The 71,705-nt window shown below is 49.4% G+C and overlaps 1 long non-coding RNA gene across 1 annotated transcript; it reads right to left on the bottom strand.

Annotated features, from left to right (window-relative positions):
* Nucleotides 1-36,622: 36,622 nt before the first annotated feature.
* Nucleotides 36,623-40,142, bottom strand: LOC102154111. Its single transcript, XR_005362946.1, has 4 exons — nt 39,952-40,142; nt 38,549-38,742; nt 38,023-38,135; nt 36,623-36,999 (listed from the first exon to the last, which is right to left on the bottom strand). It is a non-coding gene; the product is annotated as an uncharacterized LOC102154111 (long non-coding RNA).
* Nucleotides 40,143-71,705: the final 31,563 nt, after the last annotated feature.

Here is a 71,705-nt window from a genome sequence, read left to right as displayed (position 1 = left end):
CTAAGCCCCTCCCAGTACCTTTATTTTTTAATCTTTTTATTTTTTAAAGATGTTATTTATTCATTCATGAGACACACAAACACACACGCAGAGGCAGAGACACAGGCAGAGGGAGAAGCAGGCTCCATGAGGGAAGCCCAATGTGGGACTCGATCCCAGGACCAGGGGATCACAACCTGAGCCAAAAGCAGACTCTCAACAACTGAGTCACCCAGGCACCACCACCCCCCCCCTTCCAATACCTTTAAAAAGGAATTTGGCTTAAAATCTTTTGGTTTTAAACACCCTTTGAGGAGATGATCTTTTAGATGCTCCAGTCTTTGGATAGTGACCCACAGACCCCAGGAAGCTCTGTGCCTGTCAAATACTCCCCTGAGGAGGTGATGCACTTGGGCCCACGATGCTGGCTCTGCCCCAGGTGTCCGGCCACTCTTTGGTATTAGGCCAGCACAGAGGTGGGGCGGGGGGTGGCCTTCCAAGGACAGAGAAGACACTCAATGACACAGGGAGGGCGCTGGTGAAGCAGTGGGCGGGGGCCACGGGCTACTATGGGCTCCTGCAGCGCGTGCACCCCAGAGCAGGGAGGGTGGGGTGACTCAGAAGGAGGAGCACCCCACTACAGACTGCATCTTGTAAGAAGGGCCAAGCTGTGTCAGATCTACTCTTTGGAAAGAGCTGTCTGGGGGCTGGAGGCCTGCCTGGGGGCTGGAGGCCTGCCTGGGGGCTGGAGAGCCTGCATCTCTGCAAGCTGGGTGAGCCCCAGCAGGGCTGCCGGGAAATCTCGGGGAGAGCACGTGCGTCAAATAGTGATGCCTATTACGTTCTATCCTTTGATCACATTTCCTGTCCTCCTTATCGCTCGCTCTTGTTTGCTGGAACCATCCTCCACTCTTCTTCCCTGAGTGGATTTCACCACCTTCCCATCCTCTTTACAGTCTTCCTCTTTTCAAAAAGTCTTTCATTTAGGAGAGATGTAATGGGGTGTGGGGTGAAGAGGCATTAGAGAATTATGCCAGCAGCTTTTATGTGCGTGATGGAGGCATAGATCACGTCGGGGCTGATGTTCCTTCTTCTTTTCTTTCCCTCTTTGTAAATCTGATTACTCTTTAGTCTTCAAGAAACACAACACGTGAATATATTTTCTGTATAAAATGTTTACAGGGCACCTGGGCGGCTCAGTGGTTGAGCGCCTACCTTTGGGTCAGCGTTGTGATTCCGAGGTCCTGGGATCGAGTCCCGCATCCGTCGGGCTCCCCCTGCAGGGAGCCTGCTTCTCCCTCTGCCTGTGTCTCTGCCTCTATCTCTGTGTCTCTCATGAATAAATATATAAAATCTTTAAAAAAAAAAGTTTACAAACTGCAGATAAAATGAAAGTCCTGCTGACCCTCCCCAACCTGTTCTCTTCCTTGGAGGAAATCAAGGAAGGGAATTTGACAAGTGTAATTTTTCTGAACTGTTTGAATATATTTCCTACTTCAATAAGATCCCGTAAGAATATTGAGCATTGTCCTGTATCCATGCATGTGTATTTTTTTTTTTTAATTGGCTATCCTTCACGAATCGTTTGACAACTTGCCTTTTTGGTCAGCATTTTTTGTCTTGAGCAGATTTCTGCACCAGCCCTGAGAGATGGGCCTCAGGTCTTTCATTGCTGTTGGGTTAACCGCATGGATCTGAGTGGTAGACACTAGTGTTGCCCATCCAATATCGGCTTTGCTACCAGAACGTGATTATGTTGGTGTCTTAGTTGGCTCGAGCGCATAATAAAATACAGCAGAAATGTGTGTCCTCACAGCTCTGGAGGCTGGAAGTTCGATCAAGCTGCCGGCTAATCCAGTTTCTGGTGAGAGCTTGCATTCTGGTTTGTAGAAGGTTGCCAGCTCACTCTGTGTCCGCATGTGACCTCTATTTTGCGGGCTAGGGGAGGAGGGAGAGAGGGATCTCTTTTTTCTCTTCCAGTAAGGCCACCAGTCATATCAGAGTCGGGCCCTGTTCTTAAGACCCTACTTCCAAATACAGTCACAAGTGGCTTTAGGACTTCAGCATGGGAATTGGGGGGTGGGCGGGCTGGGGCACACAGTCAGTCCATACCAGGGTATGCCCTGCCCATCACACTGGCTGGTCTACAGCATGTGCTCGGTCGCGGCTTGAGGTTTATTATTTATTTATTTGGCAATTTACTACTGATGAACCGGGTGACCTCAGGCAGATCCCCTGCCAGATGGAGACAATACTGGTTTAAGTGTATCGAGTACTCACTACATGACAGGCACTGTTCTAGCACGTTCTGTGCATCTTTATCTCATGTGCTCCTCCCAACACTAGGAGGCAGGTGCAATTATTAGCCCATTTTCTAGGTCTGGAAACTGAGGCACAGAGAGGTGAAAGAGATCGCGAAAAAAAAAAAAAAAGAAAAAGAAAGAGATCGCGGTAGGTCACGCAGCTAAGAGAGCAGGAGGGCCGGGGTGTGAGCGTGGGCCCAGCAGTCCCGAGCCTGCTCCTACCTGTGCTACCTGCTGAGTGGGGTGGCAGGGAGCCCTGGAATGAGGAAATGCATGGACCTGCTCAGTGCATGCTAGCTGCTCCGTGAGCTAGGGCTGTGACCGCCTGCCTGTCCCCTCCCCACCTCCTCCTCCTCCTCCTCCTTACCACAGGATGTGCACAGACTCTTCACTTGGCAAACCCAGGCAGTTTGTACAGGAGGCAGCCCTGTGCTTTGAACTCGAAGTTTCTAGCCCTGCCCTCTACTTGTTGTGTGACCGTCAACCACTCTGGGCTGATTTCCTCTTCTTTCAAGCAAAAATCATGATGCCTCATTCATAGGATGACAGAGAAGAGTCAATAAAATAAAACACATGTTGATTAAGATATATTTTCCCATTGCAAAACATGCAGAAAATTTTGGTCTCCAGTGGCAAGAAATTAGAAGACTGATCCTCTCCGTGGTGAAATTCTAGTACCTTGTGGTAACAGTGACCATCAATGTGCCAGGCTGGTGACTTCACACATGCAGATCTTTATAACAGCCCCCAAGGGGTCCCCTTTTTATAAGTGAGGAAGCTGAACCTCCAAAAGCTGGGAAGAATTGGTGCAGGTGGGTCCCCCATAGGAGAGCAGATGAACTTTCTGACCCATCCAGCCCCAAAGCTTTCCAGTGTTTATCTTGAAAAGAGAATTTCTACTTGGATGTGCTGTTTCCCCTCCATTATCCATTCAAGGCTACCAGGGGAAGTGGGACACGAGTGATTCTTGCTCCTTTTCCGTTCCTATAGAAAGGAACCTGCGGGTCCCAGCTGCTGCCCATATGAGCAGAAGCTGGATGCGGCGTCTGCAGAAATGTGCGCTGCCTGCGTGCCGCTGCAGGGAGGGGGCTGGGGAGATGTGGGAGTGTCCGAAAGCAAAGGGAACATGCCGGGGGCTCTGAAAGTTTGCCTCACCTCCTGGGACCCCCTGTTTGGAAGCCTCAGGAGGACAAGACGAGGCATCAGAGGGCCTGAGTGACAGGTTGCTCTCAGGAGCCACATGGCCATTCTTGCCTACAGCTTGGTTTTCTGGAAACTGCACAGCCTGGGGTTATGTTTTAGGTCAGATTCCTGACAGTTCAACTCTCTCTGGGGCAGGTTGGGGTGGAACCCCAGAGGGCTTCACCCAAAGGCAGACCTACCCTACGCCCTCTGGACAGCACAGGGCTTTGCAATCAGCAGCCTGTGTGTGTGCGTCAGGGGAGGGGGGTGGTTAGTCCAGCTCCCACACTTTCCATTTGTGGATGACCCCAGGCACATTGCTTCCTCTCCATCAGCGTGGATTTCTTGATCTTGAAAATGGAGTGATTGCTCAATCTCAACGGGGTGGTGGAGGCCAGGTGGCTGGTGTCTGGAGCTTTCTGGAAATGGCAGCTCCCCTCTTTCCTTCATTTGCCCTTCTGCACGTTCTCTCACTTCCTGATGTCATACTCCCACAGGACCAAGGTCCTGCCCCCGGGGCTCCTTCCCCTGACTGGGGCTCTGGAGCAGCGTGGAAGGACCCTGGCTTCAGAGCTGCCAGTAGGCCCTCGGGAGATGCAGGCAAGAGGTGGGAGCAGAGGAACGGCAGGTACGGACCCTGGGCTCCTCTCAATGTCTCTCCCTGCCTGAGGATCCGGATCCTCAAGAAGATGCTGGACCAGACTGAGTGGATTGGAGGGACTTGCACCTTCGGATCTTTTAGGAAACGGGAACCGGGCATCAAGGCACATCATGTCTATCTCCAACCCGAACTTCTAAACCGAGATTCCCTCTCTCTTCAGATTTCCCAGGAAGATCTGCCCATCACATTGAATCTCATATGAGTTGCTTTTGTTCATTCATTCTTTGAAGGTGTACCCCAGTCCCAACCTTTTTGTTCCACCTTCACTGCTGCCATCTCGGCTAGGCCTCATCATCTCTTCTCTGGGTTGCTGCAACAGCCCCTAATTGGTTCCTCTGCATCTCGAATCACATCAGGTCCTTCCTCTGGTCAAAAACCTTCAATGGCTCTCCATTTTCCTACTTATTCCTGCGGTATGGCCCATCTTCAGCCCTCCCCACCTCCCTTACCCTGTCCTACTGGCTCCCGTCCTCACAGCCCTCGTAACTTCTAACCAGTCATGTTGTTCTCATTTACTGTGTTTACTCTTTGTGTTCCTCACTGAATGTGCTCCCCAAAAGGGTGGCTGTGGGGAGGCTGCCATGGGGAACAGCAGTGGCCACGCCATCTATCCAGAACTGCAAGAGATGAGAGTGCGGGCTGGCAGGAGCTCAGAGGAGAAGGATGCCCTGCCTTGGACTGAAAGGGGCGATGCTCTACAGAGAGCAAACTTGAAAATCTGACAGTTTTGCAATACTTCCATCAGCAAAAAGCATAATGCACTTCTGTTGAGTATCATTACAAGTTTTCAAAACTCAGCACTCATGTATTCTTAATCCTAATTTTCACGATGTTAGACCTATATGGATAATATTTGCTGAAATGTCTTTTTCTACATATCCCAATTTTTTTTTTCTGAAGATGTGAATTGTCTCTTGATACAGTCAAACACATTGAGTAACTGATCAGTTTCCCTATCAAGTTCTGGAGACTTCCATCCTTTGCTCTTGCTCTGCTGGTTCTCTTGATCTGCTGCCCGACTGTCATCTGGGAAAGTCCCTTAGTCATGTGTTAAATGACCTATTTCATGGATTCCACGTTGCTGTGGACAGAATTACATTCCCCCACATTCGTATGTTGAAGCCTTAATCCTGCATGTGACTGTATTTGCAGACAAGGTTTTAGGAGGTAATTAAGGTCAAATGAAGTCATAAGGCTGAGGCCCTAATTTGATAAGATTGGAGGTCTTACAAGAAGAGGAAGAGAGAAAATTCTCTCTTTCTCTGTGTTCACGCACAGAGGCAAGGCTATGTGAGGACACAGTGGGAAGGCCGCCACTAGCCAGGATGAGCGCTCTCACCGGAAACCCAATCTGCTGGCTCTAGAACTCTGAGAAAATGAATCTGTTGTTTAAGCCACCCCATCTATGGTATCTGGTTATGGCAGCCTGAGCAGATTCAGACACATCTTCCTTTTTCATGGTTTGCTCTCTTATATTGTTGGGGCACATCCTCTAGTAGCTTCCTCAGACATGGTTAATGGAAGTAAATTTTGGGGGGGCCTTCCATATCTACAATGGCCTTTGTTCTATCCTCATACCCAACTGATACTTTGGGAATATCATTTTTGATTAGAAATAATTTCCCTTGGAATGTCGAAGGCATCATTCCATCATCTTTTACCTTCCAATTTACTGAGAAATTCAATGCTATTTGTGATTGATGATTCTTTGTATATGACCTGTCCTTCCCATCTCCTGGAACCATGTAAGATCTCTTTATCCCTGGTTTTCTAAGATTTCTTGACAATGGGCCTTGGGTGAACACCTTTTGTTCTTACCTTGAGCTAGGTCTTCAGTGGGTCATTTCAATCTGGAAACACATTTGATTATATCCCGCCAATCTTAATTGTATTACTTTATTTTTTTTTCTTTCTCTTTCCTCAATTCTCTCATTCTTTGGAAATTCTAATAATTTAATATTGGACCTTATGCATGAGCCTCTCATCTCTCATTTTCTATTTTCCCGCTCCTTTGCCTTTGTGTCATATTTTCCAAAAGATTACCTCAGTTACAGTTTCCAAACCTTAACTGGATTTTCATTTGAAGTAGGTTTTAGTTTCTAAGAGCTCTATAAATGACATCCTGTTCTGGGATATGATATTTTCTCTTATCTCTCTGAAGATATTAGTGTTTTTGAAGTCTCTATTCTCGACGTGTTCCTTTGTTCTGTTTGCTGATTTTAGTGATTTCCTCAAAGGTCCCATGATTCTTGGTCTGTCTGTTCATGTTTTAGAACAAAGCATTAAAAACTGGGTTGGGAGCCTTGGATGCAGGGGTGGGCCTCATGGATGGGTGGATCTCTCTACAGAATTATGGCCATTTCATTGAGGGACCTCAAGTGTAAGCAGCTGTAGTCATTTTTTTTCTTCGCTAGTCAGTTTTCCTAGAAAAATATGCTCCAGGCTCATGCTTGTGGAAGATGCTGCCTGTGTCCTGTGTGCCTAGATAGAGAGGGGACAGGGGTCTCACCATTTAGAATGTCAACTCTTACCCAATCCTCTATTTTCAATATGGCGCCCACTCTACCCCTAGCTGTGTCTGGTGTCCTTGGGTTCTGACCCTCCCTAGTTCAGTTTCTTCAGAGATTAGCCTTGACCTCCTGCTAGCATGTAAGGTAGGTGCCCCATGGCAGAGCATGGTGGGAAAGGGAACCTGGGTAACTGCTCTTTACATGGTTTCTGGACCAATCTTGTTTTAAGACACACCTTGCTCCTAATTGTTTGACCTATCTGGAGCCTCCAATTCCTGAGTCTTCAGGGATCTGTTTCCTGAATCTGATTGATTTTTGGAATCCCCCACCCCTTCCTTCCCACAAGCACTGCTCTGGTAAATCAGTTACCATTCTCTATCTAATAATTTTGGTCAATTCTTGTTTTCTGGGGCCTACCCCTCCCCTGCTCTGTTCTCTTGTTTTCTGTTGGTCCATACCTTCATTATTCCTTAATTGTCACTTCAGAGAGTGTTAGAGAGAGAGGAGAACATGTGTATTAATTCTCTGTGTATTAAAATCTTACACATGGAGGATGCCTGGGGGGCATAGTCAAGCATCCGACTCTTATTTCAGCTCAGGTTATGATCTAGGGGTCATGAGATCGAGCGAGCCCTGTATGGGGCTCCATGCTCAGCGCAGTCTACTGAAGACTCTCTCTTCCTCTCCCTCTGCCCTTCCCCTCCCCCCAAAAAATCTTAAAATAAAGTTTAAAAAATGTCACACCTGGGTGTCTTTTTTTTTCTTTAGCGAATGAGTGTTCTTTCCTCTGGACCATACACAGCCACACACACTTACACACAGGCATGATTCGGTTAAGGGAAGCTTCAAAGTTGCCAACAGAGACCATGTGCCCATGCAAATTAGTGAAAATTAGAATTAATGACCATTAGCAACATATAGTATGTACACTGTATGTTAAAGCATTTGTAACACATATATTTAGGAAGTAGGCTTTAATTAATAATAGCAAGTAATAATAATTACCGTTTACATAATAACTACCATGACAACGTAGTCACATTTGGCTATTAAAAAAGCTCTTTTATGATTTGGTGTCTTATAATTAAACATACCATCATTTGTCTGTGGAAGGAAAGCAGCATCGTGCTTGGAACCAGCAGGCTTGGGACAAACCCTCACGTTGGCTGCTTGTGAACCACGTATCCTGGCCCATTGCCCCAGCCCTGCAGAGCCACACTATCCTGGAAGGTGGGATGCACCGGTCCTCTGCATTGGTCTGATGTTCGAGGTCCTTGCTCCAGTTCCCTAAAGAGAACCGACTGGAACCCAGAACGTTGTGTGTGTGCTAGGAACTCTGGTTCTTCCCTGGGTCCTGAAGCCTCTGTCTCTGGGCCCAGACTCTACTTCCCATTTCCCTACTCTCCCCCTGGACCTCTAGCTCCCTTACCTGTCACCGCCTGGATGCAAAGGTCTAGCTACTTCCAGTCGCCTAAACCCCAAAGCTTTGGAAAGCTTTAGCTTTTTTACCAATGGGCTGCTGTTCATGGGACTGTAAAAAAGGAGAACGGGGTGGGGAACACTTGTCCACTCCACGTTGGACTTTGGAAAGAGTGAGCAGAAGTTGTCAGCCCTAGGGATTAAGAAATAGATGTTTATAAAGCACCTACCACGTGATGGGCCCTCAGTAGGCACGTTAAGCTTCCCCCAACCTCGGGTGGGAGATACCTACCCTCTCCGTTTCCTGGACCAGCCTCACGGACCTCTCATACGTGGGACCTCACCCCAGTCTGCGCATGGGGGAGCCTGGATTGGAACCCAGGAGAAGAACGTGGGCGGTACTTCTGGCGCCTGCTGCCGAACGGGAGGAAGAAGAGGCATGTCCTGAGATGTGGGTCAAGGATGCACCTTGTGTGCATGTGGGTTGCTGGGGGAGCCCAGACCAGACACTTAGGGGTGTTCTGGTCCCTCCTGTTCAGCTGTGGAGAGAACCCCGAAGAGTCAAGCTCCAAGCTGGGAGCTCTCATTGCTCCACCCGGTGATGGTCCAGACCCCAGAGCCCAGGGAGACCGGCTGGAGCAGGATGAAGGATGCAGGGTATCCGGGCCGGCGGCCTGGGCTGGGAACAAAGGAGGGGTGCCCCTCGCCGAGCACCGAAGCCACGCAAGAGAGCGGGCTCCCTCCCATCTGGGCTGCTCCTCGGCCCAAGGATCGTGCATGGTCGAAGGCTGAACCCCGGTCACGGCTGACTTGACTCCCCCTTGGAATATTTGATAGGGTTCGCATATCGCTGCCGCTCTCCCCTGAATCGTGACAAAAGGAAAGTATTCATTACCAGGCAGACAGAGCCCTAGGGCGGGAGCCCGTCATCTCTGATTTGCTTTGAGCCCAGGCTATGGAATTAAATGCAGTTTTGTTTTTATCTATTTGCATGGAAGCTTTCCAGAGAAAACAACAATTTTAGTGACCTGCGCACTTTGTATCATGTTAATTAGGTTTGAAAACTCCTATATTGTTTTCATAAGGGCTATTACATTTTCTCTAATTAAATTAAGGGAAAAATAAGGATGCACGGCAATAATATTTATTATTAATACCAGACTCCTGAGGCGCCCAGCAAGTTAAATCGGAGGTTAAAAAAAAAAAAAAAAAAACCCAAAAAACAAAAAACCCAAACCCTTGAAGACAGGCTGGGCTTCAAAACAGAGTGGTATATTCCAGATTTTCAGCAAATCATTATTTGTACCGTTTTGGAAAGGGAGAAAGTGAAAAGTGGGTCCATTTGGGCGAAAACAGGCTTCTGGTCCCGGTTCACACGGAGAGTTTCTGGGCTGTTTACTACTGTTTCATGACGGTGGTTTTACCAAAATTGCAGCGGCTTTGTTCCAAGGAGAACTTCTCACTTGGGTTTCACGTACTCGAAGGTGTAAGCAGGCGGCTGTGATTTTTGTCCCGCTGCACATGGGCCTCCTTTACAGGAGGGGTCTTGGTTTGAGGGAGTGAAGTGGGGCAGGCAGAGCAAAGGAAGTGGGGCCCTGGGTGGATGAGTGTCATATTGTGCAGGGAAGGTGGGACATGGGGTTATTCAACAGGGACACATTCCATTCCTTGGGCAGGTCCCTTCTGGAAACGGGGCTGAGCTCGAGCCAGATTCTAATAGGAAGAAAGGAGAGAGAGAGAGAGAGAGAGAGAGAGAGAGAGAGAGAGAGAGAGGAGGAGAGAGGTGGGTCTGTTGCAAAGTGGTGCTTGACTGAGTGGCAGACCAACCTTCCCTGAGCACGTGGCTAGAGTGGACAGCTGTACTTTGAGGCCACCTACTCACACCCATTTCTCCTTCCTAAGGGGACCCTGACTGCCTTTTGGGGCACCCCCTTGGGATGCAGCCTCAGTGGTATCCTGCCCTACTACAGCAGAAGCAGATGACATCCAGAGGCTCTTCTGTTCCATCCTTCCTTTCCCTGCCCACTCTCACCAGCTGGGCCAACTGGGCTCTTTCTCCTGAGCCCTGGGCCTCTGGGTGGGCCCAAAGGAAGACCCCGTGGGATACCCTCCTTCTCAGGGCTGCGCCTTGGTGGAACTGCCGTGCTGTCCGGGCTGCCAGCAGTACTCTCAAAGATTACCTGACCCATCTGACTCAGTTGGCTCTGTTCCCAGTTGACTCCTTGGCTTTCCATGTGGTCCTGGGGCCCCCCATGTGCTTGTATAAACAACTTCGCATCCAGGTTAGCCAGCATCTGTTGCTGTTGCCTATGACCCGGGAGCTCCACCTGTTGCAATGGCTTTTGCACTGAGTGTGGGACAGACGTGTGCTGCAGAGGGGCCAGCAGAGCCCTGGGGGTCTCTCGGGGAAGGCCCATGCTTCTGTTGGTTTGGTTTGAGGAAGAGCACTGGACTGGTTGCCGGGCTATTGCTTTGACTCCTGGTTTTTCCACTATGGGAAAACCTCAATCTGGGAGACCTCAATCTGTTGGTTTTCCTTCTGGATTTCATCTCTAAGGTGAGGCATTTGGAATATAACAACAGTAAGAGCAACTATAATTTATTGACTGCTCTGTAGGGGCCACGGGCTGTGCTAAGTCCCATATATTTATCAGTTCATTGAACCTAAACATTGACCTCAGGTTGGTCTCCCTGGTTCAGAGATAAAGAAACTGAGGTTTAGAAGAGCAAAGTGCATAACCCAAGGTCACATGCCAAGAAGTAGACATACCAGGGGCTGAACTGGGTCTGTCTAGGTCCACTAATAATCTCTATAGACTCAAGTGACCGTCTCTGTTTGCCTAGGACTCAGGGGCTTCACAAGACATAGAACTTCCAGGGCTACAACTGGGTCAACCCCGGACAAATCAAGATGGTTGGCCACCCGACTCATGCATCCAGCATAAGTGCTCTGTGGTTCTGGAACAGCATGGAATTTGGGAGGTTGCACTGTAAACCAATGAGCGCATGCTAAAGATTTTCAAACCTCAGAGTAAAAACAAAACCCAAATGGGGTTTCAGATGCCACCTTCAATTGCTACTGAGTCCTGTCCCAGTTAGCCTGCATCCTCCAGGGGGCAGAGAAATCCAGAGTTCTTCCAACTAACCTCTGGTTGAATCTACAAACCCCTCAATCATTTCATGAGTGACCCTTCAACCTCCTTTCCTGTCCCCAGGCCACAAGGAAACTACTCATCACCACTGCCCCTCCACCAAACACCAGCATTTCCAATCGTGGAACTCTCAAAGCCTGAAAATGTTCCACATAATATGAATTTTTAAGAAATTGAATGCTGTTTCCCAATTGGCTCATGCTGTAGTCGTCTCCTCCAAGACCCAACTGGCAGAGGTCTTAGGCTCCGGTTTCTTTGTCTGCTTTACTCACCTCATTCGTGGATTGGTTTATCATTTTGCCAGACCTCTTTTGAGCACCTGCTGTGTGCCAGTCACTGACCTAAGGACTAGGAGATGGGAGAGAAACATGTTGACCACTGCCCTTGAGATGCCACTACCCAGCCAATTCTCATGTAAAACAGTAGTAGAAGAACACAGGGCTTGTAGAAGGAAGGGGACAATCAGGGAATCAGGCATGGCAAAGCAGTAGATGGCTATGGGTCCTGTTCCCTGATCTTTCATGGCCTTTGTTCTATCATAGCTCATTGTACACCATATTGTCATCATCTTGCCGTTCCTAACTCATTATCACGTGCTCAACACACTGTAGGTGCAAAGTATATGCATTGGTTGGCCAGACCCTAGTGTAGCAGAGTAGGCTTACCAAACCATGCAGAAGCTCTGCTGACGCAGAGGATCCTTTTATAATGTAATGAACTGTCCTCTCGCAACCCTCAAGGGTTCCATGTCCCGAATTCCAATTTCTTAATTTCTCTACACTGAGTTTTCTAAAATTGAGTTATCTCTTAAATTGGGTACTGCTACCAGGCCAATCTGATAGAACTACAGGAATTCAGCTTCTTTCTGGGGCCAGAAAATAAGGACTATGTTAGAAATGTTGGCAAATGTTAGAAAAATGTCAGCCCTTCCATGGTCATTACCATCAGCCATATTTTTTAAGTGATAAATAAGATGAGGCCCTAGGGGATAACACAAGGACTCCTGGGCTTCGGGTAAAGAGACCTGAATTGTAGGACAAAAACATAAGAAGATTTGGAATTGGTGACTTCGGGTTTTCACAGCAAAAGTAAATAGCAAAGATTAAGCCTGCTGGAGATTCCCAATCCTCATTGAAACTAAGTGGCCTAAAAGTCAACGTGTTGGGTTCTCAAAGACGGTCTTCGGTCTTCGGAATGAGGCCTCACCCACCACCCATCAATCAGCCAGAGCTAATCTTACTGTCACACAGACTGCGAAGCCACAGGCTCCTTAAAGATCCTCTTAACTCTAATTAAAAACCTTTGATGGATTCTCCAACGCACACAAAGACTGGTCCCCAACATGTTTCCTATTTTTTGTCATGTGGCTGCTGCTGATCTGGTTTGCCCCCAGCTTCCTTAAGGCGCAATACTGTTGCAGGTATGGACAGATATGCTCCCAGCACTTCGGGTGCCTTCTCATGCAGTACCCAGGCAGGGAGCCCCCCCCCCGCAGTAGCTGTGAAGAAGTCACTGTCCACTCGAGATAGAGTGGAAATTTCTAAGACAGTGGGTTCCTTCTAGATTAATTGATTGGGAAAAGAGTACTAAGGTCCCAGGACTTCATGCTGGTGTTCAAAGCCAATGCCAGCTTCCGGTGTAAATCAGGGCTGGTGACTAGCTGGTTTGCACTAGTGCGTCTGTGCTGGTTGAGTATGGTGGTGACGTCTGTTCTGATTGGTCAGTGCCCACATTATTCCGGCTGGGAAATACTTTATACTTGACCCTCCCCTCCCCCCATTGATCACTCCCACCTCACCTTGCCCTCCGCACCTGTGCCAACCTGTCTGCTCTAAGGATTGGTTGGGCAAGAGGGGATGGAAGGGAATGTTCCCGATGATCTCTGCGTCCATGAAACAGACCTCTCCTTCCTCCTGCCCCAGCTCCTCTGTCTCTTGCTCTCTTCCTCTGCTCCACTCCAGCTGCCCTCTCCTGTCAACCCCATCATGGGGGGGGGGGCGGGCAGCTCGTTGAAGTCTCCTACCCCTTCCTCTGGGTCCTGAGTTCCTCACTGCCTTGTTTCCTAGCTGCCTGCTGAGGTCCTGCCTGCCCATCCCTCAGTGAGCTGCCCATCCCTCAGTGAGCTGCTAAACACAGCTCCTGCAAACAAAAGCCTACCCCAAGCATTCCAGAAAGAATGAGTCCCTCCTCCCTCTTCTTCTCTTCCCCCTTCTTGCAAAACCATTGGCAATTTTCAAAGCTCTGATCAGCTTACTTGCTCCAGGTGCCTTGCGAATTGCTTTAGGGTGGGGACTGGGACTGATGACCCCTGTGGCCCTCCCAGTGTGTGGCGGAGTGGCCAGCACATGGCATAACTAATAAATGGTCAGTTTATTTCGATGCTGGTTTATGTAGATACTGAAGGTTCTCCTAGCTCCAATGTTCTACAATTTAATGTTTGCTAAACTCCCAATTCTCAATCCAAAGCACACGGATGAGGGAAGAAGGCAAGGCCCCAACAGTGACTCTCCTCTGGGATGATAATGTCAGGACTTCAGTGCTGCATACAGCCAATCTGGGGGGCAGAACGTGGGGGCAGTCATAGACTTGGTGTCAGACAGGCACAGGCTGCAGCCCTAGCTCTACCAACCTGTGAGCTGTGTGGCCTGGGGTAAGTCACTCAACCTTTCTGGGCACCAGCTTTCTTATCGCTAGTGTGGAAGTGATTATATCACATCTTGTTATCCTGAGGATTTCATGGGATAGTATCTGCCAAGTATTTACTCAGGGGAAGAAGGCCTGGAAGATATACAATAAATGTTGGCCAGAGAAAGCTTGAGGTCTGGGCTCAGGGTGACCCTTTATATCCCAATAAATGTGAGAGGGATTAAGGTTCTGGTTCTCAGACATTCGCCATGTATCAGAATCACCTGGAGGGCTTATGAGAGCTCAGATGGCTGGGCTCCTCCCCTGGGTTTCTGATTCCCAAGGTCTGAAGTGGGACCTGAGAATTTGCATTTCTAACGTGTTCCCAGGGGATGCTGGTGGTGGTCCAAGGGCCACACTTTGAGAACCAGTGCCTTAGGGATTCACCAAGAGCACTGTTCTCTGTTCAGAACATAGTTAAAAAAAAAAAAAAAAGAACATAGTTAAATAAATAGGTAATTCCTCAAGAGTTTCTATAAGAGGTATATTTTCACTAAGTAGGATATTTTGTAATGATGCAGAAACCTTATCCCAACATGCTATTTCTAATTAGCAATAGATAATTTTCTTACCCACCCATGATCCAAACTGCTGACGTGGTGCTCTGTGTTTGTCCAAAGAGGTTTAAATCTAAAGGTTTAATGGTCTTGTTATAGAATACAGACAGACCTAATGAGCCCTTATCATCCGTTCTTAAAAAGAATGAGTAAAATCCTCACTATCTGTGTGTCTGGGGCAGGTCACACTTAATGTCTCCGAGATAGCCTCACAGAGTGGGAAAATATCTTTGCAGTTCATAGAAGTGACACAGGATTGGTAGCCAGAATATATAAAGAACCCTAACAAATCAACAAGAAAGTGGCAGACAATCCAATTGAGAAATAGGCACGTGATTTGAAGAGGTATTTCGTGAAGGAAGAAGACACCCAAATGGCCCTTGAAAAGTTGTTTTACTGATGTAGTTATCAGGAAGATACAAAATAAAGCCGCCATGCAATTCTACTAGACCCCCACCAAAATGGCTACAATGTAAGACCGATAGTACTAAGTGTTGGCGGGAATGTAGAGCGACAAGGACTCTCATACATGGCTGGTGAGAGTGGCAATTGACACCACTTGCTTTGGCACACGGTGAGCTTTTTCTACTAAAGTTCAATGAACACATGCTTTATGTCTCCACATTTCCTCTCCTAGTGCTCACTCAGCAGAAATGTGCACATATATCCACCAAAGACAAGTATAAAAATGAAGCATTCTAAAAAAAATAATAATAAAAATGCAGCATTCTTCATAGTTGCCAAAACTTGGAGACAACACGGATATCCCTCAGCTAATGACCGGATAAATAAAGTGTGGCATCTCCCTGAGATTTGGATGCCCTGTGTTTTACAGGCTGTGTGGGCTGCTTTGTGCGTTTACTCTCTGTTATGTGCACAGACGACGGGGAGTGCAGAGCTGGCTGCTGTCATCCATAATCCATATTTCCTAGGCTCCCAGGCAAGAGCCTGACAGGTTCTTTTCACTTCTCTGAGCTTGATGACCATTGGAGCATCTGTATGGGATGCGTGGTGTCCCCTCCATTTCACAGGTGAGAAAACGGAGGCTTAGCGGAGGTGAAGTGACTTGCTCAGCGTCGTGTGGCTGTGTTCAGGTCCACACCTCCAGCCAGAAGGTGGGCTGCCCACCGATTGTGCATCCTCTCATCTCCTGCAGTCTCAGCATGGTGCCAGGCACTTTGCTAGTCAGTTAATAAATACGAGGAGAAGGGAGTTGGTAAGGAATCCTTTCTCTGTGTTGCCAGAAATCACCCTTGATTGTACTGGAAGGTTATTAAGAACACATCATTACTATTAGTTACCCCATCACGGCCCCTGGAATGGCAGCCTTTCCCCACTCTTCCTATTTTAAGAATCCCACTGCTCCTAGCAGCTCTGAGCCATGTGTGTGCTGGGGGATGCGGAGGGGATGGCTGTCTTTTAAGCCCCCAGGCACAGACGCCCACCCTCTTAAGGAAACATGTACCCAAATGACTACCCTCTGCACCACATTTGGAGAAGCGCATCCACATACGCTGCTGACTCGCTCGGTCCTCCCGGAGCCTCTGGCGTGGTTTTATAGAGGAGTGCCTACGGCCCCCCACATCCGAGGGATTTGCCCCAGGCCTCCAGCTACTGCAGAACAGAGGTGAGTCACAGACCCCTGGCAGGAGCCAGCGCATCCCTACACTGCACAGGGTTTGCAGATTTCAGCTTCTGGCCCTTTCTTTGCATGTGCCTTTCCTCCGGACAGGTACACCTGCCACCTCCCTCCCTCCCTATCATATCCACCATCCTGCACCAGTATCTCCCAGGATGTCCAGACGTGGTGGCCTCAGGGGTTGTGCCCTCCTCAGACCTTTCTGCTGAGACTCGCTGCCTGATACGGTGAAGAGGCTTTCTTGCACCCCATGGAGCTGTTGCTGCACCTGGCCATGCAGTGTGCTAACTTATCCTTGTCTCTCCTACAAGGTTCAATGTAGCGTTGGCCCGTGGCAGCCATTCAACAGATAGCTGGTGTCTTGGGTTGAGTCCCACAGAGGCTGACCCCGAGACGAGGGTGTGAGTGGTGATTCCAGAAAGCACAGGAAGGCAGTAGGGAAGGAAGAGAGGAGGAGACGGAAGGAAGCCCATAGGATGAACATCCCCAACAGGTGATCATTGTGGCTCCCAAGGAGCAGTCGTTCTAGAGAGCTCTGGAGAGTGTAGACTGTGCCACAGAGTTGCCCCATCTGAGGAGTCTTTTTCTGCCACTTCCTGTCCATCATTGGCCGAGGGCTCTCCAGAGAGCATTACCTCAGCATCTGCTCCACCGTGCTGGCCACGAGAAAGCCCTCAGGTGAGGGGTCCCAGGTCCTTGCACTAGGAGGCAGCTGGAATGTGCTGGAACCTGGAATGCTGAGAGAAGTGGGTGAGACACCAGCGTCTGCACTTGGTAAATAGAGGGTTTGAGAAAGTCATCACTGAATATAAAAAAAAAACTCTAATTTATAATTTAAAATAATTTTTAAAGATTTTATTTATTTGTGAGAGACCCAGAAAGAGGCAGAGACACAGGCAGAGGGAGAACTGCTTCTCCCTGTGGGGAGCCCGATAGGACTCGATCCCGGGACCCCAGGATCATGACTGGAGCCAAAGGAAGACACTCAACCTCTGAGCCACCCAAGCGTCCCTGGACTGTGATAAAATATACATAACCTAAAACTGATCATTTAAACCATTTTTAATTGTACGCCTCAGGCCTTGAGTACTCACTCATTGTACACTGTTGGTCAGCATCATGTCTCCAGAATGTTCCTCTTCTCCAACAGAAGCTCTGTCCCCAACCACCACTAACTTTCCATTTCCCCCTTCCTCAGCTCCTGGCTACCTCTTTTGTATTTTTCTGTCTCTATACATCTGACTATTCTATGCACTTCATAGAGGTGGAATCATGCAATATTTGTCCTTCTGTGTCTGGCTTGGATATGTTAAATTTGAAGACATTCACATCCTTCAATCCAGAAACCACGATTCAGGGAATCATCTTTACAAGGAAAATAAAAACAGCTGTACCAAATGACACGTCTCAACATTTTCATTGTAGCATCGTGCCTCAAGGAAAACTGGAAATCGCCTGCTTCGAAAGAGAATTCTGGTTGAATAAATAATTTTACATTCATATAAATTGAGATATTATTTCAGCTATTGGACAGAACGAGTAGATGCATATGTATTAATATGGGAGAATGGCTTAGATATGCAAATAAACAAACAAGGCAAGTTACAAGTGGTGGGGAATCCCTGGGTGGCTCAGCGGTTTAACACCTGTCTTCGGCCCAAAGCATGATCCTGGAGTCCCAGGATCGAGTCCCACTTTGGGCTCCCTGCATGGAGCCTGCTTCTTCCTCTGCCTGTGTCTCTGCCTCTCTCTCTCTCTGTGTGTGTGTGTGTGTGTGTGTGTGTGTGTCTCATGAATAAATAAATAAAATAAAATCACTTAGATGATTTTTTAAAAAGTTACCAAAAAAATAAAATAAAAAAATAAAAAATAAATAAAAAAGTTACAAGTGGTGTTATAGAATAATCTTATTCTGTCTAAAAGGGAAAATAAAAAGAAATGAAAGAAAAATTCAGAATGCTCTATGTGTGCGATATGTATGTCCAGATATGTTGGATGAGCATGTGCAGAAATGCGTTGGAATATACCCGGGGGGGTGGGGATGGGAATACAGGGGGTGGGGTTTGACTTTTTCCTTATTTAACTTTTTATAATGAGTCTATCATGCTGAAATAAAAATAGTAATAATCAAGAAAAGCATCCTGGGGCACATGGGTGGCTCAGTGGTTGAGTGTCTGCCGTGGGCTCAGGTCGTGATCCCAGGGCCCTGGGATCGACTCCTGCGAGGAGCCTGCTTCTCCCTCTGCCTATGTCTCTGCCCCTCTCTCTGTGTCTCTCATGAATAAAAAAATAAATGATTTTTTTTTTTTTTTAAGAAAAAGCATCCTATACACCATGACCTAGAAATTCTACTCTTGGTTATATGTACCTGAGTGAACTGAGCATTTACAGCCATCAAAAGACAACATGAATGCTCAAAGTAATATTATAATACATTAGCTAAAAAAATGGAAACAATCAAGTGTCCATTACCAGTAGAATGGGGAATGATTAGTGGTGTGGTCACCCAATGGAATACTATGCAGCAAGGAAAAAGACAACCCATGGATGCATGAGACAGTGACGCTCAAGAACCAGTGGACTGCATCTCTGGTGTTAAAAATCAGGGCAGTCACCTGGCTTGATGCGACAAGGCATGGAGTGGTGATCGTATGGATGCATGTATATGCACAAAGTCATCCCAAGCTGATAGATGTGTCCATGTTAATGATACTTATCCGATCTCAAGAAGTAAGAAAACATTAATAATCAAGCAAGGGAAAAAATGCAGGAGGAAGGAAGGAAGGAAGGAAGGAAGGAAGGAAGGAAGGAAGGAAGGAAGAAGGAAGGGAGGGAAGGAATGTATCAAATAGGGAAGTGATGGAGCAGGCTGTTCCCCTGGCTATTTCTAGGAGAGGAACAAATACAGAAGGCGAAGGAAAGCAGAAACCTTCCCTGGGTTGCCTGGGGAGGGGGAATATTCCTCTACTCCGATTTCTCTGCATTTTCACAGGGAACCTGCTCCAATGGGGAAGGGGGTGCACCTGACCTTGGGGTGCACCTGACCTTGGGGTTACCTAGAGTCCTGGCTCTGCTATTCCCTAAATGGTGCTCCCCAGCAAGGATCCTGGCCTTTCTGAGTCCGAGAGCCTGGCCCCCCTGCCCTCAGAGAGCCTCACCGAGGCCAGCAGGAGGTGCCAGTCGTCTGTGCCCAGCCCGGGAGATACTACATGTGGTTCCCCTTCCTCTCTGCGTTGCAAGAACGAGAGAGTAGAGTGATCTGTTAGGTTTCTGACAGAGGACTTCTGACAGGTGAAAGCATTTGAGAAAGGAAATCCTTCTTGCAATAAAACGCATGGTAGGGAAATTCTTCAAAAAAGAAAAAAAAAAAAATCAGGCTTCCAACCCCAGCAAGCCTCCGGTGAAACTTAAGCACTTCTCTGATTATGTATCTAATATTGACCAGAACAGGGAGGGGGTGGGAGTAGAGAAAAGTCGCTTCTTACTCAAAACTAGCTCTTTCCTTTTTCCATATGATGTGTTTATGATTATGGGTTTTAGAGCATTTTTCTTCTTGTATTTCATGAAATACCGCATCTCTTCACATAATTCTCTCCACTCCCCTTTCCCTGATATTTTGCTGCAGAGGAGGGAGGGAAGGGATTGTAGGAGCCCCTGGGGGCTGGCTCCCCGCCTCCCTGGCAAACGCCTTCATGCCCTGAGGTCTTTCTGAGACCTGGTGACTCATCAGGAGTGCCCAGAAATCAGGGCCGACCTTAGCCACTTCTTCCAGAATTCCTGTGTTTTTGTGAAATCTCACCCCATTGTGTGAAAGAAAACCCACTAACAGAGGAGGCATGTGTGTGCGTGTGTGTGTGGTGTGTGTGTGTGTGTGTGTGTGTGTGTAGGTGGGAGGGGGCCAGAAGAAAGCCTGGAAGGCAGCCCAAAGGAGAAGGGGGATTTGTGGGGTACCAGGAGGTGGCGAATACCTTTAAGAGAGTCTTCCTTTGGGGTCTGTAGGTTGAGGGTGCTGTTGGGAGGGGGTCTCCTGTGGATTCTCCCCAAATACTAACTGAAACCGCTATGATTGGAAGCAGCAGAGGACAGCCTTAAGGATGATGAATGCAGTTTAGGCGTCATTTGGGCGTTGCCCTGTCACCTGTAGTGTGGGGTCATGGCCAGGTGTGCTCCCAAGAGAAAGAGCCCCATGGGGAGTTGGGGTGATCTGCATACGAGGGGTGGGGATTGATTTAGGCAAAGACCCCAAAGCACAGGACTCAGAGAATTCCTTTTGGTCACTCCTCTCTCTTGGGAAGGTAGAAAAGCTGCTTGGGATCATGGCATCCAAACCCTCCACTTCATAGAAAGGTAAGCCTGGGTGGCCCTGTGGTTCCGTGGGCCCTTGTGCACGTGCCCATTGCCATCTGCACCCTCGTAGAATTGCTCACATGCCTCTCTCCTCTGGATAACGAACATGTGCAAGCTAGCCATGGGGATTCTTCATCTCTCTCCAGCCCTAGGATCTGGCGCTAGTGAATGGAAGAGAAAAGGAAGGAAGAGAGAGGCCCGCGTGGGTCCCCGCTGTACCCAGGATCAAACAACTCTGCTGTTTCGGGATGGCCAGAATGGGCTAGTGGCAGGTTAGAGGAGGAAGTTTAATGATGGATACGCCTTGCTGTGTGCCTCCTGCCCTCCCGACAGCCCAACGAGTAGGTGCCATCATCTCCAGCGTACAGATGGGGCAGGTGAGATTCGAGGAGCTAGGAGTCTGGGGGCGAAGGGGGCTGACCTGACAATCATGGTCATATCATGAGATGAGCTGCTCTGAGTGGCTCCTGGAAGCTCTGGTCGCTGCCCTGGAAGCCATGGCTGCAATCTGCTTTCTAAAGAAATTTCCTGGGATGCCTGGGTGGCTCAGTGGTTGAGCACCTGCCTTTGGCTCAGGTCGTAATCCTTGGAGTCCCGGGATCGAGTCCCCCATCGGGTTCCCTGCAGGGAGCCTGCTTCTCCCTCTGCCTGGGTCTCTGCCTCTCTCTCTCTCTCTCTCTCTCTCTCTCTCTCTGTGTGTCTCTCATGAATAAATAAATAAATCTTAAAAAAAATAAAGAAATTTCCTTAGGAGTATGTTCTTGCCATATGTTCTAAAAACACTCATGAATGAAGCTCAAGACAGACCTCACAGAGAGGCCCACTTGAGACCACCAGGATCATTCAACTGGTTCTAGAATGCTTGTCTACAGAGGACCAGCCCAGGCATCTCCAGGACGCACGTAGGCCGGTCACCTGCAAGACACAATCCCAGGGCACCCATCCTGTCCAACACCTTCATTAGGACCTGAGACGAGGGAGACCCACGGAGGGTGATCTAGCAGAGGCTGAAGGGTGGTTCACAGCAGGGCCAGGTCTATGAGTCAGGACGCCTGACTCTGGGTCCCCTCACACGTGTGGTACCAAGGCTTATCATATGCTGGGAGGCCTCTATCTCCTCTGGACTGATGACTGATGACCTTGCACGCCTGTTGTTGGTGTCTACCCTCGTGCTCACCCTGTGTACATAATCTCCACAGAGCCTATTGGAAGTGGGTGGTGTTAGCCCAGGGCTTTCACTCCTGAAAACAGGAGAGGTCGGAGCCCCCGTTGAGGTCACAGGGTAACCTTGAGGCAGGTCTCCAACCTCACCTTTAGCTCCCCAGGAAGATTTTGTGCTAAATGTTTAGGGTGCAGGCAACACTGGGCCTGGTCACTTCTCACAAGGTCCCAAAGCTGTTTGGAAGGTGCACTACATCTCCATCAGAGCAAGAATACTGCACCTCTGTGGTTAAAACCTTGCCAGAACATTCATGGACCTCAGCCCACAGGAGGAAAACGGAAAACCATTCACTGAGTTCCACCATATGCCGTGAATGTTCCAGACACTGGATCTACTCAGCCCTCCCCAGTCCTCTGGCCCCACCCTGGAAGACAGGCGATTCTCCAGCCTTAGGGAGGAGGGGAAGGGCAGCTGGAGGCATCAAGGTACCCATCTTTGTCACCCAGCCAGCAGGCCCAGGTAGACATGTCACTTTTGGCTCCACCTGTGACCTCCAGGTTTTCTAGCTCACCATGCTGGTTTCCAACAGACCAGTCCCTACGTGTCATGGGAGAGAAGATTCCCTGGCCCAAGTATGCTGGAGACATTGGAGACATTCTCTTCTTCTTTTTTTTTTTTTTTTTTTTTTTTTGAGACATTCTCTTCTGTTGCTAGAAAGGAAACAGCAGTAGAACTGTCTCCAAATGGTCCCTTCTGAGCACAGAGCCCAGAAGGCGGAGGACTTGGTATTCCTGGGCACGGAACAGGCAGGCCCAAGGTCCCAGGGTGACCCATCCACCCATCGGCTGCTTCTGGCCATGAGGAGTCCCCATCACGGAGCCGCTCGGGAAGGCGGGAGCTGTGGAGGATGGGAAGTGTCTTCATGTGCAAACTCCACACCTGTACACACGTGCGTTTCCCTGCCTTGGCCTCCTGTGCCCCCTCCCACCCCTGCGTGGGGGTGGGCACGCTGAGGAGCTCTTAGGGTGCCCAAGCAGGGGTGGGGTGGCTGGCTTGGAGCTGCAGGACTGTGGGAAGGGCTCTGTGTGGGGAATTAAATGAAGATGCATTTGTAAATCGTCCAGTCTAGGGTTTAGCACGTGGGAGATTATCAACAAATACGAATTTCGCTCCCATCCATCCCTGGGAACCCGGGAATCAGGTCACACTGGGAGTGGTCTGAGAAGTCAGGACCCTGAGTCGGATGCTGCCCCACTCAGGCCAGCTGTACCCAGGTGTTTGGGGTGCTCCCTCCCCCCGCCTATTCTGTGCTAAATCCTCCTGCTATAAAGAGGCATTGTGTGGAGAGGAGCCCCCCACCACCCTGGCTGTAGTTGCTAATGAGCAGGGGGTGGAGGCACCCCTCTGATAAAGCCAGGGGGTGTGTACAGAGCCAGCAGTCTGTTGGTGGTCTGAGCCGGCTCCCACCCCTCGGCCTGCGGAGAACAGAGAGGCACCCTCTGCTAATTATCCACCTTCCAGGGGATTCCCTCCTCCAATTTGGGGATTTGGGGTGGGGAGGGGGACAGCCGGTGCTGCTAATTGGTGTCTTCCCAAGAACCCTAGATTGAGTCTGGGGATTACGCTAAGGAGGTGAGGAGGTAGTGCCCAAAATAAACACGGGCGCCCTTCCTAAGTGCATTCTTGCCAGCAAGTTAAATAATCCAGCCCCTGGAGCCTGTTCCTAAAAGATTTAAATACTAATTCAAGGGAGGGGGTTGGGGGGAAGGCGTAGTAGATTTCTACCGATTCTGACTTCTTCTGACATCTTTTAAAGGCTTCGTTTCTGCGCTGTTTGATTCCCTTTGACGATTGTCAAGTTAAGTTTACTAAAAACTGGAGAAGACTTTGTTCCAGGGTGGGGGAACGGAGGGGGGCCGCTGGATTAGAAACATGAGCCGGTCCCCAGCTTGTCCATCCGCCCTGGCATCGTTTTCTTTCTGCGTTTCTGAAAGGCTCCGAGTAATCAGTTCCAGAGGACAGGCTGGGGGAACCTTGGCAAAGGGGCCTCCCTCTTGGCTATCACTTCGGGTATTTTATGCAGCTAATAGAGCTGCTATGGAGCCCCAAATCTGGGCACTCGGAAACCTAAGGGCCCGTCTGAATTTACGTCCTGATGTGCACCTTCCCCCTGAGAGTGGCTCTCCGGAGGCCTTCGAGAGAGGGGAGGAGTGGACGTTCAGGTTTCTAAGCGAGGAGTTTGGCATCAATTTTCATGCTCTGAAGGAAGAGAAGGTCTTGAGAACCGGCTGATAATAGCCTACATTTACTGAGCATCTACTATGTGCCAGGCGCGGGGCTGCGTGCTGGCCCTCACTCTCCCATTTAACTCAGCTGTGGACAGCCTGGTGAGGAAAGGCCCAGCATGGTCCCCATTTCCTGGAGGAGATCACTGAGGCCCGGGGTGTCCAGCACTGGCCCACAGGCAGTCGGTGGCGGGGCAGCAGACACAGCCCTGCGCTCCACCCCAGGTGGCAGGCCAGTGAAGGAAGTCTCTCCCGGGTGGCAATGTCCTGGATGTGCCCTATGCTGCACGGAGCCTCATCCTTGGGGCAGCTGGGCTGGATCCGGAGGAGAGGCGGACGTGAAGTTCCCGAAGGCAAGTTCCCACAAGGACAGAGGCCTGTGCCGCATCCCCATCACAGCCCCCCTGCCCCCGGCCAAGTGGTCGGTTTCTCTCTAGTCGTCCTCCTGCAGCGACAAGCACCTCATCTCTCCCTGAGGCAGGCGCACCATCTGACGGCAGCCCTGGCTGACGGAAGCTTTCTGAGCTGAGCTCTGAGTCTGGTAGTTTCTCCCAGCCTCCAGGAAGGCGCCCGCCTCTGGCCCTGCTGCCACCCACACCCACGGAGACCACGACCATCTCCATCCTGCAGAAATAACGAGATCCTTCCCAAGCCCCCCGCACCACCACTTTTTATTGTACACTTTTCCTTCCATCTGATGCCAGCCGACACTCAGCTTTTCTGTGTGACTCACTTGAGAACCGTCTTGAAGTCATCATAAGGTGTTCTTGCCTTCCTAGCACAGTGTCCACAGGACGTAAGAATACAGACACGATTGGTGGCCACCTTTGGATGCACTGCAATCTAGAGATTTGCTCTGGGTCCCAGGCTGAAGCCTCAGGGGCTTAGCTCTGGCCCTGCCACTTACTCTCCATCCCCTTGGACTAGTTACTTGCCCTCTCTGAAACCCTACAAAATAGCATTATCATCCCCTCCCACCCGACCGTGACGTTGGTCAGATGAGAGAAGTCTCGAATGGCCAAGGGCTGCGCAGAAGTTGCAAGAGTTGTCATCTGCACATGTACAAGGAAGCTTGGAATTCCCAAGACCATCAGGGATCAGCATATAGGGATGCTCAGCTTGTCCGTATCTGCCCGATGAATGAATAAAGTGATACATACCCGATCCTTAAACAGCCTGGGTTTAAACTGCGCAGGTCCGCTTATTTGCACATTTTTTCCCAATGAGTACATAAAGGAAAATGTTTGGAGATTTGCAACAATTTGAGAAAAAAAAAAAAAAAAAAAACTAGATGAACCACACAGCCAAGAAATAACCAAAAAAAAAAAAAAAAACCAAAAAACGGGAAAATTAGGTACTTGTGTAGGAATATGCTATATAATACATATAACATACACAGTATGTGTTGATCGGCTGTTTATGCTATCAGTAAGGCTTCCTGTTAACAGTAGGCTGTTAGTAGTTTAATTTAGGGGGGTCAGAAGGTAGAGTTGAATTTCCAACTGCATGGGGATTTGGTGCCCCCAACCCCCGAGTTGTTCAACTGTATGTGCTTCCTGGCTAGAAAGCCGGGAAACAGTTGCAGGTTAGTCAAATGAGCCTGAGTAACGGATCTGGACCCTCAATGAATACACGTCGCCTCCCTAAGGCTTCAGTGTCCGCAGAGCAATCCACCGGGGAGAGCCAGTGCCTGGCACGAGGTGCAAAACAGATCCTTGCTGGCTGCCCTGTGTCCCTTCCCCTTTCTCATCCCTATTTGAAGACAAAAAAATATTGCAGCTGCTGTGACCTAGAATTCAATGCATTTTTTTTTAAGCGTTTAGCAAAGAGGCGAGAAGTAGCCTTGCAGAAACACCATAATCAGAACATCGTGGCTTTTGCAAATCTGAGGCCACATATGTGTCACTGAGCTCTCTGTGGAAATAATTGTTTTCCAAGTGGCTGTTCCTCAGGTAACCTGATGTTGACTGCAATAATGCAATTTTCATATCGAAATGTTGTTCTAGAGGGAGGGTGTCTATTTCACTTAGGCTTGTTGAAACCCAATCTACAGGAAAGGACGTTATAACAGAATTGGAGGTTAAATTTCATTTGCTGATTTAATAAAAACTAACAGGATGGATTTGGGGATATTTCATTAATCTTTCTTTCCTTTCAGTGCAAAGGAAATTAAGTTCACTCTAGTTCAAACTTTGTTTCACTCTTATACAAGAGCCTGCCAATGTCCACTTTCTCTCTGGCAAGTTAAAACCTAATTAGTCACAGAAAATTCTTCCCTGACCCTGTCACCGTGAGCAGGAAAGCACCGAGTAGCAGACGTGGAGCTGCACGTAGGCGTGCGCACGCGCGTGATCACACACACACATACACACACACACACTCCTGTCACCCTCTGCTGAGCCTTATTTTTATTGTCAGTGGCTTTTAAAATCTGGGTGTGATGACATTCCTAAAAATGTATTGACAGGATGTGAGTTCTGCAGACGCTCCTTGCCAGGGCTTCGTCATGTGACTCTTAGAACATCCCTAGACGTGTGTTGCTTCACTTGCAGAAAAGGCGGGGACCCTTGTGAAATGGAAATACAGTATTTTTTCCGTTAAAGGCACCCTATTCAGCTTTTAAATGTCAGCTCTGAATTTTTACTCCATGGAATAAATTGCAGGGGGAGATATGTAAGGCAGTGGAGGCGTAAGAGGAGAAGGGCTAAGCCCCAGGCTTGGGTCCACTGAGCCCACAGCTGAGCCCTGGCTCTGCTGATTCTTAGCTGTGTGCCTTTGGGTAAATGGCTTAACCTCTCTGAGCCTGGGTTTTCTCTCCTGGAAAATGAGAATAGATAATCCTAGGTCTACCTGCCTCAGAGAGGGCGGAGGGACCAGGATGGCCCTTCGGTGTTCAGACTCCTGGCCACCCCTGGAATGTTGTACTCTGGCTAACTCAGAACCCCTCCCCCCCTCTTTTTTTAAAGATTTTATTTATTCATGAGCGACACACACACACACACACAGAGGCAGAGACACAGGCAGAGGGAGAAGCAGGCTCCATGCAGGGAGCCTGATGCGGGACTCGACCCCGGGACTCCAGCATCACGCCCTGGCCCAAAAGCACGTCCAAAGGCAGGTGCTTAACCGCTGAGCCACCCAGGGATCCCCCAACCCCTCTCTCCCTTAATCACAGTGTTCTCTCTGTCTCCATGTGGCTCTGAGCACACACCATGGGCCGCTGTCTACTGACTGTGTCTCCCTCGTTCCCATGTATGAGTTCCCACTCTCCTGTGTCCCCCTGTCATCCAGCCCCCAGACCTGTGGCTGGGACACAGGAGACCTCCAACAGGCATTTGATGAACGAGTATGTGTGTGCACAGAAATGCCCTTTTTGGACTACGATGTGCTGAAGCGATGCCACACTCACTGCCCAGCAAGAACGTAATTATAGAAATGTGATGTACTTATGGTGAATGTGCATCTAGTATTTCTTGGCCGTCTGGAATTGGCAGGCTTGAGTGCTCCTGGAGCTTTAGGGGTGCAGTGGATGCTCACAGCTTCTCAGCATCTCTTCTCAAGGTAGGTGGCATTCCCTGTATCTACAAAGGTTCCAGGGTAGAAACATTGCTCCTTGAAGACGCAGCATTTCTTGCCCATGAAAGTCTTTAAAATATAGCAAGTGCCCCAGACAGTGGATGGTTAATTTTTTATTATTTTTTAAAGATTTATTTATTTATTTTATATATATAGAGAGAGAGAGTGGGAGAGCAGGGAAGGTCAGAGGAAGCCAGAGAGAATCTCAAGCAGACTCCCTGCTGAGTGTGGGGCCCAGCTCGGGACTCAATCTCACGACTCTGAGATCATGACCTGAGCCCAAACCAACAGTTGAAGGCTTAAAGGACTGAGCCACCCAGGCACCCCACCGGATGGTTTAGGACCCCCTCCTGAGTGGGGTTGGGGGTTGCCCGGTGGACCTGGGCCTGTGGAGTAGCTTCTGGGCTTGTCACCTGAGCCTTCTCGAGGGGTGCACGGTGCAGAGGAAAGTGAGGATGGACAGGTCCTACCTTGACCTCTGCTTGTATCTTAGGACCCACGTGCACTGGGCAGCTACTTAAATCCTCCTGAACTTTCCTCATCTGCAAACTGGGGACGATATCATGCCGGCCTGGGGGCTGAATGGGGATTACAGGAGATGAGGCGTAAGAAGCCCTTCCACCTCCTCATAGCAAGTCTGTGAAAGGCTGGCCGGGCAGCACAAACCTGCTGAGCCCATGGCCCCGGCAGGAGCTCTGGTCCAAATGGTCTGGTGGGTCAACTGGACTGGATTCCCTCTAGCCTGGTCCCTGCCACTCACAACCAGAGCCCACCAGGCGCCACCCTGCCTGATGAGTGGTCTTCGGGTGGACCTAGCAGTGGAGAGGACAAACTGTGAGCACAGCTGCCCTGGAGGGACACTTTGCCTCCTCGCTTTGCGTTTTGGAGCATTTCTGTTCCGCCTCTTGCATCAGGAGGGAGGAATCTTGTGGTTGAAGCACTGAGGGTGAGCTGGGGCCCTTGGGCCTCTGTGAACAGCCGTGGATTTTTCTCCTTTTTGAAAAAGTCAGCCTAAACATCCTTGTCCCGAGCCTGTCCCCCGAGGTCACACTGGAGGGATAAAATGGAGCAATGCCGATGAAAGCAAAACCATGCTGCACATGGCACATTGAGAGTATGGGCTCAGCCGGCCTTCTGGGAGGGGCCCCAGGCGGGCTGCACTGGGCACAGGGGTGAATAAATGGGAAATAATACAGCTCGGTGAGTAGGAATGTTCTTACTAAGCATTTATTGTGGGCCGGGCCCTGAGCCATCAAGCTGTCCTTCATCACAGCAAGTCCTCATACGAAGGAGGCACTAGGGTTTGAAGGTTGCAGAGCCAGAGCTTGACCTCTGCTGCCTGTGACTGTCCACTTCTTCTTGCCAAGAGGGGCAAGTCCTGAAAAGAGGTCTTGAAAGGAGGAGGGGAGCTGATTGCACAAGGAAGATGGGGAGGGCCGTGTCGGGAGCGGGGTGGCGGGCAGGCTCCTGGCTGCAGTGGTCAGGAAAGCTGCCCAGAGCAGGTGAGGCTGGAGCTGGACCTCGTGGCGTGGGCAGGGACTGGCGTTGCAGGTGGAGGGCAGAGGAGGTCCTCCGGGAGGTGAACTTGCAGGGAGAAGGATGGGGGAGAAGCGCTGCCGATGGGGGCAAGGAGAGGAAGCCGGGGTTCCCCGGAGGCTCTAAGAGCACAAGCTGCCACCCAGGAGGGTTTCCCGAGGAGGCACAGGCCTCCCCCTCTCCTTCCAGCCCTGACTTGAGCCCGCACTTCTGCGTGCCTGCCTCATGACTGCTACCCCTTCGGAGAGGTGAGAAGGCCGAGGCTCAGAGAGACTAAATGCTCTGGCTTCGGAATCCAAAGTTTCCGAGCCTGGATCGTTCCCCTCCACATAGCTGAGCTGCCCTCCCTGGCCCACTCCTCCGAACCCCAGGCAAGAGGGGACCAACCAGAGGGTCCTCGGGGGTCAGGGAGGATGAGTCTGAGGGATGAGCCCTGGACCCCAAGCCCCAACCAGAAAAGGTCCACCTCTACCTTATCACTGAGGTCTCTTTAAAGAAATGTCAGCCCCTTGTGGTTCACGGTCTGGAGTGATCCACACTGAGGTGGAGCTGCTGAGACTCCCAGGCCAGTGCTCCTTGGAATGGTCTGGCATGTGTGCCCCTCTTAGACATGAGAGGGACACTGCAGGCAGAGGCTCCTCGTCCTCTCCCCTCCAGTCCACTGCTGTCACTTTCATCCGGACCCCACTCTGACACCCTCCGTGGCCCAGGGAAAGAATGAATGAATGAAGTCAAGAGAGCAGGAGCTGGGGTCTGGGAGGTTTAGAGGATGCTGGTCAAAGCCATGACAAGGAGAGTCCAATAATAATAATAATAATAATAATAATAATTAATAATTAATAATAATAATAAATTAAAAATATAAATAAATAAATAAATAAATAAATAAATAAATAAATAAATAAATTAAAAAAGGAGAGTCCAGGGGCTGCTACGGCGGCAAGCTCCCAGCAGAGCCAGTCACGGGGATGGCGAGTGCACCCCCTACTCCTCCTGGCCCCTGCGCCATCGAGCCCAACGGGCCTCAGAATCCTTCTCAACCCAGGGCACCAACAATAAACGCACTGTTGTGTGGCATGGTGTATGCCAGGCGCCGTTCTGAGCAGTTGAACTAGTACGTGCCCTCACCCTGAGTCAGGCCCCATGACAATCCCCAGTTCACAGACCAGGAATGAGGCGTCCGAGGCACAGGGACGTTAAGTGAGTTGTGCAATGTGAGCAGGAGCATGTGGCAGGGCTGGGACATGGGCACGGGCAGGTAGGCTCCAGGGTCGTGTCTCTAACCACCTCCCCAGGGGCCTCGTGGAGTTAGCAAGTGACCCCAAATGCACGGGTCATCCTTGGATTCGTCTTGTTCACTTGTCAGCGTTTGTGTTTCTCCGCTACCCTCCTGTCTCCTCCTCTGCAGTAAAAAGCTCCGGGGGCCGCATGTCCCGCAGCCTGTGTGTGAACCCCCGACAATCTGCCTCCTTCGTGACGGAGTCCTGGGCCTGGGAAGCCACTGGGGAGGACTCCAGGCCCCTGATGGGGGTGAAACGTGGGCCAGCCCAACCTTCTGCGTCGGCTGCTTGCCAAGTGCACAAAGTCCCGTGAAGACGGGCACCTTTTCTGGCCAGGTTAGCAGTCAGCCTCCCACCCTCCTACAGCTGCATCCCTGCTATACTTCTCCCTCCAGTCCTCCTCTCCGCATCCCCATTTTGGTCAAGGAGGGACCCATGCCCCTCAATACTGAGACCATGAGATCCCCCTCCTTCCCTCCACCCCATGCTGAGGATGGCTTTTTAAAAATATTTTATTTATTTATTCATGAGAGACAGAGAAAGAGAGAGAGAGAGAGAGAGAGAGAGAGAGAGAGGCAGAGACACAGGCAGAGGGAGAAGCAGGCTCCATGCAGGGAGCCGGATGTGGGACTCGATCCCGGGTCTCCAGGATCACACCCTGGGCCGGAGGCAGGCGCTGAACCGCTGAGCCACCCAGGGATCCCCGAGGATGACTTCTGATTCCTGTCTGTCCTGGGCATCTGGTGCCGATTCAAACCCTTCTGCTGGGGTTCCCAAAGGCCCTTGAGTAGAGTCTCTAGCCACCAGACCCACCCCTTTCCACCCTGCCCTGCATTCGTCTGTCATGTAGCTTCTTCCAGGAAGCCCTCTGGAACGCCCCCAGGCGTTCTTGCGCTCATCACAGTGTCTGTAACACGCACACTCTAATGTCTGTGCTACATGGGTCGCAGAGCTGGCCCCAACTGTGATCCCGGGAGGTCAGGCGCCTCCTCTTATCCTTGACCGTGCCCTACGGTGAAGTGTGCAACCCAGCTTTGCTCCATGAACGGATAAATGAATGAATTCCATCGGGGCCCCAACAGCTCACATTCTGAGCCCACCTGGTGCTCACCTGTGCACCCTCCTAGCAGGGCTGGGGCAAGGGCCACAATCCATCACTGTCACCTTCTCATCGCCCCGTCAGACACAAAGCCTTGGACTGCGGGTGGGGGGTGGAGGCCCTCCTGGGACACACACAAAAAACGACATCACTTGACCAGTGGGCCCAGTGACAGCACACGCTGGGGGGCCACCGGGGTGGAAACTGAAAGAACGTCAGGGCTTGGAGCCGCCGGGGCGCGACTCGGCCTGTGTCTGCTGAAGGACACACTGCTGGGGAAGGTATTAGCATTCCAGCCCCTCTCCAGATTTGATTAGAGCTGATAACAATCATGGGGGAACTGCTCTGCCAACGATAGCAACGCCAGAAGGGGCCTAATTCAATAGTCTGAGCCCCGAGCCTTTGTTTATACGTCTCAGGTAGGGCCAGGGCCCACGCGGGACAGAAGGGCGCTCCGGGCCGCAAGACAGACGCTGTTTGTATTAAAGAGCAGGACGACAGGGCCCTGGCACGGCCATGGCTGGGGGGACAGGGGTCATACCCCGTCCGCACATTCCTGGCCTGCTGCTGGGGAAGGCGGGCTTCCCCCCAGGGACTGCCACTCTCTCTCCTTGCTTCTCGCTTTCACCTCTGGGGAGGGTCGCCCTCCGTGCCGCCAGCTGCCCGCATGACCTGTCCCCTCCACGGCCTCCCATGAAGACCTGCCCACTCAAGCACGCTGTGGCCATCCGGGGCCCTGGGAGCGGAGAGGAAAGCGAGGGGCAGTGAAAGTGAAGTCAAGACCAACCCTGCTTCAGTGTCCGGGGCGGGCCGCCTGGTGACTCCTGTGAACTTGCTCAAGTGGGCTCAGGACCCAACAGACCTGGGAGGGAAAAAAAAAAAAAAAAAAGCATCAACCTTTATTAAGCACCTGCTGTATACTCGTCACTCTGTGCTCCTGTCTACGGAATGACACACACCCACATAGGAGGGATAGGCAGACACAGCTGTTGGAAAAAGTGGGTGCTGGAGATTTGCTTGTTGGTTTGGAAGATTTCTGCCCAATGCCAGGGTCTCACATGCAAACCTCAAAGCATCTTAAAGGAGAATGTTGAAAAAAACATCCAGGTCAACATGCATATGAATAGTATAGTAGTTTAACCTCGATTAATGGCCCGTCAATGGAGTTTTTAGAAAAGAAAACCCGGGGAGGGATCCCTGGGTGGCGCAGCGGTTTGGCGCCTGCCTTTGGCCCAGGGCGCGATCCTGGAGACCCGGGATCGAATCCCACGTCGGGCTCCCAGTGCATGGAGCCTGCTTCTCCCTCTGCCTGTGTCTCTGCCTCATTCTCTCTCTCTCTCTCTGTGACTATCACAAATAAATAAAAATTAAAAAAAAAAAAAAAAAAAAAAAGAAAACCCGGGGAGAACGTCTCTTTATTTTGGTAGGTTCATAAGCTGATGGTAAACAGGCTGAAAAAAAAAAAAAAAAACCTTGAAGTTTATGTCTGCGTCGGGAATACAAACACGTAATAATTACATAAATTATATGTAATTTTTGACAGGTACCTTTATACAAGAAGCTAATCACGAAGCAAATCTGCATACGTGGTTTTTTTTTTTTTTTTTTTTTCTGCATACGTGTTTGTACACACAATCCACACAGACGTCTGGGAGCCAACCAGAGAGACGGGCCGGGTCATCAGGGCAGACTCCACGGAGGCAGGGAGGCCTGGTGAGGCCTTTATTACGTCGACCCGGGCTGCCGTAGCAGAGCACCCCAGATGGGCGGCTCCAACGACGGGCGTCTGTTTCCTGGCAGTCTGCAGGCTGGACATCCAAGGTCAAGGCGTCTGCAGGGTTGGCTTCTCTAGAGGCCTCACTCCTTGGATTGTAGGTCGCCCTCCTTTCCGTGCGTCCTCCCCTGGTCTTCCTCTGTGTGTATCTGTGCCTTGACCTCTTTTTCTAAAGACACCTGTCAGGGTGATCAAAACGACCCTAATAACCTCATTCTAACTTAATCCCCTCTTTAAAGGCCCCATCATCTTTCAAGGTGCTGGGGCGGAGTAGGGGGGCTTCAGCATGTACATTTGAGGGAGCACACAACTCATCCCTCAACTGCCTTGGAGGACGCAGAAAGGATTTGTGGACTTGGGATCAGAAGGCCCGAGCTCCAGCCCGGGGTGGTCCGGGGCAGCCCTGTAGTTTCAGTAGGTCGTTCAGACTCCATGTTTCCATCTGTGAAATGGCTGTGACCACCCTGCCTTGCCTCTCTCACGGGACCATGGGAGACTCCCAAAAGGAGGGATGCCAGGTTGCAAGGTGCTGTCTGTCTGTGAGGGGGTGACAGGGGAGCCCTCCCTATAGGGACACGCCCAACGGGGAATGTGAGGTTGACATCCAGCCTCCTCTCCACACGCCACACAATGTCGCACGGGGGCGGGGCTCCTCTCTCTCCTGGATGCCCATGAAGGTTCTAGAAGGCTCTGAAGGGCTGGCCGAGGCCTTGCTGGGGGCATGGAGGAATGGGAGGGGATCACATCGAGGAGAGAGAGCACAGCTTCCAAGTCCTCGTCCACCCAATCGAGGCCTTTCTCTGGAGTCGGCACGGTTCCACTTCTCTGGCTGCATCAGGAATTACCTCTCCTTTGGGCCAAAGACAGAAAAGAATGCGGACTTGTTTCCAGGATTATTAAATTACATACAGCGTATTCTTCCCGAGTGTGTCCTGTCTTAGTGGGGTTTAGAGCTGCGTTCGGGCCAGCAGGGCTCCGGTTACCTCTAATGAGGATAATGATCAGAAGGCTTAACCATAATTCTTCATTGATTCTCTTGTGCCTGCAGAACCTGTGTTGGCCAACTCCAAGGCTGGGGAGACCAACAGAGGCTCCCCCGGCCTCTGCTCACGGACCACTCACCTCGGTCGGCCCCCTGGGCCCCGGCCTCCTGCCCGTCCTGCTTACGAGCAGTCCGGTGCTCTCAGGATGGGATTAAACACCAGCTTACACCCCTTTGTGGCGGGGGGGAGGAAAGTTAGAGCAAGAAATAAAAACCCAAACAAAGAAAAAAAAAAACCCCAACAAAACGGAGCTAATTCCATCCTGTCAGCGGTGGATATTAAAGACTATTCGCTGGCAAGGCCGGCAGTGTATCAGCCACAATGGTACTACTGTTAAGTTTTAATTCAATTTTCAGAGAGGTAAGTGAAGCCGCGAGTGCCGGCTGGGAAGGAGGTGCTGGAAGCTTTTCCCCCCTGCAGGCCGTCTGGAGTTTTCCCTGGGCCTTGCTGATGGGTTCCCTGCCTCAGTGAGGGGAGATGTCCAAACACCAGGGACCCTCCTGGAGCTGCTGTTGCTCGCACGTCCACGCTGGGCCCGGCCTCTCCTGCGCAGCCCGCAAGGGCCGCCAGGGCCGAGACAGAGGTGTGAGCATCTCCATTTCGGGGAAGAGGAAACCGAGGCTCAGGGAGGCCCTGTGAATCTGGTGAGGATGCTCAGCAAGTGGGTAACAGAGCTGGGGCTCGGGTAGCAGAGCCATGTCCTCCCAATGGCACTGACCATCCGGGTTCGGTGGCTCCTGTTCTGTCCGTGACAGTTGACACTGTTTCTCAGAAGTCGAAGGAAAGGCCAATTTGCACAACTTTTGCACAACCGTCCCACCTACACCTTTCAATCCCTAAAGGGCCTTTGGCCCATGCTCACCCTTTCCTGTCTCGTGGTGCTTACCACGCACATCCTCTCACCCAGCACTGGGCTCTGCGGTTCTCGCAGGTTCCCCAGGGCTAACTATGATTACCTCCTGCCCATTTTACAGGTAAGAAGTGATGAGGCCAGTGGTTGAGCCCAGGTCAGATCCAGCGTCTAAGTCTCCGTCAAGCTGCCTCCCTCGTTCCAACGGCAATAAGTTCCTTCTGGGGGTGGGGGTGGGGTGGGGGTGGGTGTCACCCATACTTCAATGATTAGGAAAGTCGGGAAAGAGGGAGGCAGAGACAAAGGCATGTTACAACTTGTCAAGCTCTGAAGAATGAACACAGCTCAAGAATCTTAGGCTGGCAAGGGTCGCCTGCGATTAATGGCATGTAGATCGCGGCCCTGTGGAGGCCTGCTGGAAGTGTCCACTAGCCCTGCCACTGGGATAGGGGTGTCAACAGTGGCCTGGGAAAAATGTTGTGTGACCTTGACTCTTGGGGATTCCCAGAGCCTTGAGGTATGAGGCGGGAACCACGAGAATCTCGGTCAGCCAGGCCTGGATGCAAGTCCTAGCTCATTTGTAAATTTGCTGGGTGACCCTGCATCTTTTTCTTACTCTTTATTGGGTCCGGTTTCTTCTTTGGCTGCACGTGCTCGTGCACACAGAGGCACACGCATGCACACGCATTCACCACCCTCACGGCTGACGTAAAGCGTTGAGACCCCAGCTGGTAACTTTCACAATTTACTCTCTTGGCAAGGACATGGGCTTGTGAAAACGTGGCTCACGCATCTTGAGGTTTATGGTTTATGATGGACTTTCACGTTCGTGGTGGGAGCAACAGGTCTTTTCGTTCTTTCCGATGAGGAAGTTGAAGTGCAAAGAAGCAACTTCCCCATGGCCCCCTGGCTAGCGTGAGCTCTCCAGAGCACAAACCTGATGTTTCAAGGACCTGCCACTGACCTCAGGATAAGGATGAAATGTCGTGTGCATGTGCATGTGGTTGTGCATGCGTGTGCACGAGTGTATGTTCACGTGTGCAAACATAGGTGTCGCATGTGCACACAGTTATGTGCCTCCCTGCATAGCCATGCAGGTGCATACGTGCGTGATTGTGGGTGCCTGTGTGGGTGTGCATGCGTACATGTGTACAATCTGGTCGCCACCCCTCTCTCCCATCTCCACACTCACACCTACCACGCCAGCCCGACTGAGCTACGGCCAGGTTCCCAACCACTTAGCGTTCCTTGCTGCCTTCACGAGTGACATTCTAGTCAGATGCATTGACTCTAGAACCAGACTGCCTGAGCTCGAATTCTGCCCCTTTCCCTTCTGAGGCCTCAATTTACTCATCCGTGAAATGGGTTTAACAGTACCTGGTTTATGAGGTTTCGTTGTAGTATTTGTAAAGTGTATTTTTAAAGTATCTCGAACAGTGTAGGACATACTACAGGTCCTACCGGTGTGTTAAACAAAGAATGGGGTTGATGCCTCTTCTTTTTTAAAGATCTTATTTATTTTTTTTAAAGATTTTATTTATTTATTTGAGAGAGCACGAGAGAGGTTGAGAGAGAGAGAGAGAGAGCATGAGCAGGGCAGAGGGAGAGGGAGAAGCAGGCTCCCCGCTGAGCATAGAGCCTGATGCGGGGTTCGATCCCAGGACCTCTACAGCAGATGCTTAACCCACTGAGCCACCCGGGTGCCTCAGGCTGGTGCCTCTTCTGTTCTGCCCCCAGAGTGGAGCAAATCCCTCTGTCCTGGAAATGTCCATCCCCACAGACTGTGAGATCTACTGTCCCTCAATCCCAGCTCCCAGCTCCCAGCTCCCAGCTCCTAGCTCCCAGCTCCCAGCTCTGTGGGGTCTGGGGACAGCAGAGCATTCAGGAGGCTCCTCTAGGATCCAAGAGGTCCAGCTCCGAGGGTCGTCACATGAAGGCAGCATGCCCTGCAGAAATTGCTCTGGAAAGCAATAAAAATAATGGCCAGGCTAGTTAAGCATGTGAACAGAGCAACTTCAGGCCGAGGCTCTCCAATTAAATGATTCTTCGTCAACATGAAATTGTTTTTGATTTTTATTGTAAACTTCTCGGGGCCTCCTATCCAAAACCATGATTGTGCTTCCCAAGCAGCTGCACCTAGAGGAATAAGGATTTGGAGAAGCCGCCCACCCTGCTGGCCCATTGGTGCAGCCGCTCGCGTGGGGCTCCCAGCTGCCCTGCCTGTCCCCAAACTGGGCAGTCTAACCAGCCACCTGACGGCTGAGAGCTCGGGCCCGGAGTGGCAGGTGGGAGGGCCTCACCTGCCCTGGCGGGGAAGAGACTGAGCTCCACTCAGCTACAAGGTGGGCCTTCTGGGTTCGGAGCTACCTGAAGCATGTCTGACTCTGCCTGGAAAGCATTGGGCGGCCTTCTAGGTGGGGCCCGGGAACCTAAGGATCTTTGTGAGGCCCAGTGGCAACACTGTGCTGAAGGCAGCAAGTCACCTAGCTCTGAGAACCTGGTTGTTATAATTTCAGGAATTTTATGAGCAGGGCATTAAATAGAACCATCATTAATAATTAAATTGCATAAACTTACACTTAAATCATTCTTATTAAAAACAAAGGTAAGAGGTGCCTGGGTGGCTTAGTTGGTTAAACACCTGCTTTTAGCTCAGGTCATGATCTCAGGGTCCTGGGATCGAGTCCTACATCGGGCTCCCTGTTCAGTGGAGAGCCTGCTTCTCTCTCTCTCTCTCTCTGGCTACCGCTCTCCACTGCTCTCTCTCTTTCTGTGTCAAATACATAAATAAAATCTTTTAAAAAATAAAAAATAAAAACAAAGGCAAGAGTGAAACTATTCTGTACATCATGATGGTGGATCATGACATCCCGCATTTATCTGAAGCATCATACACAATAGCAAGAGTGAAGCCCAGTGTAAACTATGGACTTTGGGGGATGATGATGTGTTCGCGCGGGTTCACGGATGGTTACCAACGTACCTGCCACTCTGGTAGGTAGGAGGGAGGTTGAGGTGGGCGAGATGTGCGTGCTGGGGACGGGGACAGAGGGCTCTGTACTTGCTGCTTGACTTTGCTGTGAACCAAAAACTGCCCTAAGAAGAAAAAGTATCTTAATTAAAAAAGCGAAGGTCATAAGTACTCAAAGCTCATCATTCCTGATGATTTTACTAGATTTTTGCCGCCATCTGACCTCCTGAGGTTATTCGTGCACACTGGGTCTTCACGGTGCAGACACAGGTGATGCTGCAATAGTTCTCATCTCGGTCACGCTGTGCCCAGGTAACATTCCTGCCTTGATGGGCGTGTTTCCCGTGGAAATGAGCAACTGCCACACATAGGGCTGAATGTATATGACTGCGTGATTGCTTAGATTTCAGAAAATACGTGGAATAAACTTGAAGTGTGTTGGGTCTGTCTCTGTACATCATAAATATCCCCCCTGAATTGAGCCTCTATTCTCCCAGCATTTGAAAACCTGCTGCTCTCTCTGTATCCACCGCTTTACCTGAGTCGGCAAAGACGCTGCTCCTGTATTACGGAACTTGAGAAATCTTCTTCGTTCACTTTTATCTTAAGTGCTAACGTAAATGAAAACATCCACCAACATTGTGGGGGAAGGATCCTCATTCTTCAGTTGAGACCACTGGTTGGCTACGGGTAGGGGAGCTCTTCACCATGAAAGTGTTGAGAATCAACTGGCTGAAGTGGAATTTACAGAAAAAGAGTATTGTGTATCATATTGTTAACTGTGTGCTACACATCTTTCATATTAGTACATTTTTAAAAGATTTTATTTATTTATTCATGAGGGATAGAGAGAGGCAGAGACACAGGCAGAGGGAGAAGCAGGCTCCATGCAGGGAGCCCGATGGGGGACTCAGTCCCAGGACTCTGGGATCACGCCCTGGGCCGAAGGCAGATGCTCAACCACTGAGCCACCCAGGTGGCCCCGTAAAATTTATAATAAGCATTTACCTGCCAAGGTTGTCTTGGTCCCTTAAGATGTGAAGGGAGCCTAGCAGGTGCTTTAACACCCAAGAGGTAAGTAGACCAGCTGCTGTTTGTTGAGGGCCTCTTAGACCCTAGCGCCATGCCAGACATCCTCCCATGCAACCCTCACGATCTTAGTTGGGGTTCCCTTGGAAGCAGACCCCGAAACTAGAAGTGGAGTGCGTGTTGTTTCTCTGGGAGGTGATCCCAGGAGACAGCAGTAGGGACGGGAAGGCGGCCTATCGAAGTGGGTGGTAGCAAGCCAGATCCCATAGTGGCAACTGGAGCTGGATCCTGCTAGGGGCCTCTGGGAGCCAGGGAGAAACTTGCCCTCAGGACTCTCCCCACGAGGGGCGAGGGTGCTGGGGTGCGGGTGCATCAGCTCCTGAGTGCCGCTGACCGGGCCCTACTCTGGGAGAGCATTCATCCATTATATTTGTCTCTCACATTGTACCACACCGTCTCCATTATTTTTCTGTGAGGACAGAGAGAACCTCATGTCTCTCTGAGAAGGGACGAGAAAAAAAGCACAAATTATCTTCAATGGAAAACGTAGAAGTCAAAGCGCAGGTGACACAGGCTTCTAGGACTTGGTCTCTCTCTCTCTCTCTCTCTCTCTCTCTCTCTCTCTCTGTCTTCAGGCTTTTTCCTCTATTTTTCCCACATTCTCAGAAGTTCTTCCTTTGTGGGGATGAGAGGGCTGCTCCAAATCCAGCTTGGCATTCTCCAAGCTCACATCCACTGAGAAAGAAAGGCCAAGGGCCCTGGCTGGCTCAGTCAGTAGAGCACTCGACTCTTGACTTCAGGGTGGTGAGTTGGAGGCCCACGTTGGACCTAGAGCTTGTCTAAAAAAGGAGGAGAAGAAGGAGAAGAAGCAGAGAAAAGCCCTTTCCAAGTGTTAAGACAAAGAAGACTCACTGTCCTGCTTGGGACTGCATGGCCCGGCTCCAGGCACGTGCCCACGGCCTTCAGCCCCTTGCTGGGGCTCACACAGGGTGCTGCTCTGACCCACCAGACTTACATCGTGTACCTTTTCACGAGGGGCCACGTGCAGTAGGAAGGAGAGGACCCCACCTTCTGGGCACAAACTCTGACAGGTGGATGGTTGACTTGTGTCCCTAAATGCTACAAATTCCATCATGTTGGTCCGCATCATAAGGGTGGGTGACGCGACCTGCTTTATGACAACATGTAACATGTGTCAGGTGTGTAATAAGTGAAGGGAGAAGTGTGTTGGGTCACCCCGAACTTACATCACATTATCTTGCTTGTTGGTTTATTTACCTTTGAATCGGTCTCCCTTTATTAGACTAGAAGGTTCGTGAGGATGGGGGGCAGGGCCCAGGGAATCTGTCCGTTTTCTTTCATTGCTACCAAGTCCAGCAGCTGAAGCGAAGTCTGGAATACAGTAGATGCTCAATAAATACCGGATGGACGTATTAACTAATAAAGGGTATGGGCCCACGTGGAAAGGAGTTTGGTTGGAAAGAGGACGGGGACACCGTGCAGTTCTGTGCATCCACGCCCACGATTGTGTCACTGTACTATCTGGGCAACGAATAAGGAGAAACAGTGAACACCACAAATAAGACATGCACCTGAAAAAAGCCAGAACAGAGCGCATTGTGTCTGTGACCAGGAAGGTTTAGAAAGCTCTCCAAGTGGGCTGGAAGTTCTGGTGACCGAGCTTAAGCAGCAATGACCGGTGGAGCTGCTCTCTCTGTATCCACCGCTTTAATCCTCCCCACAGCTCCACTGAGGCATGGGCTCTTATTATCCCCCCGTTTGACAGATGAGGAAACAGAGGCACAGAGTTTAGATGCCATGCCCAGGGTCACACAGCGGAGCTGCTACCAGACTAGTGCTTCTCAAACTGTGATGTCTGGGCTGTGACTAGGACAGTCACACTTCTGAGCCTCAGAGAACTTACCGTCTACAGCAGAGCTTTCCAGACTTCGAATGCACACCCGGGATCTCGTTAAGGTACGTGATGGGTGTTCTGATTCGGGAGGCCTGCGGAGAGGCCTGGGATCTTGCCTCTTACCAGCCCGTGATGCCGTCAGGAGCAGGTGGTGTGCTGCTTCCTGGCAAGAGGACCTCGTGGAGAGCCAGCCACAGATGGCCTGGGCCTGAAAGGGGCTGTGAAGCTGAGCAGAAAGGAGCAGGTCCAGGCAGGCCCTCCCTAAACAGGAGGCAACACGCTGTATTACAAAATGTTGGTTCTTCATCGTCAACCCAAGTGCAGCTGGGTTTCTGGCCCCACCTGACCACCTCCTCACACCTCCTCTGCACCCCCTATCCCTGGGACCCTAGTTCCAGAAGCTTCCTGTGATAGGCATCTTCTCCTTCTGACAAGTCTCCATGCCCCTAAGGCAGCCCTGTCTCCACGATGCTCTAGTCCTCAAGGCTGCTGCTGGATGCCGGATGCTGAGCCCAAGGAGGGGGCCCCTCAGCCCCACCTGGGTTCTGGCCCTCACCACAGCCTCCACGAGGAAGAAGACTTGGGGTATGGTAGGAAACCAGCTAAGGTCCCCTGCCCTAGCCTTATGGCATGGTTGGCAGATGTCTCGGTCTATACTCTTGTAAAATGGGAGGATGACCTTCCAGCCCTAAATTCTGGTGCCTGACTGGAAGACACACTGAAAAGTCTCAGACTTCAGGCACTCTCTTCCCCCAGCAGGACATGACAAGATTTCTCTGCTTTCCTGGAGCCCAGGAGTCCCCTCAATGCAGCTGGACAGCCAGTTTGGATCCTGGGTGTCAACTCTCATGTCTGATGGGGGAGGCATCTTGCTGGGAGACCCTAGGGCTGAGCTGTGGCTCTGGGTTGCTGTCAGAGAATGAGGTTTTCACCAAGGGCCTGGCTTGGCTCCCCGCTCCCTCTCCTATACTATTCCTCACACATGGCAGGGAATGGGCGTGAGGGCAGAGGATGGGCAAAAGGGCAGTGGAGGAAATGCCTGGTAAAGGCTTAAATATATGTCTGTCAAATGGATGAGTTAATGAATGGACTCAGGTTTGTTCAATTCTCTGGAAGCAAAACTCATGAACCCTTGTGGGGGGGCGGGAGCTGCCCTGGGAAATGGACATGGATGGGCTGTGTCCTTGGCTGTGTCTCCAAGGTCTGATGCATAGTGATACTTAAATATTTGTTGAATTTATGAACGAAGAGAACTGAACGGTTTGAGGAAAGAATATCTCCCAATGGAAATGAAGGATCCAGTTAATTTTACCTTCTCAGGAACAAAAGAAGAGTTCGAATCAAGCAGTAACTAGCATGGTTTGGGCCAGTAGTGAGTTTGGGGTGAGTCTCACTGTGAGGTATTGGCTAATGGAGTTAATGCCCAGTCAGGTTGCATTAATATATATAAAACATTTAAAATGAAGGAAGTGGGAGTGTCTGGGGGGCATAGTGGGTTAAGTATCCAACTCTTGATTTTGGCTCAGATCTGATCTCAGGATTGTGAGATCAAGCCCCATGTCCAGCTCCACACTCGGTGGGGAGATTCTCTCTCCCCTCCCCGGCCCCCTGCTCTCATGTTTTCTCTCAAATAAATAAATAAATCTTTTAAAAAAAAATGAAGGAGGCAGTTTTCTCTCAGCTCTGTTTTACCACTTTTGGAGAATTGTCCTGCATTCTGAGCCCTGGTGTATAGGAAAAGTGATGATAAATTGGAAAAGCCCAGAGGAAAGGGAACTGGGGGCCTGAGATAGACCCATGTGAGGGCAGTTGAAGGAACTCCTGGAAATGGTTTCATTTGAGAAGAGAAAAGTCAGAGCACCTAAAAATAAAATTGCACAACAGTCAAAGAACAGTCCTGGGAAGGTGAAACTGAATATTCTTTGTGTCACCAAAATGTGGTAGAAATGTTACAGAGAGTCATCTTCAGAGTCAATCTTGTAGCAAAGTTATCTGAAGGTGGAAGGAGCTGTTGGAGGTCATGGAGGAACAGAGGTCAAATGTCCATTGAAGGATCTGCTACAGTGATTCAGCAAAACAGAGCAACACCTCAGGGCTCAGAAGATCAAGGTTAGTGGGGGCACTGGCTAGACAATAACAAAGATAATGACAAGACTCAGCCAAATGGAGAGAACCCTAGCAACAGAAGAATCGAGAAGATTAATGAAAAATGATTTCTTCAAAAAGATCAATTAAGATAGATAAGAAAATGCAAATAATCAAATACAAAATAAAGCTGAGGAAAATACCTAGAGAAACTAACATAATTTTAAAGATTTAGGAAAAACTAAGAGGTAATACATTTTAAAATCAAGACAAGTTTTTGGAAAAATAAAAAAGAGCAAACACTTACTCAAGAAGCCATTGATTGGGCAGCCCCAGTGGTGCAGCGGTTTAGCGCCACCTGAAGCCCGGGGTGTTATCCTGGAGACCCGGGATCAAGTCCCACGTCGGGCTCCCTGCACGGAGCCTGCTTCTCCCTCTGCCTGTGTCTCTGTCTCTCTCTCTCTCTGTATCTCTATGAATAAATAAATAAAATCTTTTTTAAAAAAATTTTTTTAAAGCCATTGATCTCCAATAGACCACTATGCATCTTAAGGACACTGAAATGATGATCTAGGTTCCTTCATCACAGAAGATCCCAGGCCCAGATGGTTTTACAAGTGAATGTCACCAAACTCAAGATGGAGAAAATTCTTATCTTATACAAGTTATTTCAAAAGGAGACAAAGAAAAAAAGAAACTATTTTATTAGTTTTATCAGATTATCAGTGTAATCTTGATCCCGAAATTAGGCAAGAGCAGTTCAAGGAAAGAAAGTTACAGATACATTCAAAAAAAAAAGAAAAGAAAAAAAAAAACAAGGATACTAGAATCAATAAATTATTGGAACTGGGGCACCTGGGTGGCTCAGTCTGTTGAATGTCTGACTCTAGGCACTGGCTCAGGTCATGATCTTGGGGTCATGGAACTGAGCCCTGTGACAGGCTCCACACTGAGCACAGAGTCTGCTCGTCCCTCTCTCCCTCCCATGCTGTTTCTCAAATAAATAAATTGATTAAATCTTTAAAAGAATAAGTTAAAAATAAATTATTGAAACTAATAAGAAAGATCTGCAAGGTTACTAAATACAAAACAACTTTTAAAAACATCAGTAGAATTTTTTACATGAACAGTAAACTGGAAATTTAATAATGAAATATACCATACACAAAAGCAACAAAGTCATAAAGCATTTAGAAAGTAACCTAAAAAGAAAACACATGACCTTATTTTTAAAAATTTAATTGTGTTAAAAAGCTTAAGACCACCACACACATAAATAGCTATTTCATGCTTTTGATGGGGTTGACTTAATATTAAAAAGATATCAAACTTCTCCAAGTTAATCCATAAGTCCAATTCGGCCTCAATCTCAATTCCAGTTGGGCTTTAAAAAAAAAAAAAAGATTTATTTATTTATTTATGATAGACAGAGAGAGAGAGAGAGAGAGGAGGAGACACAGGAGGAGGGAGAAGCCGGCTCCATGCCGGAAGCCCGACGTGGGACTCGATCCCGGGACTCCAGGATCGCTCCCTGGGCCAAAGGCAGGCACTAAACAGCTGAGCCACCCAGGGATCCCCCCAGTTGGGCTTTTTTGATGGAGTTAGTGAACCTATTTTGAAGAATAAAAACCTGTGAATAGCAAGATCTACCGAGAAAAATAGGAGCCAAGAGGGAAATCTCACTCTGTGAGACATTGATGTACTGCAAAGCCACTCACTGTCCCACAGACCAAGTTGGGATGATACATCAAGGAAACAAAGAAGAGGCTTGGACAGAGAAGCATGTATATGTGGGAACTTCATAAACAGTAAAGGGGGCACCATATTTCAATGGGGGAAAGGAAAGATGGTTTAGATGTTGGGAAAACTGGCTCACTATAGGGAGAAAAACACTATTAGATGCCTAACTAGTGGAACAGCAAAGTCCAACCACAGATGGTTTAAAGACCTAAACGTGAGAGGCAAACATAAACAGAATGAAGTTATAGGAGATTATCTTTGAAATTGGGGCCACAGAAGGACTTCCTGTACAAGACCCCCCATAGAATGAGCTATGGTTTGAACGAAGTATGGGGAAGAAGCAGATGGATTTTGAGTATGTTGACACTAAGGATTTCTGTTCCATGAAGGGCAACCTGGGCAAAACTGATAAATGGACACAATAGAAATGTGCAATATCTAAAATTAATTAGGGACTGATATCTTAGCAAATACATCAACTGCTGTAAATCTACAAAAAACAACACTATTCCACCACCGTCAACAACAACCAGAAATCCCAAAAGAAAAATGGTGAATTAGTAATTCACAAGCAAAGAAGCCCCAAAGTCTAATAAGCATATGAAGAACTCTTACTAGTGACCAGAGAATTGCAAACTAAATTCGACAATGTGATATCATTTTACATCTCTCAGACTAGCTTGGATTAGAAAGGAGGAATACAGGGAGGCAGGTGGAATGGCATCCTGGAAGGTCATCGGACAGGACTCAGCCAAATTAATTATGTGTGTCTCCTACGACCCAGCAGTGCAACTGCCTAGTGTTTGGTCCAGAGAAATCCAGAAGAAGATATTTATGGGAATGTTCTAGGGACACTGGAGGCAACTCATATGCCAATCGCTGTGGGGATGGGTAATTAAGACATGCTGGAAGCATACATTACGGATACCGTGAGCAATGAGGGATAGACACATCGCAACATGGACAGAGCATAAATACACACAATTGAATGAAAAAAAAAGAACGGGGAAAATATCTAAGTACAATCATATTTATATGTGGTAAAATTACATGTGCATAAAGTTATAAAACATGTTTTACAACAGTGGCAGGAGTGAGCATGGGGAAGTGGGGGGGAAAGAGATTACATTGGCCCAATCTTGATTGTCAATCAATCAAGATGGGAAACACGCATGAACCAGCCATGGACTGAGGAGTGTGACAACTCAGTCCTCTGAACCTGCGGTCATGCAACCATCGTATTTGCTGGGCTTGCTGGGTAAGCATCCTTGGGAAAGGTGACTCACCTCTCTGAGATCGGCAGCCCTGCGCGGCAGGTAATCTGTGTAGGGGACTTGTCCCCAGCCTGGCACATAGTAGATGCTGCTTCGGTGGAGACAAGCCACAGAGCATCTTGGTGGCCAAGCTCCTGGAGCCAGACAGCTGGCTCTGACGCTTAGTTACTGTGTGATGTTGGCAAATCGCTCAACCTCTCTGTGCCTAAGCCTCATCATCAGCTGTATGGGAGTAAGAAAAGTCCTGTCTCGTGGAGCTGTCGTGAGGATTCGGTGAGTTAATCTATGTGAACCTCTTTGAACAGCACCTGTCACACACTCAAAGCTCAATGGGTATTTGCTTTTAGTTTTGTTTTTTTTTTTTTTGGATTTTATTTATTTATTTATTTATTTATTTATTTATTTATTTATTTGAGAGAGAGAGAAGCAGGCTCCATGCAGGGAGCCTGATAAGGGACTTGATCCCGGAGCTCCAGGATCACGCCCTGGGCCGAAGGCAGGCGCTAAACCACTGAGCCACGCAGGGATCCCTGCTTTTAGTTTTGTTATTCAATCCATTATTAAATGAAGGACTGTGTCCTCATTGGGTTTCTTCCAAAATCGAGAAGCTATACTTTCATGACTTTATGAAATGCCTGTAATATGCTCAACAGATGGACCAATGTGACTCAGCAGGAGAGGGTGAATTACTGAGTAAATTTTCTCGCATCTGTCATTCCAGAAACCCGAGTGAGATGGTCACTTCTGACAGAGGCCCCGCCTTCGTGGCCAGGAGGCAGGGAGATGGGGCGCCATGGGGTAGGGCCAGCAGGTGTGTGCACCTGACCCTGGGCCAGCCCCACCCCCTCCTTCCACTGGACCAGACAGAAGCCTTGGGGTCTCCATCACGGACCCTGGAGAAAAGCCTCGTCCCCCATTGCTGGGGGCATCCAGAGTGTCTCACCGTCATATGGGAATGATTTAGGACTCTGGATTGCAGGGTTCTTGGGGCAGGAGCAGGCTAAGATTTCCATAAACACGAGTACCGAGCCATTTATGGGTCTTACTAGAAATTTTATTGGCATTTGGTCGTGTTGGCATTGTGTGTGCCTTCAAAGGTAAATTAGATTACTGGCAGTGGATTCAATTTAGCGGTAAAAATGTAAAGGGAGTGGAATCGGGCGGCGGATGAAACAATGCAGTGACTGTTCTTGGGTCGACAGACGGTGAAATCACCAAGCGAGCAAGCACGCTGAGAGGGGGTGACTCGGGGGACTGGGGGGACTGGGAAGAAGAGCTACGTCCCCACCGCCTGGAGACCCAACAAACTTTGCCCAAACGGCCACCTGCGTTTTCTGTTCTGGAAGGTTCGAGGTGCAGCCGTCCCCACCAACACAAGCAGCACACCGCACAGACTTTTGAGGAAGTACAGTAATTGCAAATCTGGAAAGAGGTCAGCATATGGAGGGGCTGGGAAGGCGCAGCTGACAAACAGCCCCGCCAGCAGCTGATGGGCGCTGAGCACCTACCACAGGCCACACGCTGTGTGCAACTCTTCACGGCCCGTCTGTGAGGGAGGTGCAAATAATAGCTCCATCTTGCAGATGAGGAAACTGAGACAGTCTGGAGGGAGGGATTTGCCCCAGAGGACCCAGCTACTAAGTGACAAGGCTGGGACTCGAACCGTGATCCTGTGCATCTCCCCAATTACATTTCAGCCCTGCCAGGAAGGTGCCCGTGTCCTTTCCATATGGGCCCGCGTGTCTCTGTGTGCGTGTGTGGTGATAATGGTACCCAAGTGGGGGGTTCAGTGGGGAGCAGAGCCGTGGGGGGCTTTGCAGCAGGCAGCTGACCCATGTGCCAGGCCCACATAGAAGAGCATCATGGTCAGAGCTACGTGTCTGACCCTGAGACGGGGGCTGTGGGTCCCGGATGAGCCACAAGCTCGCCTTGTGACCTCAGGTAGGCCAGCTCAGCAACCTGGGCCTGCTAGAAAGTTGGGGGAAGGTACCACTTTTGCAGGTGAGGAAGTGTATCAAATGCAAGGATTCTAGAACAGAACCAGGGCCCTCCTTTCTGTGCTTCCTCCCTCCGGGGGCCTCTCTGCTCCATCAGCAGGGACACCCTGCAGTCTATGTTTGGGTTCCTCTGGATTAATTCCAAAGTGGTGATGAGTGAATTAAATAAACTGAACCCATGGAGTGAGGCCTGAGGAGGCACCGGGGCTTGGAGTCAATGGCTTGATGGCCACCCAGGCCAGACCAGGAAGTCACCTGCCCTCCTCCCTGTGTCCCCTCCACAGCCTGAGCTCTGTGCAGCCCCCCTTCATCTCTGTGTCCATCCCCCTCCAGCTCAGCTGGATTCCTGGGACCAACTCCCGACACGACCAGGCTGTGCTGGGGGCAGAGCTCCAGGAGCAAAGGGGACCTGGGGAGGACCTGGGGGGTCCCTGTGGGAGGAACACAGGACGCGTCCCTGGAGTGAGGCTGGAAGGGCCGGCTGCAGCCAGGTCATTGTCAACTCCCCTGATAACAGGTTGAGGGGCGTGGCTTTCCTTTTGGGGGTCTGTTCAAGGTACAATGAGTAAGAAAGGGCTAGAATTTTACATCAGGTTCATGTTCAACCCAATTCATTGAACGTTTATTGAGCACCTACCATGAGCTAAGCGCAATGCAGGGCTCGCAAGTAGCGTGGTGAGTGAGGATAGCAGAGCTGTCTTCCTCACAGAGCGTGACACTGAGTTGAGCCACCAGGGGAGTCCTCTTTGAGGTGGCGATGTTGAAAACGTGCCCTGAGCAAGAAGGTACGGGTTTATCTTTGCAGCTCTGTGCATGCATATATTTTACCAGGCACCGTACCAGATGCTTATCTTCATAAGGACTCTGCAAAGTGGCTGTTAACCCCACTTCACTGAAGAAGATACTGAGGATCAGGGTGGTGCGGTGACATCCCGAGGTCCTGCTGGACTGCAGAGCCTCAGCTGGGGAAGCCTGAGGACTTCCAAGGAGTTACCCACCTCCCCCAAGAGAGTGTGGGCTTCCCGAAGGCAGCGCCTGGGTCACCACCCTCTCCCCAGTGCTGAACAGATGGCAGGTGTGCCCAGGGGGTTGCAGCCCACCCTAAGATGAAAGAGAACCAGTTTGTGGCTACTTACAAATCCATGGAGGTTTCCAAAGATATGGCTTGGGGATCCAGTGCCCTGAGGCTGAGTTCTCAGACTTCAGGCAGGCTGGTGGGAGCAGTGTTTGCAGGCAGCAATCCTGGCCAGAACCTTCCAATCACCTCCAATCACCTCCCTTGTGTGGCCTTCCATCCCAATGGGAAAGGGTGACCACCCTGTTTATGAAATGATTGTGTGCAAAGGGCTCTGATGGCAGCTGGGTGGCCTGCAGCAGACCTGGAAATCCGGGCTTGGGTCTCGGCTCTAACACAGATGGTCACGTGACACTGGTTGAGTCATTTCCCATTGGAGGCCTAAACTAACATCCTCGTGCCACGGAGGCTTGTGTGTCCAGACCTCTCGGGGTGACACCCGAGGTGAAGCTAAGAGGGAGAGGAGAAGTGTCCAAACCCTAGGATAGGGCCAGCCAAGTGATTTGCAGTGCTCAAAGAGAAGAACCAGGGAGGCTCCTTATTCAGAATCTCAATATTGGGGATCTCTGGGTGGCTCAGTGGTTTGGCACCTGCCTTTGGCCCAGGGCGCGATCCTGGAGTCCCGGGATCGAGTCCCACATCGGGCTTCCCGCATAGAGCCTGCTTCTACCTCCTCCTGTGTCCTCTACCTCTCTTTCTCTCTCTCTCTCTATGTCTATCATAAATAGATAAATTAAAAAAAAAAAGAAAAAAGAATCTCGAGATGGTGGAGCAGCGCATGAAGCCAAGTGTGGGCTCTTTCCGAGTGTGGGCTCTGGATGCTGCCTGGGAATCCGGCTCTGCCCAAGGAGACCCTCCTCAGAGAGGTCCCTGGGTGCCCCCTCTCCGTGGCAGGCAGTGCCTTGGCACTTGCAGGGCACCTGCCGCCACAGGTTTCCAGCTGGCTAGGCTGAGTCATTCCAGACACCACCATTCAAAAGACAAGAGATGGTTTTAGCCCTGAGTTGATTGGAGAACAAAACTCTTTCCTGGTTAAAGAAAAAATGATGTAAAGATGAATCTCCTTGAACATTTTCCTCATTCGTTGGCTGAGGCAAAAACCCACCCTGAGTCCATCTGAACTTGCTGCTGCGTCTGGGGCCCAGGGCCTGCTTCAGGCTCTTCCTGCCCTGTGGCCTTGGCCAAACTACTTCCCTCCCCAAGCCTCAGCTTTCTCCTGGGCAATTGATGGGGTGGGGGTGGGGCTAGCGGGGGGGGGGCACATCATCCTCTCCCACCCCAAAGTCTGTCCTAGACTGCTGTAGTTATCAATACACCAATTCATATAAAATTCTCATTACATTCATTAAAGCTTTTTATTATTTTTTTTTCTCCAACCAGTGCTCCAGGTGGGAGTTCATGACATCTTCAAGATTAAAAATGCATCAAAGTAATCCTGAACGTGAGTGTGGAAAACCTTGGGAAACCATCAGGCTGGGATTAGACAAATGATTTCAGGTTTCCACCCAATGCGAGACTACAGAGTGGCCATAAATGATGTCGGAGAAAAATTAATGGCCCGGAGAGATGCTAAAGGATATATGGGTGAAGAAGAAAAACAAAATAGGCTTAAAATGTTGTGTATGATGTAATCCCGTCTTGGGAAGTAAACATTTATATAACATTTCTAAATATCCATTATATGTAGCAATAATGGATAAGCCCCAAATATTAAACATGACTATTTCTCGTGGTGGGATTGTGTGCTTTTACTTTTCTTCTTTTTCTTATCTATAGGTGACTTTGGTTTTTTCACCATAAACATGTATCACTTTTACAGTGAGTAAAAATGTTTAGATTATTTTGTTTGAGAGGCTGAGGGCCACGAGATTCCTGCGCTTCAGCTTTTCGACATTGGGCTGTTCTGGCTTCTGACCTGCTTTAGGACTGGAGAGACGGGAGCTGGGGGGCTCTCTGTGTAGGGGGGTTGGTCTGTTAAATAGCTTGATCTTTTTTATGGGGGCTCGGCTTGTCTCGGTGGCCCCCTTGGCACTTGCAGGGCACCTGCCGCCACAGACATCCAGGCCAGGCTTGCAAGCCTCATGGCTGGACACGCTCCAGCCCCCAGCCCCCAGGCCCCAGGCTCTGGGACAGCTCCGGGTCGGGGGCAGCCTGGCCTCCCCACCGGGCCCTCCACCTGAAAGAGATTAGCTGGGACCACCAGAAGCCTGCAACCCTAATCGCAGGGATTTTGTTTCTTGTTTCCTCGGACGGGTTTCTCCAGGTGTTTCAAGTGATTAGCCAGGACCCATGCCGCTGGTCACTGTGTCACCATTGTGTCCCCAGCGCTGTTTCCCTGCCACGTGGCCTTTGGGATGACCCCAAATAAAAACGGCAAGAACAGACTGCCAAGTGGCTGGACCATTTATGGGAGGGATGTGGGACAACAGAGAACACACCCAGAGGGCTTTACAACTCCACCTCGGGCCCCAGCAACGGGGGCTCACTGGCTCCCAGGTGCCTCGCTGGTCTCCTTTATGGGGGACACCTCAATGACGCAGGCCTGGCTCTGGGAGGCTTTTTTCTTTTGGTGGGGTTGGTTTTGCTTTCCTGCTGGGATGGCCTCAGTAAATCCCCCTGATTGCCACTGAGCGGTGAATGAGATGGTCTGTTGCACAGACAGCTGGCCTCCAATCCAGCAGATAAAGAGGGATGCCTTCCTCAGCGTCTTGGGTTTCTCACGCCGCCTCTTCCCTGGGTATGGATTACTCTGTTTTCTTGTAAACATGCCCCCCCAGCGACGCCCCCCCCCTCCATTGAAGGCTTTTGCTGAGCAGTGGAAGAGACCTAAGAAACCTCAAACAGAAATTGGGGTGGGTGCGGGAAGGTCCAGCCCGGGTCCCCATCTGCACTGGAATCTGGAGTTTCTCTATCCTCACAGTTGGAACAGGGTTTCAAGAAGCAGGAAATACAGAAAGGGAGAAAGAAGAAAAGGCAAAAGGCAGGGAGGAGACACTTGGAGCCATCCCTTGCCTTTCAACCCACACCCACCTCCTTTTCTTGCCAGAGCTGGTTGGAGGCTTGGGGAGCCCACACATCCCGGAGTCTTCAAACTGAGGCTCAGGAGCGGTGCTCAGACCACATAATGAATCTTTCTCGGACAGTGTTCGTGGCTTCCCTTAGATTTTCAAAGGCCAGTGACTCCATGAGAGGTCAGAACCACTGACCTAGTTCAACCTCATCTTATATATGGAGAAACTGAGGCAGAAGCGTGTGTGTGTGTGTGTGTGTGTGTGTGTGTGTGACTGTCCCTTGGCGACTAAGTGACAGAGCCAGGGTGCCCAGGACCATACAACCTGAAGTCAGAGTAGGACATCATCGGGGGTTGACACCACATTGGAGGCCGTGCCCTGATTAATAATAATAATAAGAGCATCTGCTCTGCATCAGGTCCTGCTGGAAGCATTTTACCTCTAACAATTCCTTAATTTTCACAATAGCCCCATGAGGTAGTTTAATATTATCACCATTTTACAGATGAGAAAACTGAGGCATAGAAAGACTAATAATTTGTCCAAAGTCATGGAGCTGGCAAGATACGGAGCTGAGCCAGACAAGCTGCAGACTCTGTACTTGCAACTGCATCGTGTCGTGGGTGTTGGAGCCTGGGTCTGTGACGGGAGTGCACGTACGTCCTCTGGACATTCCAAACCTGGTTGTCTGCTGTTTACGTGGGGACCTTCTCCCCAACTCTGGGAGACTCAGCTTCCTCATCATTTCTACCTCTTGAGTTGAATGAATATAAAAGTAAAGCGCTGTCAGCCCTTGCAAAGCTGGAGACGGGCCCAGGATGACGTCGGGTGGGCACCCAGAAGGATGGAGAGGGTGGCTGGGGAGGTTGGAAGGGAGGAGTCGGCTTCTCCTCCCAGCCCTGGGGCATCTCCTGGAGGGTTTGTGGCAAAGAAGCAGTCTGATTTGATTGTGTCACAGCAAACACACCTTCTGAGGAAGCCAGCTTGGCATCGTCCCACCAACAGGTGGCCTGGGCTTTGAAGCTCCTCCTTGGAGCTGTCACGCGAGCAGGAGTCTCAGTGGCCCCTTCCTGCACCCAGAGCAAGAGCAGGGCTTGGTCGCCGCGAGGGAAGAGCCCACTCTTGTCGGGCGGTGTCCCTGCCTCCTCTGGGGCCCTCTCTCTTGCCAGCCCGGTTACCAGCTTATGAGTGATCCTCAACCCTCAGATAAGTCGGGGTGCAGAGAAGCAACACGTGAGCAAAGATGCAAGCAGAGAGCCCCGGCACAGGAACAGGATTCTGTAGGTGCAAGGGGACCCGAGATGCTCTGCTCAGATCTCAGGTAACGGCCAGGTCAAAGGTTTGCAGGCAAGTTTTAGCAATCAGGTGCTTGGTTCTGCTTAAAGCAGTAGAGATAGAACCAATCTTTCTGGAACTGCCTAGCACCCAGAGAAGGTCCAAACCCCTCCGCCTGGCATTCAAGTGTCACCCCGACCAACATTGTGCTCTAGACACCCATCAAATGGACCTGTGTTGACCTACCCCCAGACTTTTCTATCTCCAACAGGTGTCTTTCCTCTGCATCCCTAAGGCTCCAAAGCCAGAACATCCTATGAACCCCTTACAAATGCCCCCTTGTCCAAAGCCCTCTTTGACTCCTCGGTGACATCATTTATGTGTAGCTCTCATGGCTTTGATCATTTCTCAGCCCTGGTGGAATTCTTGGTGCAACGTCCCCCTAGCCTGGGTGCTCTTGGAGCGCCATGGATCTGTAGACTCTCAGGAGTTCGAGGGCCTCCAGAATCACCTGCTCAGTGCGTGAACTGTGTCCACACCACCCAGGCTCCCAGGAGCACAGGGCACCCTGCTTAATGCAAGCCACCCCGGTGGAGTCTCCTGGTGGAGTGCACTAGTTATCATCTTCATGGAGAAGAACACGGAAGCACAGAGAGGTCTGGAGCTTTCCTGTAGTCACAGAGGTGATAAATGGCAAGAATGAAACTTGAGTTCGGGTGGCCTGGCTCTTAACCACTATACTCTACTGTGTCAACTCAGGTCAGCCAGGTAACGTACCCATCTCAGAAAGTTCCTCTGAGGATTCAGTGGAAACCCACTTTCTCCTCATCTACTCTCTCGTATCCAAGATCCTTGAGTCGATCTTCACATCTCTGGCCGTGAAACCTAGCACACAACAGGAGTGCGACAGCGGCTATTGAGTAAATTATGCATCTCGGGCTAAAACTCAGCTCTTTTTCACAGCACCTTGAGGTCAGTGGAGGGCTTCTGTATACGTCAGCCACTTTCAGCCTTCCAGTAATCGAAGGGGAAGACAGGATGGGGCCAACGCACCCAGCCTATAAATGAGACATAGAGACATAAGTGACAGCTCGGGACACAAAGCTAGTAAGCATGGCAGTTGGACTTGGGCATTGACGTCTCCTCATGATGGCTATGCCTGTCCACTCTAGTTTAGACACCCCATGTGGGGATGCCTGGGTGGCTTAGTCCGTTGAGCTCAGGTCATGATCCCAGCATCCTGGGATGGAGCCCTGTGACAGGCCCCTTGCTCAGCGGGGAGCCTGCTTCTCCTTCCCTGCTGCCTCTCCTCATTCTCTCTCTCTCTCTCTCTCTTAAATAAATAAATAAAATCTTAAAAAAAAAAAAATACCCATGTGGCTGCCTTTTTATTGGATGCTGTATTCATTTCCTTTGGATGCCATAACAAAGTTCCCCAACCTGGGTGGCTGGCCCAACAGAAACTTACTGTTTCACAGCTCTGGAGGCCAGAGATCTGCAATCAAGGGGTCGGCAGAGCCATGGTCCCTCCGAAAGCTCTAGAGGAGAATCCTTCCTTGCCTCTGCTAGCTTCTGGCATTTATGAATGATCCCCGGTATTCTTTGGCCCGTAGCTTCATCGCTCCCCGCTCTGTCTCCTTCATCATGTGGTCTCCTCGTACATATATCCATCTCCGTGTCTCTTCTCTCCCATGAGGACACCAGTCATATCAGATCAGGGATGCACCCTGCTCCGATGTGATCTCATCTTAGCTAATTACGTCTGCCATGACCCTAAATAAGGTCACATATTTGGTTGTACTTGTATGCAAATACAGATGTATCACATTCGAGAAGAAATGCCAGTCTGCACGGACAGACAGGTCACACAAGAGAGCCCAGAGGAATAGATTCAGGGAGATATGTCTACTATTGCTAAATGAAAAGCAAATTAAAATAACTCGGATAAACTATTTTGTTCCTGACAGAGTAGCAAACAATTTAAAGATGGTAATGTCCATTGCTGGTATGGATGGAGCAAAGCTAGCAAATGCCTCTATTTGCTAGTAGCTTGCTAAAGTACTACAGTTGACCCTGAAATAACACAGGTTTGAACTCTGTGGGTCCACTTACACACAGATTGTTTCTTCAATAAATACACTCTGGTACTCTGTGTTTCCTCTTCCTTGTAATTTTCTGAATAACATTTGCTTCTCTCTAGCTTACTTTTTTTTAAAGATTTATTTTTATTTATTTATGATAGAGAGAGAGAGAGAGAGAGAGAGGCAGAGGGAGAAGCAGGCTTCATGCTGGGAGCCTGACGTGGGACTCGATCCTGGGACTCCAGGATCGTGCCCTGGGCCAAAGGCAGGTGCAAAACCGCTTGAGCCACCCAGGGATCCCTCTAGCTTACTTTACTATAAGACCACAGTATATAATACATATAACATACAAAATATGCTAACTTGCTGACTTGATGTTAGCTGCAAGTCTTCTGGTCAATAGTAGACTATGAGTAGTTGAGTTTTGGGAGAGTCAAAGTTACATGCAGATTTTTGACGATGCAGCGGGTCGGCAACCCTAACCTCCACGTTGTTAAGGTTAAATGGTTTAAGACTTTATGTGTGTTTTGTTTTGCTACTTAGTATGGCTGTGTTTTATTTAATACAAAAATGTCCTGCCCCCCACATCTTCCCATCCAGGAAAGCAGATGCTGCAATGAACTGCACTCTCTTCAACCCTCAGTGCAGCATACCTGTCCCCCCAGCATGCTACACCTGTCCCCCAGCATCTGTCCCCCCCAGCACACAATACCTGTCCCCCCAGCACACTATACCTGTCCCCCAGCACAGTAAACTGTCCCCCAGCACACCATACCTGTCCTCCCAGCACACTATAACTGTACCCCCCAGCACCCCATACCTATCCCCAGGGTCTGTATCTCATGTTGAGAAGTTTGAAGTAACTCCAGTCCTTGAGAGGAATACATTGTTGTGGCCACACAGAGGTGAGGGGATGAGGTGCTGAGATGATGCTAAGTCACAGCTGGAAAGCAACGGGGCAGGGCCAGCCCAGGGTGGTTGCTTCTGCTGCAGAGTGCTTGCCCTCCCACCACAGTGTCCCCTTAGATGCCACCCAGAGGAGACCAGCTGATTCTGATAAGTTTGCTCTGCCCAAAGAGGTAGGGAAGAGCTGTTTCTCCTCCAGGGACATGTGCAGAAGTCCCCGCTTGTGGGTGACAGGTGCTGCATGCGTGCCTGTCCAGAGTGGCCCTGCTGTAGAGAAGAGGCTTGGGTCCCCCCGATGCCCCCATGTCTGAACCTAAACCAAGGAAGTGGTATGAGATGCAGAGCCCTCTGGGGGTGATTAGGTCACAAAGGGGGAGCCCTTACCCATGGGGTTAGTGCCCTCATGAGAGAGACCCGAGAGGACTCCCTCGGCCCCTCCTATCATCAGGTGGGGACACAGAGAAGACGGCCGTCACCAGACACAGAATCCCTGGTGCCTCGATCTTAGACTTGAAGCCTCCGGAACTGTGGGAAGGACATTTCTGTTTATAAGCCCCCCATTCTGTGGTACCCCGTTACAGCAGCCCGAGCAGACTAAGACAAGTGCCCATCACCTGAGGGACCCCCGGACCACAGCTCCATGCCAGGCATGGGAGCTCTGATGCACGGAGTGAAGAATGTGCTCACTGTGGATTGTGATGCACTCAAGAAAATGAGCGAATGCAAAGCACGGATGGGTCTTGGCCATCGACTACGCAGTCTAGAAAGGCACCAGGAATACTATGAAGTTAAAACAACAACCATGGCCTCAGATTGCATACAGTTAAATGCAAATTGATACAATTAAATGCAAATAAAATGAAGTCATTTTATGGGAATTCATATAGATACAATAAAACTATATAAAAAGGAAAGCAAGGTAATGTTGAATATAAGTCTGGAGGCGCTATGGTGGGAAGGACCATATTGTCCAATGGCGATTATTTTAAGGTCTTAGCCGTGTTTCAAGGGATGATTGACAGGGCCTTATTATGTTATTAGAAATAATGAATTGAACCAATTAAAGAGAAGCGTGTGCTATGCCTGGAGTAATGACGGCAGGTGTATTGTTTTGTTTTGTTTTCATTTTTTGTTTTTTATTTTTTTAATTTTTTATCGTTTGTTTTCAATTTTTAAAGGTTTTATTTATTTGACAGAGAGAGAGCACAAGCAGGGGGAGTGGCAGAGGGAGAGGGAGAAGCAGGCTCCCTGCCGAGCAGGGAGCTCAATGCAGAGCTTGATCCCAGGACCCTGGAACCATGACCTGAACCGAAGGCAGACACCTAACTGACTGAGCCCCCCAGGCACCTGACAGGTGTATCACTATTGTTTGATAGAGAATAGAGGAGGCAGGGGTTGGGGGTAAATGGACCTCATGCCTGAACTGGGGCTCTGTAGATGGAGGGATGAGATGGCTCTGACCAAGGCCAGAGGAGCAAGACCAGGGAGGGGTTGGGGACGGAGCTGGCGGGGCTCCTCCCCAGGACACATGTGGAAGGGGCATGGTAGTTCTGGCCTGCAAGGACAATGACTCTGAGATCGGTCCAGCCTAGCAGTCCTGATGGCAGGCAAGGTGCTGAGGAAGCAGTTGTGTAAGGGGGGCTGGGTGCCCAGGGCCCATCAGGTGGCATGGACTGCAGGTGGCTGGGCAGAGCACGGAGGGACAGTGAGTTCCCTCGGTAGCCTTGAGGAGTCCTCCATAGTCCGGTGTGACACCCTTGTTAGTGTGACACCTCTAGGATGGCTCAGCCTGCACCAGTCTCCTTGCCCCATTGGGTGCCCATGTTGGGGACCAAGAAGTCATATTTGTGCAGCAGTAAGCCCCAGCCTCTGGCATTGGGACAGCACCATAGCATGTTCTGAAGAAAGTTCTTGACCCACCCAATCTCCTTTCCAATAATTAGTTTAACCTCCTTTTTACCATCCTGAAATAAGAATTCCTGGACCCTATATTGTAACTATAGACGTAATTTTATAAATCAATATAATACACTTAATGTTAGAGACAAGATATAGAGAGTGGTTTTTTTTTTTTAAGATTTTATTTATTTATTCATGAGAGACAGAGAGACAGACACAGGCAGAGGGAGAAGCAGGCTCCATGCAGGAAGCCTTACGTGGGACTCGATCCCTGGTCTCCAGGATCAGGCCCTGGGCTGAAGGCGGCGCTAAACCGCTGAGCCACCCGGGCTGCCCAAGAGAGTGGTTTATGACAAAAAGTGTGTGCATCTCAGCAGGTAGATGCATGGGACGATCTCCATGGGAAGACACGGTGGAGCAGGGCACTGCTAACACCTACTGAGCATGTCCATGTTATGTGGCACCCGCCCTCAGCAGACAGACACACAGACACATAGTTATTGGACTAGAAACTCATAGAGCAAAAGCCTTGGTGCCCAGTGAGGTGCTTTTCTGCAAGTAGGATGGTTCTTAATCAAGGTCCATTGATTTATATGATAACTTCATCCTAGAGAAATTCAGTGCTTATTACAACTTACGTACAAGACTAAGTTTATGCAGACAACAGTACAAGTTTTGGATCAGGATTTCTCAGCACCATTGACATTTGGGGTACAATTATTCTTTGTTGGGTGGCTTCCCTGTGCATTGTAGGGTGTTTAGCAGCATCCTTGGCCTCTACCCATTGGATGCCAGGAGCACCCCTAGGCCCAGTGTGACAAACAAAAAAGTCTCCTGACATGTCTAATGTTCCCTACGGGGCAAAACCATCCTCGACTGAGAACTACAACTCTGGGCCTAAAGATTTTTACTTTGGTCTACTGACACGAATGTCTGCATGGAAATCCTGTGTTGCATGAGACGGCCCCGTGCTCCACTGGGACACTTATCCACTCAAGAAATGCTAGTCATGTCCCCCCTTGGTTCTTGTAACCACCATCCCCACTGCACAGAAATCTAAAATGTGCCTTTGGGGGGACTGAGTGCCACTTCTGTGATAGGCCGCAGTCTAGAGTGACCACACACAGGGTGGGGTGTGGAGGCCTTTGGCTGCAAAGGTTCTGGTCCAGGTTTGAGTCGCTGGCTTGGCAAGAGTATCCAGGATTGGCTCCTGGTGCAAGAATCAGATCTTTCGAAAATTCTTGGACATCTTAGGGAAAGAGGCTCTGGGGGGTGAGGTTCAATTTTCTATTACTCAATAGCAAACCATCCTTTGAATGGCAGCTTCTTAACTCTGCTCAGCCGGGTGGTTCTTCTGCTCCGTGTGGTGTCTACTGGTACTTGGAAGGTCCAAGATGGCATCACCACTCCCAGGTCTAGCACCGCAGCTGGACAGCTGGAACCCCTGGAGGCTGGCTGGGCCTCTGTCTCCCCACAGCCAGCGTGGGCTTCCTCACGGCATCACGGTCTCAATGGAGCATCACATGCAGATTGCTTCCAAGAGGGTGACGCTGGCAGTAGTCTTGAAGGCTGGTCCTGGAACTGGCACCCAAGATCCCTGCCTGTCTTCTAATGGCCAAGGCAAGTAGTACAGCCAGAGGGGAAGTAGATGTGAGGAGCAGCATGTCTGTACAGGGAGGCAGGATGGTGATCATCTTTGGAGGCTACCACAGGGACACTGGATTCCTAGTGATGTGGGCTGGTGGAGATTCAGGTTCTGCCCCTGGATAGACAGGGGCAGGTATGTGCTATATGCTAGAAACCTCCATTAAAAAGCATGTTTTCAAAGAGGTGCTGTTTACCAGCAATTTTTATTGAACATCTAGTATGTGCTGGACCCTGTTCATATTATCTGCCCCACAACCCTGGGACACGGGCACTCCTATTATCCCTATTTCATAAATGAGGAAATAGAGACACAGGAAAAATCTGTCCACCAGTCCCACTTCCGGGCACTTATTCTAAGGAAGCAATTCAGTCTTACTCATCAGATGTTCATAACAATATAGTTTCTAAGGGGAGATTGGTTAACTCAATCATGATATATCCATAATTGGATATGATGTACCCAGAATTACAGAAGGCAGTGCAGAAGTAGGGCAATATTGATGTGCAGTGATTCTTTCAATGCCGTAAGTGAAAAAGCCAGCTCAAAACAACGTATCTGGTATCTTCCCATTTGGGGCAAAAACATATACAAGTTCTTAAAAATGACCATGTCTAGGGAGCTAGTATAAAAAGGAGTATTTGGTCTTTTTTGTTAATTTGTGGTTTGTTCTCCTTTTACAATGAACATGTATTGCTTTTGAAGGAAGAGAAAAATAACTCAAGTTGTCGCTCCTGATTCTTGAAAAAGAAAGAGAAAAGAAAAGAGAAGATTGTCTCCTTAAATGAGGGAGCTGCAGGTAACTGGACGAGTCAATGAACCAGAAAATCGCCCTTGGCAGTTGGACTCTCCTTGACCTTGTTGGCAAAATGCAAGTTCTCGTAACTGAGCAAATGTGGCTTAAAAAGTACAGCCTGCTGCTGGGGTGGGGGTTCTCCGCAACCGCCGGCTGCTATGCCCGTCGTCAGCTACGTCTACCCGGCGGTTTTGTGGGCTGAGTGCTGGCTGCGGATCCCCGGGGTCTGCGTCGTCTGCAGGACCCACCAGCGCCCCCACTGCAGGCACCTATGGATGCGGGAGGCTGGGCAATGACTCACCCCCTCGCCTTCTTCAACAACTGTGTTTATGGACCTTCTGCTCCATCCTCCATCATAGACATTTGGCAGCCTCTCCACCTCTGTCCCCCCCTTTATCAGAGCAGAATTCTTAGAGAGTCTCCCCCATATCCTTGGCCCTGGTGTACACCTGCTTTCTCCCAGTTATTCAATCAAACACGAACTCAGGTGTAGCAATGAAGGGTCCCAAGTCAGTTGACCTTCAGAGAGGGAGAGATCCTGGTGGGCCTACCCTAATCAGAGGAGTCCCTTAAAACCTGGGTTGAGGGAAGTCAGAGATTGGCAGCGTGGCGGGGAGCTCTCCGATGGGGGCTTAAAGCTGGAGGGGTCACCTGGCGAGGAGTGTGGTGGCCTCTGGGAGCTGAGAGCAGCCCTCGATGAACAGCCAACGTGGAATCAACAACGTAAGGAACTGAATTGGGCCAGCAACCTGAACAAGCGTGGACAAGCTCCAGATAAGACCACAGCTCTGGCTAGCACCTTGATTTCTACATTGTGAGACATTTTACAGACCCTGCCCAGACTCCAGACCCAGAGAAATTGCAAGAGAATAAATAAATAAAATAACTTGCAATAAAGAAATAAATTGCAATAAATAAATGTATTGCTTTAGGTTGCTACATTTGTGCTGACTTGTTCTACGGCAATAGAAATCTAGTACACCTTTGTCCTACCCTCTCTTCCTCTCTTCTCCCCTTTTAGTGTTCCTTTTTAAACCTATCGAGGCCCTGTTACTACAGAGTATGCAGATATAAACCCCATGTGTGGTGGCAGATTTGACTCAGAGAGTCTGAAATTCTGGTATGGGAGTGTATCCGGCATGGAAGGTCCACACGCAGCCCAGAACTGTGTTCTTGCAGCTATCCATACAACGAATTCCCCCCCGAAAGGGTGTTTTTGCCACGTTCATGTCCTTTGATGATGGAGCTAGCTACCGACAATCAAAGCGAAAACCTCTCATGGAAAGAAGCAGAATTATGACCAGAAGGGAAGCACCGCCCTGTTCCCCAAGGGCCTCCATCCCCTAAACCTGCAGTCTTGTTGTCACATTCTGCATTCTTTTCCTGTCATGTATGTGTGTGTCTCATCTCTCTGCTACTTGTAAGCTCCATGAGGGCAGGGAGCTTGTCGTGGGATCTCTCTGCCATCCGGAGCCAGACACACAATGGCTTACTTAACGGGGTATGAGAGTCACATCCAAAATTCGATTAATCTTTACCAGTCCTCTTTTCATCTGGATGCCCGGGGAAGTAAAGAGGAAAAGTTTTGGAGACAAACGCCTTTGATTTGATTCTCAGCCTTCAGACTTACTGGCTGACCATTCACATGTCTTGACCTCTCAGCCTCAAAAGGCCCTTCTGTAAAATGGTCTACCAGAAAGTTAGTGTATGTGGCGCACAGTAGGCCTTCAGTGTCTGTTACAGGTTTCTTCTTTGTTTCCGTCCTTTGATCTCATCTCACTTTTTCTCCCTCTTAAAATAAACAAATAGGTTCTAGGTCTCCTGAGCCAGACCCTTCTAGAAAGAATTCATGTTCGAATGGCGATAACGAGGTTTGGCATGAGCCTTGGCGGCCGTGTTTGAAAGGTTTCAGGCTGTGGAAATTCACTCTGACAGTCACTTATGACCAGTTCCTGGTCTGGGCAGAGCCCAGGCTGGACAAGACAGGGATTTGGATGGGGGTGGGTAGGAGAAGCAATCCTGAGGAGGAATAGTTCCAGAGTATGTCCCAGGAGCAGGAATGTGACATGGCTTAGCTTCTGTCACAAACTCCATGCATCTGCGTGAGGATAAGGCCTGAGCTTCTGGGACACAACAGCCGGGGCCCTTGCCTCCCCAGAAGTCAGAGGGAAAGCCTGCAGGAGGTGTCAACACCATGAAAACGACCCATCAGATGAGGTCTGGGAGGAGTGATGGGAGGGCCTGGAGGTCAGGAGGGCTGCTCAGCAAAATGGGGAAATCAATGATGTTTATTTTTACAGGCTAACAGGAACCTTACAGACCTGCGAGATCTTTAGCTTCTGGTGGGGGGCAGGAGTCGTGTCTTACTCATATCACCTTCAGGCACCTGACCAGGCGCAGCAAGTAAGTGGGCAGCCGGGCTATTGAATGAATGAATGAATGAATGAATGAGGAAGAGGAGAAGACATAGCCTTTCCCTTTTCAGATGATGAAACAGGCCAATTCAGCCTAAGGTTTAGTCTCAGGAACTGCTTTCCTGCTCAGGTGTCAATAACTGAGAATAGGGTGAAATAAGATCTCTTCTGGTTGATTTTTTCCTTTAGAAATTACATGTGTCTTGGGAGAGGGATGCTGGCCTATGAATGAATTTCATGAGTGAGAGGAGGTGTCAGATCTGTCTGGTGCTCCCTTAGGCAGCTATGTAGGTGACTGGCCCCGGGGTTACCTGGTGTCCAGCAGGATGGCTTGGATGAGATGTCATGAAAATTCCTCCTGCCTTTATTTGATACCCTCATCCAGGTGTCTGTCATAGTCTCCTGGACTACTGCAATGGTTCGATCACGTCCATTTGCTCTCATTCTCTTTAATCCATTTACAAGTGAAAATGGGCCCCCGGGACAGTGTTGCCCTCTATTTGTCCTCTACTTATAACCCTTCAGCGGCTGGATTTAGAATAAAAGGAAGACTGCTCACTGCCCTCTGCTCCCACCTCCTGCCACAGTTGCCCTCTGGAGCCCACTGCTGTCCTTTAGTGCTCTATAAACACAAAAAGCTCGCTCATCTCGAGGATGTGCTATTTGCTGTTCCCTCTGCCAAGAAGACTTTTCCCTCAGTCATTCCATTCTTGTCCTCATCCAAGTCTCAAATTAAACACTACGTTCTCAGAGAGGCATCCCTGTCTACTTCTCTGAAGTAGATCCACAGTGGTCTCTAGCCCAGGGTTCTATTTGTGTTCTTTATGGCACATGTCAAAGTTTGGAAATTACATATTATTTTGTTTATCTGTGGCCTATAATGTGGCTCCACCGTGAGCCAATAAGCTCTATGAGGAGAGGCACCATATATGTCTGTCCTATCACTGTGTTCCCACTGTGCCTGGCACATAGGAGGTAGTCATTATATATATGTTGAATGAAAAGTGAATGAATACAGAGATAAGTGAGTGTCTCAAGTTCCTGGTGGTAGACTTTATGCAGGGAATATCCAAGAACACTACCCTACTTGGTCAAACACTTGATAAGGACTGGGTTTAAAGAGATCTCAGGCAGAGATTGTGAGCAGAGATACTATCAAAAGACCGTGACCTTGCCAGGGCAGTCCAGTATGGAATGAGAAGGCAGGCAGACTGAGAGAGGAACCATTCAGACTGGGCCAGACCTGCAACCAACCCCTTGGGCACTCTTGGCTAAGACCAATCACTGGTCCCTTGGTGAAGAGGGAACTAGAAATAAATGTGGCCACCCCAGTGCCCCCTGTGTGGCATGGGATCATTCTAGAATGCCCCTTCACAGTGTCCATTCCCACTCTGTAGCATGGGTGTCTGACATTCTCAGCCAACCAAGCTGTCCTCTTTATCAAATGAGGATGAACGACCTCCCTGGGGAACATCAGGGGTAGGCTGGGGGTCCTACGTCCCCATGATCCAGGTCATGATTCTAAGACCTATTCTCATCTATTTCTGGTGGGAATGTGCTGCATTGAAACTTTTCTGGAGGGAAATTTGGCAAGATATATTAAGAGCCTTAAATATAGTCATACCCTTTGACCCAATAACTCTACTTTGAAGAATCTACCCAAGAGCTAGGGTCAGAAATGTGCACTAGACCATCAGTATTAGGTTTCTCATATAAGTGTACTTTTAATAGCAGGAAAACAACAAAATGAAATTATCAAATATCCAACAATAGATTGCCTATAAGTAAATAACGGTCTATCCATATTATGGAATTTTATTAGCTGAAAAAAGTTTCCAAGGAAATGTGTTTCAAAGGAAAATGGAACAGCATGGGAAAGTGCTCACAATGTAATTTGGGGTAGGGAGGACACAACATTTTTTTTGCATTTTATTAAAAATAGAAATGTTTGGGATCCCTGGGTGGCGCAGCGGTTTGGCGCCTGCCTTTGGCCCAGGGTGCGATCCTGGAGACCTGGGATCGAATCCCACGTCGGGCTCCCGGTGCATGGAGCCTGCTTCTCCCTCTGCCTGTGTCTCTGCCTCTCTCTCTCTCTCTCCCTCTCTCTGTGTGATTATCATAAATAAATAAAAATTAAAAAAAATAGAAATGTTTAAATACTTAAAATTCGTGGCATAAGAAACTCGGGTTCAACGCAGGAGAGCCACATTATCTTTCAGGAGTCCTAACAACACATGTGTACACTCTTGAAACTTCTCAAGAAAGATCCAGTCATTGGAGATCTGGTTCTCTGCCTACTATTATCTCACGTATACTTCGCCGTTGCTGCATGGATTCGGTTGACATCCAAATGTGTGTGCGAACGACGACATTTAAAACATACACACCAAATCACATCTGTACTTCCTTTGTTCAAAAGATCAGTTTCACAATGTAACTTTAAGTGAAAAAAAAATTCATTAGATACAAAGCCGAGTATATAGAAAGAATCCTCCTCTTTTGTAAGAGAAACATGGAGGCACCAATCCTAGAAGGATACACCATCAAGCGATGAGTGGAGATTACCTACCTCTGATGAGATTACAAATTCTTTTTATTGTGATTTGCTACTGTGAGCAGACACTGCATTTATAATTAGAATAAGAATTAGAATAAACAACCTGTGGTCCTAAGAGAAAAAAAAATCTTGCTCTGTGTGTGTGTGTGGAGGGGGTGTGTGGAGGGGAGTGAGGTGTGGTAATTCCCCTTATAGTATGACGGAAGACAAAAGAGACAATGGGTATCAAGGTGTCTTTAGCCATTTGAACAAAGGAAGGAAACAATAGCCAGTCAATGAGCACAGAACACTGGGTTATCTTTCCGGAGCCAACAGGAGATATACAATATCCATCTACAAAGGGCATTCCCTGAAGAGGCCAGGCACGGCCAGCCCAGAGCCAGCAGGCCCGTCTTCTCTCCTCCCAACCACTACAAGCCTGACCACAGAGGGCCTGCAGGAAGCCCTCACCGTGGCCGCAGAGGCCATTTGAATTCAGGGATTTTCTGTACTTTTCTTGGAGCCACAGAGCTCGGAAAGCTCCTCTCGCCGATTCTTCCCCGAGACGGTGGGCACTTGTCTGATGGGTTTTCAATTCCATAAATATTCGTGGAGCAGCAGTTCTGAGGCTGACATACCATCTCACACCTTCTCCTTTGACTCCTCACGGTGAGAGGGAAGCAAGGTATTATGAGCCCCATTTCGCCTATGAGGAACAGAGGCCAGGTAGCAAGAGGCAGAGCCGGGATCCGAAGCCAGCTATAATGCTGGCAGACTTTCCGCCACACCACAGCTGCCTTTTTGCTTCAAAGCCTGGAAAAGTTGATGAGCCCTGCAACCTTCTGTGAAGCTCTGCAGAAAGGAACTGCCAAGCCCGCTTGTCTGAAATAGTTGTGGTCCTCAGCTTCCTGGAACAAAAACACTCTCTTTCCCGAGTGGAGACCAGCCCATTAACCCATCCTTTATTTCATGCAAGGCAACTCCTCGCCACCCGTAAATCATTTTCCAGGCCTATCTACTAGGCAACTCTACTGCGGAAATGCAATGTCCCATGCAGGGTGAACGGGTAGTCTTCTGGACCCCATCAGTCAGGCGAAGCAAAACCAGAAGTGTCATGTGGAGCTGCAAACCGAAAATACATTACAACCAAGACCCAAACACACAACGCAGAGAGGAGAGGGGGGCAAACACAGAGCCTCAATGTGCCATTTTAAAAGTTTCCAGGCCTTGCGGATCAATCAAAGAGTGCTCTGCCCCATGGTAGCCATCCATGAAGCTCCTTGCTATGGGAGCTGGGTCACAAGAGTGATGTTTTTTCTTGTGAATTTTTGATGTGATCAAATTCTGGATGGGGCATAGAACAGATCTCCGGAAGGTACATGCTGGAAGTTTACCTGGGCCTGTGACCAGACCTCCTTTTGATGAAAAAGATGTCCTCTTTCCAGCTTAGATTGCTCTGAGCAACAGTGGAGTCAAATGGGGACATTTTGTCTTATGAAACACAACATTTCTTGGTCGGTGGGATAAACACAAAAATAGCAGAAAGGAGCTGAAGAGGATGATGATTTGCTATTTATTCAGGGCCTGCTGTGCGGCACACAGTGTTAGGCACCTTATAAATATCATTTGTTTGCCAGAACTGGTGTCTTTATTTTATAAGAGGGAATGGAGGGTTGATGAGTAAACGGCAAAGCTCATCTCACATGGTAGGAGTAGAATGTGGATTTTAACTCTGGCTTGTAATGAATAAAAACAGCTCCTATGAATTGAGGGCTTGCAGTGTGCCAGGCAATGGTCTGAATCGTTTTAGGTATAAACTCTTTGATTTCCCTAATCGACATTGTGAGATGGGCACCATTATTATATCCGTTTTACAGATGGAAAAACCAAGGCCCAGAGGAGACACGTAGCATCTTGCCCCAAGCCAGAAAGGTGGTGACTTGCAAGCCAAGATGTGCACACTGGCAGTCTGTCCCAGACCACACACCCTTGACCCCTGTATACTAGTTCCCTGGACAACATTAGGCAATAGAAGTTGGGGAAGTTCACTTCAGAGCCATGGGATCTTTGAGACCTGAGAGGGGCCTTCGACAATACTTCTCCCAACATCCCTATTTTAGAGCAGGACTAACTCAGGCCTGGAGGGAAGCGACTGGTCCAAGGTCTCTAGAATGTTCAGCTGTACCCCTGGGACTTGACCCTGGAACTAAATTCCACTGCCTCACACCAGTTCTTCATTCCTGAGCCAGCTGCCATTGAATCAGAGCCAATAGCCAATAGAAATCTAATGTGAGCTTCATGTAATCAAAGTGTTTTGGGTTTTTTTTTTCTTTTTGTTTTTTACTGGTCCTATCTTTAAAAAGTAAATAAGAACAGATGAAATGAACTTAAATAATATTTTCTTTAACCCCATACACCCAAAATATTATCATTGCAGCATATAATCAATACAAAAATTATTAATGAGATATTTTACACTTTGGGGTCACAGAGTCTTTGAAATCTGGTGTGTATGTCACATGGAAGGCACACGTCAATTTGGATGAGCCACATCTCAAGAGCTCAGTGGCTGCACGTAGCCAGTACCTGCCAGGCTGGGCGGCTTGGCTCTAGATACTTGTTATTCAGTTTGGTCGATGATCAGCGGCGGCGTCAGGTTGGGAGCCTGCGAGAAATGCAGATAATCAGGCGCCACCCCCAGACATACGGAGTCAGAATCTGCATTTTAACACGGTCCACGGGAAATCTGGGTGCACATTTGTTTGAGAAGTGATCTCGACTTCTTACCTTTGGCGATAAGAGCCAAAGTAGTCCTTCATAATAGTTGAAAGCCACGGAATCCTCTTCCCAGAAAAATACAAATATGCAAATGCCACAGATTTCTGCTTAGGATTCCAGAAACTGCCCCCAGTTCTTGGAAGGCCAGCCAAGGACCCCTAGTTCTGTGGATTCCCCATGAGGAAATCTGGCTCCGGAGCAGCGGTTTTCAAAAACTAAAAAAAAAAGTTGTAAGCATTGCACACTTTTTTTTCCTCCTATTCACAAATGAAAGCTTGTTCAGAAGCCCCAGCTATAAAATGGGCTAAGAGTGAGCCACAGCGGCTGAGCAGGGAAGTAGCCCCATTGTCACAGATCCTGCCTCCCCTCCGACCAACCCCGAAGACCTTGGGGGTACCTCAGGCCCAGGGTGGAACCCCCACTCCCATCCTACCCCATTCTTGTCCTGCATTTACTGACCATGGCCTGCTGGCTGCGCACAAGTCACCTGCAGGTAGCTTTCTTGCTCTTTTCTTTTGATCAACTGCCCCGGGAAATTCTGAGGATCAGCTGGATTTTGGAACACTGATCTGGGGCATCCCAGCTCCCAGGCAGTGGAAACGGTATCCTTATGTCCCATTTTCCCCTGGGACAGAGCTGCTTTAGGTCCTTGGTCCCATGGGTAAGCACAGGCAATGCCCACTTTCACTCTCAGTCCTGTCCTGGTTTGCCCAGGAAGTTACTGGGGATCCCTTCCACCGAGTTTCCTCTCGGGTGAATTCTTCAGCATCCTTGAAGACTCAGCTAAGAACTCTTGTCCTCTGGGACTATAAACCGGAATGTTTTTGCCTGCAGGTAACTGAAGGTTTATCATGGCACAGAACTAGAAGTCCAGAGATTAGTAGTTTTGGGTTCATTCTGGCAGTTTCATGAGCAAAATACACAAGGTCACCTACTCATGAGGAAGTCCAGAGGCGCAAGAGTGGGAGGGCTCTGGGGTACCTGGGTGGGGGACTCAGTGGTTGAGTGTCTGCCTTCAGCTCAGGGTGTGATCCTGGGGTCCTGGGATTGAGTCCTGCATCAGGCTCCCCACAGGGAGGCTGCTTCTCCCTCTGCTTGTGTCTCTGCCTCTCATGAATAAATAAAAAGAATCTTAAAAAAAAAAAAAAAGTGGGAAGGCTCATCTTCAGAGAGATGGTTTTTTCCTATCAATGAGGGAAATGTTGCCAAGATGCTCCAGGCCCTACCCACCCCATGTGGCTTCCCCTCAGCTCTAATTAGCCAGAACTGATCACATGGTGATCACTATGGCTGAGCCAGTGGCTGGTGGGGAACAGGAGCTTCTTGGTTGGCTCGTATCAATCAGCAGTCATCCTCTGGAGCTGGGGGAAAAACTCAACCTTCTGGAGAGAGGTGGCCATCATTTTGAAAATAAAAATAAAAAATAAAAAATAAAAAATAAAAAATAAATCTTGCACCTGGAAGACCTGACTGTGAGGAAGGAGGGGGCACTATCTGCAGTTGAGGCATTTGAGGCACCAACAGTGTCTGCTGCATCTTCCCTGACTCCCTGGCTGGGAGGAGTCCCCCTTCCTCTGGATTTCTAGAGTCTGCTGTGTCCTCTCTATTGCAGCACATTACCCCTTGCAACTTGTCTCTACTTCCCCTGCGAATATTAGCTCCAGGAGAGTGGGAGGCATAGCCTATCCACCTTCCTTTCCTCGCAGCTGCTCCGTGAGGGCCGAGCACCTTACAAGAGCTCCCAGAGCGTCTAAATGACATTTCTTCCCCTTCAGGATCCCCATGAAGTATAATACACTCCTTATTTTGGCTACACCTGATGAGACCCTTCCTGTTAGGGAAACATAGGATGATCACATCCACTCTTAGCCTGTGCATTGGCCGAGCATATTTTGAGATCCAAGTCATAGTCGACAGATTTCTATGCAACACAACAAGAAAAAACTGAACTCCTCTACACGTAATATGGATGAATCTTTCAGACATGAGGTTAAATGAAAGAAGCCATATGGAAAAGAGTGATGCTAAGTATAAGATTCAATTTCTACAAAGTTCAAACGAGGCAAAACCAATCATTGGTAATAGAGGAGACAAAAGTGGTTACCTGTAGGGGGTTTCCCGGGGAGGGGGCACAAGGGAGCTGGGTGTGGGCTAGAGATGTCCTGTCTCTTGACCTGAATGGTGGTTACATGTGTGTATCCATGAAAAATTAATTGAGCTTTAAGCTGCGACACACTAGACAATGGACTATTGTTCGTTTTTATTCTTTAAAACTGAATATCAAGCCGTGAAAAGACATGGATAAAACTTAGATGCATATCACTAAGTGAAAGAAGCCAATCTGGAAAGCCGTAGGAGCCTAACTGTATGACATTCTGGAAAAGGCAAAACTCTGGAGACTGTAGAAAGATCAGTGGTTCCCAGGGATGGAGGGGAGAGAGAGGAATGGATAGGCAGAGCACGGAGGATTTGTAGGGCCGTGGAGCTATTCTGTATGATACTGGAATGGTGACTACATAGCATCATACATTTATCCAAGCTCATTACATACACAAGAGTGAACCCTAAGGTAGAGGGACTTTGGGTGATGTGTTGGCATAGGTTCATCGACTGTAGCAAATGCTCTGTGCTGGTGGGGATTGTTGATGGTGGGGGGGCGCTGTGCACAGGTGAGGGCAGTGAGGATATGGGAATTCTCTGTACCATCCACTCAATTTTGCTGCGAACGGCTCTAAAAACTAAAGTCTATTAAAAAAAAAAATACTGGGCAGCCCAGGTGGCTCAGCGGTTTAGCGCCTGCCTTCAGCCCAGGATGTGATCCTGGAGACCCGGGATCGAGTCCCATGTCGGGCTCCCTGCATGGAGCCTGCTTCTCCCTCTGCCTGTGTCTCTGCTTCTCTCTCTCTCTCTCTCTCATGAATAAATAAATAAAATCTTTAAAAAATAATTTTAAAAATACTGAGCATATACAGTATGTGTACTGTAGAGCATGTGATATCTCAATAAAAAAGGAGAAAGTGTTCTACTCAAAATAATATTAACTAGCATTCACTAAAGGCAGCCGGGAAGCCAGTCCTTGCCCTAGTTCCACACCTGTGGTTTTTCTAGCATGTACATGCTGCATGGTGGAAGGCAGGGACCCACCCAGCTGGGTCTCCATCCTGTCCTCAGTGCCCAGCACAAAATAAAGGCGGGAAATGGGATCCTTGAGATGTCAGAGAAGTCTCATGCTGGAGGAA

This window comes from Canis lupus, chromosome 8, assembly GCF_011100685.1.
Source record: "Canis lupus familiaris isolate Mischka breed German Shepherd chromosome 8, alternate assembly UU_Cfam_GSD_1.0, whole genome shotgun sequence".
NCBI classification, from domain to species: domain Eukaryota; kingdom Metazoa; phylum Chordata; class Mammalia; order Carnivora; family Canidae; genus Canis; species Canis lupus.
The sequence above is the reverse complement of the archived record's forward strand: the minus strand, read 5'-3'. Positions and strand labels throughout refer to the sequence as shown.